A 51,091-nucleotide genomic window follows, 5' to 3' on the forward strand; every position below is an offset into this window, starting at 1 on the left:
TGAAAGTAAGAAAGTACAGTGCAAAATTGTCAGCCAAACAGACATCCCTTATTGACAACAAATTGAAACTAACACGAGTTATGTGTTTTCATAAACATCATATGGTGATACTAAATATTTAAAAGAGTTATCGAGAGATGATTTTTCAACTAATCCCGCCTTCCAATTAACTCCAGTCTCTCCTACCGTTGGCCGCTTTATGTTGGTTGTTGTGTCGCATCTGTCATTGCAGCGTAGGCTACTGTATGTTGTTGCAATAGCCGCAAAAGGAAACATAACTATTGTTAACTAGGCTGAGTAGAAATGTGAAGCGTGATATCTGACTAAAACCTGATTTTATCACATAACAAAGTACGGTACACGTATCTCTACAAATAACTTATTTTAGGCTGGAAGAAAAGAACTTGTATAAAGAGAAAAAAAGGCACGCACGCGTAAGCCATGGCTCACATTAGGGCCATCATGCCACTTTTTATTCTCAGTCGTTGATCAGTTTCGGTACAGGTCTACAATAGGTTTACTCAGCACAGTCAACTTTGAAATCTTCATCAGAGTGTACACAACCAATCGATGGGTTGGTAACCATTTCATAGTTGCCCTGTACCAGTGCACATGTAAAGAGACAGTATACTAACAGTGCTAATATGAGCAGTAGGCATAGCCCTGTCAGCCCCATTAGCTCAGTGGTTACGCGACCGGCTCAAGATCAGGCGGCGCAAGTTCAGCATTTCGCATTTCAGTCGGCAGCAGTGGCCGAGTGGTTAGCGCGTTGGCTCGCAGTCGAGAGCCTGCATGTTCGACTCCAGCCACCCGCACTTGCTGTTGTTTCTCTGGGCAAGAAACTTTACGATAATTGCCTCTACCCAGTGATCGATTTCGAGTAATGGATAGTACCAAATTTAAGTCATAAGTAGAGTAGACAACCGGAAACAGACATTGCAGTCGGCTGCAGCGTGGGTCAGGTGTAGCCTACTTCGGAAGGCGTACACCGATGCATAGCGCTCAAGTCCGCTTTCCCGCAATGCAGGATAAAGATATGAAAAACAAACAAACAAACAAGTTCGACTCTCGAGGTGTGCGCTTGTGCAACGCATTTCAGGACTGCTCTCCATTCAGCGGCACCTAGTGAATGGAATAATTCTCCGCCAACGACACTTCAACAATTGGAAAACTTCACTCTGTCAATCTCGCTAACCGGCCCTGCTTCAAGAGCCTCTACAAGTATGCGAAACTACCAGGAATACCAATCAAGACTTTGTCAGTCCGAGGATAAAGATTCAAAACCAACCAACCAACCAACCATAGCGGTGTTACTGTATAGCCTAGTTAATTTTGTTTTCAAAATCCACCTTAGGCTTCAAATAAACTTATTGCAATTTCATTTAATACTTTGTTTGTGAGCAATTTTATTGTCTGGTATGCGACGGTTTGACGTGACGATTTGCAACATAACCACATTTACATTCGGTATCAGCCAATCTGGTTAGGCTACGTTGTCCAATGATGAGGGCATTGGTAATACGATACGACAAAACGTCACATTCTACCTATAACGATCTATGACTTTCATATCGATAAAAGAAGCAATAAATTTGAAGCAGTTACTCTAGCCCTCCTGAGAATCCTTCATTTGCCATTTTACATTTAGACTTGGACCCCCAGTCCATAGGAAGACAATCCTGTAGCAGACATACTAACATAATTAAAGGCTGTAGCACAAAATTAAATGCAGTTGCCACTACGTTTCATAAGCAGAGAAGAAATTAAAAATCATAACTTCTAAGCAAAAACGGCTACGTTCCTATTTGGTGTTTCATACTGCATATTATCTTCATCTTTGTTAGTAGGCCTACTTCTGTTGGTGTTAATTTTTTGCTAGTGATAATTCGGGAACTTTAAATGTAGACAATCCTCGAGTTTCATTCACGATTTCTAATTCAGCGCTTGCTTTGCTTGATGTGCGAGGTTTAGCCACCTTGAAATCTTCTTGATAAGAACCTGAGTCTTCTGAACTGTCAGGTGAAATTTTTGAAGAAGATTTAGAATTTCTATTCTTTAAACGAGATTTCTTAACAGCGACTATACCAGCTACCTTCAACAGTATTCTTGCATAGTTATGAGAAAACCCTGTCCAGTCAGCTTTAGTTGCCGCTTGTACAGCTGCACAAATATTAATGTGTTCCTTTAAATTTTGCAGAAGAGGAATGTTGTCTAATACCATACAATATAAACAATAAACCGCCCATAATCTAGTAGCATCTGTGAAGTCGTGAATAATATCTCCAACAATCATGGGAAGATCTTCTTCAAAACAAAGTCGTTGATTTTCCGCATTGTTTAATGAAATTACAGATAAAGATTTAATTATTGACACTCTCAGTTCATTTTTCAAATAACTTCTGCTGAGTAGGTTTGCAAAGTTAGGAATGTAGGTTCCTGCGCATCTGTTTGCTTGAGGACCTCCAGCAAATGCTAACCGACCTATTTTGTCGATTTCTCTCGCTAACACTGCGGACGACACTAAGTCTTCTTCAAACAGCTCCAAGTTCAAGGCTGCTGTTATGATATCGCGCTTGTACAAGTTTTTTTCGTTATCCAAAAAACGATCATCTATCTCTTCTGGAGATAAAAATTTAAGAACAGTCCCGATCCTGGAAAGTCTCCTGACAAAAGAACTAAACATGTTGCTTGCCACTCCAACCCTGCAACAAATATAAAAAAATCACATACTTTTTGCTAGTTGTCGTTTGCTATGTGAGTTGTTGTAGTTAATTTTTTTGCTGTTAAAGCTGATAAGACTGTATTTCTAGGTATTGATTGCTGTTTGTTCAACAGTTCAAGACGTGGCAAGAGACGAATTTGTAAGTGGTCCTCGAGATTTTGCAATAGTTTATGTCTAAAACGACAAAATTTGTTGCATGATTAATTGGGTTTTCATTATTTATTTATTATTTACAATGCGACTAGGTAGGCCTAAGGCAATAATCTAGTTTGGTTTAACCTTTTCTTTTAAAGGCATACGAAATGAAATTTTCAAACGGGAATTAAGCATTAAAATGCGTAAACTGAACATTCAAGAATACATTTCAAAACGAATTACCGAAAAAAATTTGTTTTCAATGGCACTGGCAAGACCCAAAGTCCAATGTTTCATTTATTTTTATTTTTTTCAAAATGACTAAAAAGTGCAAACACTGCTCGAGAATACGTCACTATCGACAGCAATAGCAAAAGCCAAGTTACCACTTCTGATGTTTCAACATCAGATCTGATGTTTTGAGCAAACTGTTTGATGTTTTGACGTTGAAATCTGTTGTTTTGATGTAAATACATACATAGCCTACAGTTAAATTGCCCGCAGTAACAACTCTTGCGCGATCAACTGATTGCTCGCCTATAGTGACGTAGACTGTACAGTCGCACGCTTTGCTGCTCACGCCTATTCTCGTTTTGAAAGCTCTGACAAAAGCACACGCGGAATGCTGATCAGACCGCAATGGGGCAAAATTTTATTGAAAATCGTTTTATGGTAGCATGTTAAACACAAAGAACGTGTACAACCGCCAAGTCAGGTTTTTCCTTTAATATCCCTTTAAACTGTTTTTTTTTTGGAAGTTAATTGATCAGGGGGGGAAGGGGACGTTTTTAGATCAAATTTAATCAGCTGTTACGTGCGATCTGCTAGTGCTATTTCATCAAAAGTTGCATCGGTGTGTAGGAAAATCATTTGTCTATAAGTTTGAAATATCAATGTTTAAAAATTATATAACTGCAGACAGTGCACACCGTTTCGGCCTTCCGGCCTCATCAGTGCAGTAGGTATGCTGATATGGCCATGGAGATATATGCCTCTATGTGTGTCAATCAATGTGGGGCCTCGCGACGGGCTGCTTTGTATCTTGACCGAACGTGCTGTTTTTATTGTAGAATTTTTATGCTATATGTTATTATCGGTTACTGACCTGTAGTAATCTCTGATTGCGAAGTCTTTATTATGTGACGTATTTCTAGAACATTTTACTCTACGTGCAAATGTGGAAGTTTCTTTAACTTGCTTGTTTAGGTGTAGTGCAACTTGACAGAACAATGAGTTCTTATGATGTAACATTGCGTAACCTTTTCCAAGTTATTAGATCAAACAACCTGCTATAAATAGTGGTGTAATTTGCGTAATTATTATGAGTTGTAGTAGTTGCTAATAGGTGCAGAGATTATTGTTGATTGAGAATTGAAGTAATTGAATACAAGTAGATGAAAGTTGGTGCTGATATAAATTGTGATAGAAATTAGAGTTAGGCCTACATGAGAAGCTGTGAGTGAACTTCGTTAAAGTCCTTCAAGAATTTTAATTATCATTTCACTTGTAGAACTATCCGACCATTTAATTGACTGCTTTTCAGTGATGATGATGATGATGACGTATGAGCAATCTTTTCAGGCTAAATTGGAGGGCAGGAAATCTTCAGCCACTCAGCAGTCTCGTCGTCCAGGACCCTCAGACCATGCGCACCGTGTGGAGGCTGGTGGGTTAGGCAGTGGTGGATGACATGATCTGCGGTCTGTTCCGTGGTACCACACTCGCATTCTGATGAAGGAGCAATGTTCCACTTGTGCATGTCCGAACGAAAGCGGCTGACGCCAGTTCGCAGGCGGTTAAGTCTGACCCACGCAATCCTTGCGAGGGACATCCCTGGTGGACGGGGATCGGCGTCGGGTATGAAGTCACGGAGCGTGGAGGTGTGATTTTGCCACTCCGTGTTCCACATGTGGTACGTCCAGTGTGCCGCACTTGAACCAAGTTCTTCTGCGTTCTTAAGTAGTTGTTGTGCGGCAGGCACAAAGGGGCGTCTTGATTTCAGCCGCTGCTTTATAGGTGGTGGTCGCTTAAATGTTGCATGGAGGAGATGGTCGGGGTCCAAAGCGCGGCAAGCGAGAGAAATCGTGGCTCCTTTACGGCGTAGCTCAGCGGGTTGGATGCCTGCTAGGATGGGTAGGCAGTCCGTTGGAGTGGTACGCAGGCATCCAGTCACAGTACGCAGTGCGTCGTTGATGGCAGTATCAATCTGGTGGGTGTGAGAACTACGACACCAGACCGGCGCGCAGTAGGCTACTCAGCGGTGGAATGAACAAGGGCTAGGGTAGCTGTACGAAGAGTTTTAGCACCAGCTCCCCAGTCGGAACCCGCCAATCGCCTCAAAAGTGCGACGCGTGTAGATAGTTTTTTGCGCAGTGACTTTAAATGCCGGCGGTACGTGAGTGACCTGTCCAGGGTTATGCCGAGGTATGTAGGTTCGGCACAGTATGGCACGCGTTCCTCATCAATGTTGATGTTTATCTCACGCTGTGCTTCCCGGTTGTTACGGCGGAAGGCCGCCGACACTGTCTTTGACTTGCTGAGCTGTAGCTTATATTTCTGGAGGTATGCTGATAGTGTTTGCATGTCTTGGCTGAGGTTCCTCTCCACTGACTGCCAGTTTCCTGCTGAGTGCAGGAGTGCCAGGTCGTCTGCGTAAGCATATTTCCTGGAGATGGTGGGGAACAAGTCGTAGGTGTATATGTTGAACAGGAGAGGAGCCAAGACTGAGCCCCGTGGGACGCCGTTTTTAAGTCGGCGTAGTCTGCTTCGACGACCGCTACCGGTTGTGAGGGTAAAACTGTTCCATCATCATATGGATCATGTGTCTGTCAGAGAGCAGACGGAGTAACTTGCAGGTAAGGCCGCTATGCCATACGGTATCATAGGCAGCCGTGAGATCAACAAACACTGCGCTAGCCTTCTTCTTAGCCGAGAAGCTGTCCTCAATGTCTTGGGTCATAAGTGTGACCTGATTTACGGTTGATCGTCCGTGTCGGAAACCAGCTTGTTCACGGGGGAGCTGCGGATCTATTATTGGTTCGACACGGACGTAGATGAGTCTCTCAAGGATCTTGAAGAGGATGCAGAGCAGTGAGATTGGACGGTAGCTCTTCGAGTCCCCTTGGGGCTTCTTCGGCTTAGGAACTGCAACCACAAGAGCTCTTATCCAGATTCTAGGAATTCTCAGGTGGCGCAAACAGCAGGAAAGGAAATCTTTTAACCAGGACTTTAATGAGGCAGCAGCATGAAGTATCAACTCCGGGCATAGGTGGTCAAGGCCCGGAGCTTTACCTGGCTTTATGTGCTGGAGGGCGGCGGAAAATTCTTCTGGGGTGAACTCACCCGAGATGTTGTCCCCGTCTAGGGTTGTTACCCTCCAGAGGTCCGTCATTTCTTGCAAGACGGATCTGTCTGATTCATGGTCTCTCGATTTGCATTTCCCGTTCCCGACAAGCTGTGAGGCGATAGAATTTGCTGAAACGGGACATTGTTGACGAGAGGCACGCGATCTGCCAGTTATGTTGTTCAGTGTACTCCATGCTATGCGGCTGGAGTGCGTGAAGTCGATTGATTCTACAATTTCTGTCCAGCGCTCCTTCCTCTCTGAGTCCATCCTTGCCAGCAGAGCTGTGGCTGAGCTGTTGGTGTCATTGCCCTGATGGGCGTGGATGAAGTGGAGTAGAGGCTTTCGCACTCCTTATCCCAGCACGGTATGTAGGTCTTTCGTCGGCCGCAGAGGATGGATTGTTTTGCCACTGATGTTATTGCATCTCAAAAGTCCTGGTAGGATTCTTCCACGTTGTTGGTGTGAGGGGATGGGAGATACTGTGTGGCTTCATTGGTGAGGAGGCTATAGTACTCCCAGTTAGCCATTCTGAAGTTCCATCGCTTAACAGGCATGCTCGGGACAGGCATTATGAACGTTGGAGCCGTGATAATCGAGGGTCGATGTAGGGACCTGGGGAACTTCTTTAGCACACGTCTGTCCGGTTGGCAATTATCGGGGTCATCACTTGCGAAAGCCAGATCGGGGTTTGTACCAGTGTTCCAACGTCCGGAGAAGAAGCTCGCTGCACCCTTGGGATCGTGCAGTAGGGTGAGGTTATTATTGGCTGACTATGAAGCCAGGCTTTCTTCGTCGATGTTGGTGGTGTTGTAGCCCCAGTCAACGTGGTGGTAATTAAAATCGCCAGCATAGAGGCTGGGTTGGGGGAACACTGGGATGGCTGTTGGTGTTAAGCGTGAGGGTGGTGGCATATAGACATTGATGATGTGATAGCCTGATATGTCTATGCATAGCCACTCTATCTCCGATTGGGCACTGGACTGGTCTATTGGCGTCCAGCTCAGTTGCTCATGGACAAACGTGGTGAGGCCGTGTTTCCTGCTGATGGTTGCGCCTGCAAGTGTGAAGTTGGGTAATATCAACTTATCCACAGATGTGCAGTGGGTCTCTTAGAAGCGAATAACAAGGGCCTGATGTTTTGTGGCCAGATACTCGATGATGCTGAGCTTGCTGGCCGTAATGCCCTCGGTGTTCAGTTGCAGTACGGTGGGTCGTCGGTACTTTTCGACAGAGGAGCTGCCGCGCCCTGAGAAGGGCGTTTCCCTATCCACCTTCCGCTGAACCTGGGCCTGGTTTGCTCGAGTGTGACAAGCTTCGCTTCGCATATCTTTTTTTCTTGAAGATATGGTACTGACGCGAAGGACCACGAGAAGGTGCTTGTGCTTTTCAGTGATTTCCCATTAAACTACGTCATTAATCCTTTCCAAGTCTCTTTCCTGGAAAGAGATAAAAAGAAACCGTGACAATGTGACATTTTCACATTTGTGGAACCTAAGCTCCAAAAAGGTACTACTGTCAACCTCGCCAAAATGCTCAAACTGCAAGCAGTGAGCTTTGTGCAATGCACAGCAAGGGGCCTCCACAAAAGTGCTCAATCGCGTAAGCAAAGAGGGTCAAACTTCATAGTTCATTTTTTTGCAAAACCACCCAAAAATGACAATTTGGCTTTATGTTGCCGCTGTTGAATTACCGTGCTTATCCGATTTTATGCAAAGGTCTGGAGAATGATCTCGGTCAACCGCACGAAGTGTGTGTGCCCACTGCCCACTCATTGCATTGCTAAAGATTTACGACTTGCCAGCAAATCTTATTGCGTTCATTCTTTCTAAAACAGTTACAACCAGAGTAATACTTTTATACAAATTTGAAAAAAAAACTGCATTTGTGTTTTATATTTTTGTCTTCAACTAATGCTTTCCAAAACTAGTAAGCCAGCTTTTAGTTTCATGGGATCTAACTTCTCACAAGTAACATCTCATTTGAAAAGTTGTTTACATCTTCGTGGTTTGGAGTATGAGTAGTTTTAGTAGAAAGAAGGCAATTGAAAGGCAATTCGTTACGCCTCATCCTGACTCCAGCGCAGCATTAAATATGCCGGAGTGAAAGTCTGGAACTCCTTACCAACGAGCATGCGTAAATCGTCATTATATTCTTTTAAAAAGCAACACAAATATTCACTCATCGCCAAATATTAGCACGACTAATTTTGTGCTACCTTCATGTTACCGATTGGCTACTTTGGCTACTAAATATATTGCTCTGTGCAAGACTATCATCTAACACCTTGTCTCAATTTTCGTTTATGAATTATTCATTTTGTTCTTTATCCTATGTCGCTTATTCGTAGTAATCGTTTAGATTACGTAACTAACTGTTATCGCAATTCTAGATCTTCTGTTAGAATCTGGGGTTTTTGCTTGACTCGAAGACCCATGGTCTCTTCGCAGATTTCCGTTGCTGGGAATTCCTTTTTTATTGCTGTATTTATTGTACTATATTTACCTACAACGAAATAAATCGATCAATCGATCAATCAATCAATCAATCAATCAATCAATCAATCAATCAATCAATCAATCAATCAATCAATTAATTGAAAAATTAAGTGTTAAAATTACCTGAGATTTCTAATTTTAAATTAGCTGCTTTTAGATTGGTTTTTTAAGAATGATTTATTAAGAATCTTTTAGAATGATGGCTTTTGTCAAGTCGCATCAAAAATATCATTCAGGCTACATCGTAAGTTACTTGGCTTACCGGTGTTTATAAACATGCCACATGTATTACATCCACTAAAATACAGCATTTACATTAACTAAGCTAAGTTCAAAAAGGAAATCTGAAAAAATCAACAGTCAAAAAATCAGTCGTTTTACATTGATTCAACGTTTACAAATGTTTGCAAACAAAATAGTGGTAAACCATCAAGAATTTGGACTAATGATATTGAAGACTGGTCAGGACTTAATTCCAAAACTGCAGTAGAAAAATCTCACAACAGAAAGACTTGGCGCCTCATTGCCTCCAACCCTCTGCGAGAGGCTTCTTCATTAAAACAACGCGGCCACGACTACACAAAAATTATGAGTTATAAGCCGACTACATTGAAATGATGAAGTATTTTCTTGCGATTTTTTGTGATGAGGTTTTGCAGCATCTGAGAAGTAAAAAATAGTGATGATAAAAAATTTCATATGATCGTAGCTTGTAAACGTTTTACAAGAAAATTGTTGAGGGAGCTTTACTATTAGACGTAAAACAATTGTAAAAGAAAATTGTCGGTTTACGTATTTACAATGTCTATTATGTTGTAATCGAGTTACAAATTACCTTTACTGTTTATCTTGTGGTTGCCGGCCAGTTTAGAGCAGCATGCAAACTGTGCGTTTATGGCATGCACAATTGCGCATCACGTTATGGTTCCGCAAATTTCACACAAGGTCTTTGTCTTCATAGTGATATTTTTTGTGCCTTTGTTGTGCTGCACAGTGACTTCAAGTCACTGTGCAGCACCATCAACATCGCTTTTTTGACCCAATCTTCATGGAAAATCTTTTGACTGATGCATCATTTCAAGTAGGCCTAGTGTCTTCCCCTGAACTGTTACACAAACTGCACAGAACCCAGTTGACTTTGTATCTTACTAATGTATGTTTGAAATTATGGTGCACGGTCGATTGGTCGACAGACATTTGGTCGACAGGACAATTGGTCGACAAGACAGTTGGTCGACAGGACGTTAGGTCGACAACGATTCATTTTAGGGTTAGGGTTAGAGTTAGAGTTAGGTTAGGGTTAAGGTTAGTTAACTAACCCTAACCCTAAAATGAATCGTTCTGTCGACGTAACGTCCTGTCGACCAACTGTCTTGTCGACCAATTGTCTGTCGACCAATTGTCCTGTCGACCAACTGACCGGGTACCAAATAAACAATGCAGATAAAGCTAAATCTAAGTGACAAACAATTCCAATATTTTCATTTATCTTTGAAAAATGCTGCCTAAACTCATCAATAGAAAATGTTGCAAACAACGACAGAGATCCCGAAAGCATAATTTGCTCAACTTTAGCATGAATTTATTCATACACCTACTAATCTGTCCCAATTTTTAGTGCAATCGGATAGTTCATAAATGGCGGATCTTTACAATAGCCAGCCTTTTGTACATTGGTGCAACTTCTTCAGATATTGAATCAATGATATAGAACGCTGGTTTGTTGTTTGTCTTACGTGACGCCTAAAATTATCATTTTTATTTTGCGCCCATTGCAACAACATACAGTTCACGGCTAAACAAACATGCAGGACATTCAGGGATATCTAAAGAAGGGGATGTGAATTGTGAAGGCTCACAGCGATTGCCTTATTTTTATGACACTACCAGGGCGGTAGTTTGTAGCGGGTGAAACATGCCGTTTTTTTCAAAATTGCAGAGTTTTGTAGTGCAGCTGGTACAGTGAGCTACCAAAGACAGTTAGTAAACATTACATAGAGCATATTTAAAGAATAATTGTTTGGAAAGACAAGTTGAAAAGTTACCAGTAACCTGTTTTTCTTAACAAATCCTTTGCAGTAGGCTAGATGTAAAGCAACTATATGGGTAGTTGAATTAACAAGTAACCATGAGCATCCAGGCCTGATGCTAATAGCGCAATGCAGGTTATTATAACAAGATTTATTAAACTACTATCGGTACCAATTGTTATTTTACAGTAAACAGAGATCATTTACGATAAACAAAAGCCCTTCTATTGTCTCTCAGACGTATTAAAAGCCTTTGTATCTCCTTCTTTATATATCCCTGAGGACATTACAAGTCGGGTAGATCAGAGGTTCTCAACCTTTTGAAATTCAAGGACCACTTAAAAAATTGTGTCTCAGTCACTGACCACTACTCAACTTCCTCCTCCCCTTGTAACGAACAAATGTCACTTATTGCTTGCTAAGTCATAAACAGTAGTTAGCGTTAGAAAGAATGCTACATTTAGTGCGAGCCTTGAGCTTGCACATTTGAGCACAGCATATCCAAACGAGGTGTAATACTTGCAAGACTCAATCGAAGTTCATCTTCGACTTCAAGTCGAGAACAATACTTTGTTTTTATTGTAACCAGTGCAGAAAAATCCACATTTACAAAGATAAGATGTCTCAAAAGGTAAAATTATTTTCAAAGCTTTCTGAGACAGTTGTGCATACTCGTGTGAAGCTTGTATCCAAAATTTTATCAAGCTCACTCTCAGATGGATGCAACATATTCAAAGTAGTGTCCCTGGTCAGTTCACGGACTGGAAACCCATGAAAAACTCTGAACGTTCAAATCTCCAAAGTAGAAGTTAAATTGATCTTGCAGTGACTGAGTATGGTCAGAAATAAAATTCATCAACAGTTACTTGTTTATTGATTTCAGCATTTTCTGGTTTCTCAGTGAATTCGTACAATTGATCAAACATGTCAAATTTACCCTGCAATAATCTTGTCTTCCAAAAATAAAGTTTTTTTGTAAAATCAGACACTTTATCACTGAGAGTAGTTAAATTTGTCTGCTTTCCTTGCAGCGATGAATTAAGTTTATTCAGTTGTTCAAAAATGCCAGCCAACTACACCAGAACAGCAACCCAAAAGCTATCGTTGAAGTGAGCAACAAGCTTGGATTTTTCATCCAAGAAACTCTCTCACAGCATCACGTAACTCAAACAGTCTGTTAAAAACTTTCCCCCTTGATAACCAGAGAACATGAGTAGGGGAAGGCGGGGCAAGTTGAGCAGTTTTTTTTTAAATCTAATTTTTTTTACTTCACTAACTTTTTCGAAGACTATCAAGTATTGCATTTCAAAAACATGCTAATAAGCCAAGTTTTAAGACAAAAACTGATTGGTTTTATTTATTATTTTGCACTGTATTCACGTTTAAATAACGATTGCACAACTGGCCTCGGATTTTTTTTCGGGGCAAGTTGTGCAGCACCATGGGGCAAGTTGTGCAGCACCATGGGGCAAGCTGTGTAGCACCATGGGGTAAGTTGAGCAACACTAGGAGCAGGTTGAGCAACATATTACAGCCAAAAAAAGTACAGACATATTAACAAATCAGCTATTTTTACATTCATTCACTATCTCTAGACTTCGAAACTATGTAAAAATGGCTAATAGGCTACAACATTTGTAAATTAACAAAGGCGGTTTACAGGAACAGTTGCACAACTTGCCTCGCCATCAATTGCACAACTTGCCCCATTCACACTTTTTTTTAAAGAACAAAAAATTTCAAGAAAACTAACAAATGCACAAAAAAATTTTACCTGCGAAAATAGCCTACATCATATGTTTACTGACCCCTACTGCTAAAAAAAGTTTGAATATAGTTCTACTGTGCGTTCAAAAAAATCGAAATTTCGTTTGCATCCAAATTTAGATGCTAAGACCTAAACACCTTATATAGACCGGGAGCCAGGTCGATTTATTTGACTGTCTGGGTCAGTAAGGTTTGACAAGTGTTTCTAGACTAAAATTTTGTGTAGATTTCAAAAATAAACCTCTTACTTGCACTAGCCTGACCGTTTTTGTTATATTAAGCATTTTTTGAGATGATACCTGTCAATATCGCTATAACCGTTAGGGTGCACCATTTGCCCCCGACCTTTAGCAAAAAGCCTGAACTTTTTTTTGCTGATGAAGTTATCTTAGAAAACAACTTTTGCACAGTTTCATTTTGATTGGACAAAGTTTAACCCCCCCCCACCCGGCCATTTTCTAAGGGGACTAACAGCATTTCTTCACATTATCGCCAGTAGATGGAGCTGATTACAAGATGCAACTGCATATTTACTTTGGAAACATACCCCTCTTCATTGTGCATAATTTAAAAACAATTTATCTGAATTTTGGCCAATGGGAAGCAGAAATATGGGCAGTTTTGTACTCTCTCTTAGCGCAATACTGCCTCTAGTGGCCAAAACATAACAACAATTATCTCCTTAAATGTTCATCCAATTGAAGCAAAAGTGGTGTCTAACCCCCCATTTTCAAGGGTGGTGGGTTCATTTTTGCTGCTAGTTTTAAAGATTCTAGCCACTAGGTGGCAGAAAACCTGCTTTTCATAAGTTTAAGCTAACGTAACCGCTTGGACTTGACTTCAAATATGCAGTTTCAACAAATGCAACTCATTGAGATGTATATCATTGAAAACAAACAAAGAAAGAACAGTGCAACATCTATTGTAATTGTGATAGATATTGTACAGCAATAACCTTACACGAATTTCACATCATAAAAGTCACACAGGTAAAGAAACAGTAAGCTCGCAATTAGATTTTCAGATACCATGACGCTGAATCTATTTTCCTATTTCTGTGGTTTGGTAATTTTTTTCGGGAATTCTCTACTATATTTGTAAAATGTTTTGGTATCGTTCTTCCTTGAGAGCAGTCCCATGAAAATCCTGGACCAGTTTGACTCCTCGCTCTGCTGTGTCATTAACCACACTGATGTTATTCACAATTGATTTTGCAATTTTCTAAGTCTCATTGTCATCCCAGCTTTCGATAGGTTCACTTAAGAATGCTGAGTCAATTTTCAAGATTTTAAAAAATGACCAAGAGTCTTCTCCAATATAGTCCTGAAGATCCCTGGATGTGTCTGCTGGGAGTTCAGGGAAACAAGGTTTTCCAAATTCAGAGTCAAACCTTTTTGTGCACACACCGTCATTTTTCACTAAGATTATTTTTTGTGCTATCAGTTCTTTGGTTGAAGTTTTCACACTCTGACTCAAAAAAGTCAACGGTACAAGCTCTTCTGTCAGATACCACATATGTTTTCCAAAACTTTTCAGAGCTACACCCGCAATGGCACCATCAATTGCATGATAATTAAGGAAGCAGTGAATGAACAGTTGGTCATTTTTTGGAGCAGTTTCAGGAACAGTTAGCCACCACGGGATATAACAAAATACTACAAATTTCACAAAGCGGCGAAGTTTCAACAATTTTCTTCTGCTGCTTCTGCTGTGTTGCATGCAGTCATCGATACAGCAGATGGTGATATGTCAAAAGTAAACTTAAGTTACACTACCACTGAGAGATATTGGGTTGAATCAGTTCAAACAATCTCTGAAAAGATTGCAGGAAATTGGAAACCTCCATCAGTTGCCAACATCCATTGGGATGGTAAGCTTATGGATACATTAGAAGGGAATGAGAAAGTAGAAAGACTGCCAATCTTTTTGTCAGGGGTTGGAGGTACGAAGTTGCTAGGGGTACCAGCTATCCCACACAAATCTTCTGACCCCGTAGGTGAGCCCATTACAAAAGCATCCAATGAGCTCATAAAGGTATGGGACTGTAAAAGCAGCTTGTCCGGAATGGTGTTTGACACCACTAGCTCTAACACTGGAGCTAAAACAGCTGCATGTGTGGCTTTGCAAAAGATTATTTCAAAACCTTTGCTTTGGTATGCATGTCGTCACCATATTGGTGAGATTGTGTTGACCCATGTTTGAGACACTTTACAAATTTAACCATCAAAGAGTCCTGAAATTATTACTTTCCAAAGGTTTAAGAAATGTTTCTCTGCCATTCCAGTAGCAGACAAAAACTTTGACTTTTTTGATATTTCACATGAATTAGCTGAAAAAGGAGAAGAAATTGTTGAAATATGTAACAGACTTCTTAAACACCCAGTTAGCAGAGGAGACTATACAAGGAGTTGATTCTATTAACTCTTCTTTACCTTGGTGATGATAACACAAGAAAACTTTCAAATCATTCAACAGACCTGGTGCTTGGCACAAAGCGCGGTGAATGTCTAAGTTTTTATACGCTATAAAGCTTGACTTATTGGGATCCAAAATATGTGATAATATGAAAGGTAAGTGACCTTCAACATTAAGGAATTGTGCATTTTTGCTTCTAGGTCATATTTACCATGCTGAAGAGACCCGAAAGGTCGAAACAGCACTGTCCAGTGTCCATGGTTAATTAAGAAATTGTTTAATAGATAAACAACACCAAACGAACATTAAATCAACACAGACAAGAAATTGTAACAATCTTACCCTTTATGCAAATTTATTTGTGTATTAGACTAACGTTTGATACGGTAGCCTACTGCAAGCATATTCTTATGAATAAATGATGTTATTGTTCAGAAAAAACCTTTGGAAGAGGTCATTATTGAAACTTCGCCGCTTTGTGAAGTTTGTTGTATTTTGTTATATCCCGTGGTGGCTAACTGCTCCTGAACCATCAACTGCTCCAAAAAATGACCAACTGTTCATTCACTCCTTCCTTAATTATCATGCAATTGATGGTGCCATTGCGGGTGTAGCCCTGAAAAGTTTTGGAAAACATATGTGGTATCTAGAAGAAGAGCTTGTACCGTTGACTTTTTTGAGTCAGAGTGTGAAAACTTCAACCAAAGAACTGATAGCACAAAAAATAATCTTAGTTAAAAATGACGGTGTGTGCACAAATAGGTTTGACTCTGAATTTGGAAAACCTTGTTTCCCTGAACTCCCAGCAGACATATCCAGGCATCTCCAGGACTATATTGGAGAAGACTCTTGGTCATTTTTTAAAATCTTGAAAATTGACTCAGCATTTTTAAGTAAACCTATCGAAAGCTGGGATGACAATGAGACTTAGAAAATTGCAAAAACAGTTGTGAATAACATCAGTGTGGTTAATGACACAGCAGAGCGAGGAGTCAAACTGGTCCAGGATTTTCATGGGACTGCTCTCAAGGAAAACGATACCAAAACATTTTACAAATATAGTAGAGAATTCCCGAAAAAAATTACCAAACCAAAGAAATAGAAAAATAGATTCAGCGTCATGGTATCTGAAAATCTAATTGCGAGCTTATTGTTTCTTTACCTGTGTGACTTTTATGATGTGAAATTCGTGTAAGGTTATTGCTGTACAATATCTATCACAATTACAATAGATGTTGCACTGTTCTTTCTTTGTTTGTTTTCAATGATATACATCTCAATGAGTTGCATTTGTTGAAACTGCATATTTGAAGTCAAGTCCAAGCGGTTACGTTAGCTTAAACTTATGAAAAGCAGGTTTTCTGCCACCTAGTGGCTAGAATCTTTAAAACTAGCAGCAAAAATGAACTCACCACCCTTGAAAATGGGGGGTTAGACACCACTTTTGCTTCAATTGGATGAACATTTAAGGAGATAATTGTTGTTATGTTTTGGCCACTAGAGGCAGTATTGCGCTAAGAGAGAGTACAAAACTGCCCATATTTCTGCTTCACATTGGCCAATTCAAATAATTTTTTTTTAAATTATGCAGAATGAAGAGGGGTATGTTTTCAAAGTAAATATGCAGTTGCATCTTGTAATCAGCTCCATCTACTGGCGATAATGTGAAGAAAATGCTGTTAGTCCCCTTAGAAAATGGCCGGGTGGGGGGTTAAACTTTGTCCAATCAAAATGAAACTGTGCAAAAGTTGTTTTCTAAGATAACCTCATCAGCAAAAAAGTTCAGGCTTTTTGCTAAAGGTCGGGGGGCAAATGGTGCACCCTAACGGTTATAGCGATATTGACAGGTATCATCTCGGAAAATGCTTAATATAACAAAAACGGTCAGGCTAGTGCAAGTAAGAGGTTTATTTTTGAAATCTACACAAAATTTTAGTCTAGAAACACTTGTCAAACCTTACTGACCCAGACAGTCAAATAAATTGATTTGGCTCCGCTCTAATATCGTTATCAAGCCTAACCTGCCCAAAAAACTGATAACTGCGATTCACGTGCTTCAAAGGCATTATAGGTAAAATATAATAATGACGTTAAAGATTCATTACACTCTTTATTTCCTTTCAAACGGGGACTTGCACAACTTGCCCCGTTGCACAACTTGCCCCGTCTTCGCCTATGCATCAGTAGCTGTTCATGTTTAAGATCCATACTCGAACATAATGAAGCAAAGAGACGACAATTTAGTGGATGAGCTTTGATAAAATTAACAACTTTTATGCAAAGTATTAAAAAACAGCGATTTCAGACTTTGCTCGCGGACCACCAGGCAAATGCCCGCGGACCACTAGCGGTCCGCGGACCACAGGTTGAGAACCGCTGGGGTAGATGAAGCAACGAATAGACATGTAGTCATCAAGTCAGCTGCTCCTTGTAAGTGAAACCTTTCCTGTTTTTTGTTTTTGCAAAACCGCCATTTCTCCAGTTTCTTTCAAAAGCATTTGTGGTGATATATTTCCTCCATTGCAAGTTTTGTCAAAACACGAATGAGAGAATTTCCATAGAACGTTTGTTTAGAAACTAGGTTTTTTATGTCTTTACCTAAGGGAAGATTTCAACTGTTTTGAATAGTTTGTGGCCTACATACTATTTCGATTCTGGATTGCTGTTCTTCGTAGAGCTGATAATGCAAAAAAATTTGTTATTATCGCTTCCAATAAAGAACCTTGTGTTCACTGGCTTTTAAGTTATATTGTAGCACAAGAAATAATACGCTTTGTGTTATTGAGGTTAAACCAAACAATGGAAAACTAAACGTTGCGCCTCTCTCCTTGCGCATATTGATGCACGAAGTAATTATGAGGTGATGGCTTGCAAGCGCAATGTAATCCATTTCACGCTTTGCTGGAAATTAGCTAGAAACAGCAAAAATTCACCAAAATCTTGAATTTACAAAAAGAAAACTACCATAAGTTTTAGTAATTTAGTATCAATTTTAATAGGCTATCATCATATCCGTCTTGCGAAGTGCATGGCATTACTGTGCTCGTGATCAAAGAAAATACAAGAGTGGGACTAGATCTGGTCCCCCTTTGAGGAGCAAACTGTTAAATATTTTTTACTAAATTCAATCGCTACATTGAATGTTGTACTGAATTGCAATGTTCTCTTAAGTGTAGGCCTACTACTTAGCACTTAATAGCTGTGTATGGTGCTTAGCCTACTACGGTACCATACATAATGCATAATTGGCTAATCACCTCTTATAGCACGTCAAGAAACTATCAGCGATTGAATTCGTCCAAAAATATCAAAGCATAGAGGTGGTGTGGCAACAGCCGAGCAAGTATCTGCAGTGAATTGGGTTAGTGAACACCACGCAAAATCTGGATCACTGGACAAAAATTACTTCCATGTCTTTTTTAAAGCATGGACCATGTTTACTGCCAATCTTGATGCTTATTTTATCAAGAAAATGCATCTCCAAGGACTTTTAACACAATTTCGAATGCAAAACCCATTGGAGTACAATAAGACTGGTGACAGATAACACAATTTCGAATGCAAAACCCATTGGAGTACAATAAGACTGGTGACAGATAGCCTATCCCAGCAAATTTGAGGTCATAAAAGCTCCTCATATCTTGCGGAGGCGTGTCTTATGAGCTATAAGTAGGCCTAGTGGAGAAACAGTAAAACAATCAGCAGTGTTATAGCGTGACCATTTCTAATCAGCGAACTTTAGTTTACTTGTAAAAGCCCTTGGTGCGGTTCAATTAAGACAGCTCCACTGTTTCTGTTTCTAAATAGCCTACAAGTGGACTTATGCTTAAAGTTTACTGAAAAAGTGAAGATCTAAAAAATGGTTACGCTACGCCACTGAAAACAATTATGCTTCAAGAAGCATTGCTCGAGTCTTTTTACTGAAAAATGTAGAGTAGGTCCACAGAAAAAAACGGGGTGCTATATTGGTGGTTTGCACCACCACCCCAACAGACGAAGTTACGGACCTGGCATGAATAGAAATAGCATGTAAACATGAATAAGTTTTTCAAATCTCTATAAACCCATTTGCAGTAGGCTACTGGTACTAAAAAAGAGTAAAAATTGTTTTCTATGAGCCAGAAAAGGAGCAAATGAGCGTTCTTCATTCAGCAATTCAAGCAACTATTTTTGTAGGCCACTTTAAAACATTATCTGTAGGTCTATTAGCCTAATCTTAAGTTGAAATGTGGTTTATGTTAGTTTGACAAATCGAATTCTGTATGGCCAACTCATTGGCAAAAAAAAACAAACACCATAGTAGGCTAAATCTGGTAGGCTAGTTCTGGCAAGAATGAATAGACTGCCACAAACTTCACATTTATAAATAAGTTGAGCACTTAGCCACGATTGTAGCTTTCGTTAAGCATTTCGGGAGTTTTTTCGACTGTTACTATCCTAAAACCAACCAATGGTTACTCGAAGTTTTTAAAAAATATCTATAGGGCGACATGGCCCGTTGCCTTACAATGCGTAGGCTACGCCACTGCACTGAAGCCTACATAAATGGTTCGGCCAAAATCTTTTGTTATTTTATTCTAATTATGCCTGATAGAATTAACGGGTAAAATATATTATGCCAAACACAAACAAGCCTATGAATACTGCAAAACCATTAGCATCTCAATTCGACCTTGTATGCAGAGTTTCATCAAAATTTATAACCTACTTCCCAGGCAAACCATTAACAACGCATTTGCTCCGCTTACGCGTAGGCTATTCAGCTTGGAGCTGTTGATATAATTGTTTACGCAAGGAGCTGTTTATTCATTGACAATATGGTGACATTCACTACGGCAAGACCAAACTGGCCCAGGACATTCCAAGGCAACATAGACAAGCGCAGGAGCAAGAGGTGCAGGAGTTGCAACCGCACCCCTAAGCTATTCAATTAGTCAAAAATGTAGCAAAATTTCATAAAATTTGGGCAAAAACTTTTAGCAAAAATTTCATTAAGATTGAACTTATTTTGTTTGCTAAACATGTTTTGCAAATGATATAAAAATTTAAAATGCCAGATTGCATGTTTTACAGGAGTGTTTCAATACTGTTTTAAAGGTCCCATTGGGTTTTCGATTGGTGACGTATGGATGGAACCCTTGAAACAATTGACAGCTTTTTAAAAACATTTTGTCATACACTATTAAAATAAAAAAAATTGAAGATTAACTAGTTGTGGAGGTAGGTTACTCTCACAACAATGTAGAAAAAAAAGTCCTTTTAATATAATTTGTAGACATATAAGCCAATTAACAAAAACCGTTCCATGGGTCCCACTACTTTCCCTACGCAAATGTCAAATAAAGTGCAACCCAGATCCTAAACTATTTAATTACTTGAAAATTTGGAAAAATTTAATAAAAAATTGGGCAAAAACTTTAAGATTGAACTTCTTTTTGATGTTTTGCGCCAGACTATTGGGAGCAGTGTAGAATTTTTTGTCTAGGCGGTCTATGCTTTGTCGTAAAAAGTATTTGGGCGCATTTAATTAGTCATTTGCAAAAGTATCGGACCACTCCTACAAACTTGCCAGTCTGGTAACCTTTGCTAGTTATCACATCATAATTAGTTTATTATTGCATCATGTTTTCGTGTCAAGCTTTTATTGTCTTAGCCAGGGATACCTAAACATTCAGGGATGCGAAACTACAAATACGAGGCGCCAACTGAAGGTACGACGTTGTCGCGATAAAAGTCATTGCTTTTCTAAGCTATTTGCAAAGCTTTACAAAGCCTGCAGTTACCATATAAGCACAATGATGATTAACGTTTTGCAATATACAAGTGACTGACATCTTCTCTGTTTTATTTCCAACGTTTCGCATGTGTAAACGACTTGCATCTTCAGTTACGTTGTTAAAAAACAATTGCAAAATCAAGAAATATGTAAAGTTCTATGATAAAATAACGCCAGCACATTAAATACAACGCATATCGACCAAATAAATTAGGTATTTCTAACGTTATGCAAATGCAAACGACCTGCATCTTCACTGCTACTATTTCCAACGTTGTGCAAATGTAAACGATTTCTATCTTTTCAATTACTTTGTCAAAATTAATTGCAAACAACAAGGAATAAGTAGGAGCTTGCTAGTGTAATGTTACACAGACTTCGACAACTACAACATGACTCCGACACTCAGTCGATTGAACTTATAATTATAATAACGTAATAAATGTCAGAATGTAAAAAGAATGGTGCAACACTGTCAAGGAAGCCTATTTATAGGCCACCAATTATGACGTCATGAAAAGCGCGCAAAGTAAAATGCGAGACACTGGTAAGGGCGAATTCCCACACACAATTATGAGTGCAACGGTGCAGTTCCAATACATTACATCCCCCTTTGTCTGAAGAAAGAAAGGAACTATCTAACGATACACAAACAGATTAAAATTATGGAGGGGAGTACACTATTAACTGCAGATGCAATAACGATGTCACGTTTACTACACAATTTTCCAGTGACTCAAAGTGAACAGCAAGCATTAAACTTATAGTTCGTATACTCTCGTTGTGCAAACTCCGACAACAGCACAAGTCTACATAGTATGCATGATGCACAACACGAAATCTCCACGTATCACTATACAAAACGATTCAAGTTACACAAACACCATATCTATCAGGCGGTTTCACTATCCGGCCAGAACGGGTAGTACACGGTGCTGGCATATTATTTTTACATGGCACATTGGGCTCGTCGTTAAAATCATCTACAGCAACGTTTTCGTTAGCAAAAAGTTTTCAACAGCATTCAGCAATAACGTTTTCATCAGCAGCAACGCTTTTATCAGCAATAATGTTTTCATCAGCAGCAACGCTTTCATCAGCAATAGTGTTTTCATCAGCAGCAACAAGTAGCTGCATTTTTCTAGATTTGACTGCGGGTATAATGGCCTAGACGTTCGGTGATTAGTTATCCTACTATCACAAAAATTCGCAAATTCGAACGTTAACTCGACCATCTGCCTCCACTTTTTAAAATTATCTGCAACATTTCCTTGTTGGAAATTCATCTCTGATTTTGTTGCTTGCATGTAATCCATCTCTGACACCATGTAATGTTGCACAGACTTCGACAACTACAACATGACTCCGACACTAAGTTGATTGAACTTATAATTGTAATAATGTAATAAATGTCAGAATGTAAAAAGAAATAGCACAACACTGTCAAAGAAGCCTAAAGGCGACCATTTATGACGTCATGAAAAGGGATCCACGTCTTTTAGGCGCAGACAGTTAGGCGCCTGTTAAATAGGCGCACACACTGTGGCGTCTGGATATTTAGGTGTGGAGCACTGTGGCGCCCGTTCATTTACGTGCTATTCCTAGTAAAGTTTGCAGATTGTATCAGCTTGGCATGTAGGGCAATGCTTTTCACATAAAATGTTACATTGGTCAGAAACATATGTTGTTTTGTTAATGCGCGTGTGGAGATGAGGTGCGAGACAACGCTCTACTACTCTTGGTATTAGCACATCTCCACAGGACATTTGCAATGCATCCTGAACACAGGTTGCAGCCAGATGGAACTTTACTTAATCTGTTATCTTTCGCAATTACTTTTACTCGGGATGGATTGGTCGACTGGTCGCATTGCGAGTAGGCTACGTATGAGACAACGCTTTACAACATGAATAGTAATACATTTCTATAGAGCATTATGAACGCTGCCTACAAGTTGCAAGCATAATGGTGCGACTTTGCACGTTATTAAACCTAGTCGGGGTTTTGATGAAAAACTAAGTTAGGCTACTCTTCACTCAAGCCTACCACCCGCTTGAATATAGACTACGGTATATTTTTTACTGATGTTTAGTGTAACGGTAGTTATTATTTGACTCACTAAAAGTGAACTCAGTTATGTTCGCAAACTTGAATAATTTATTGATAAAGCTTTCGCCGACGCAAACCTGGACTAACAACAAATAAGTGCCGAACACGCGCATTAAAAAACACTATGTTTTTCTGTTCAATAGGCTACAACATTTTGTGTGAAAAGCATTGCCCTACATGCCAAGCTGATACAATCTGCAGACTTTACTAGGAATAGCACCTAAATGAACGGGCGCCACAGTGCTCCGCACCTAAATATCCAGACGCCACAGTGTGCGCGCCTATTTGACTGGCCCCTAACTGTCTGCGCCTAAAAGACTTGCTCCCATGAAAAGCGCGTAAAGCAAAACGCAAGACACTGGTAAGGGCGAATTCCCACACAAAATTAAGAGTGCAACGGTGCGGTTCCAATACATTACAACTAGTACCAGTAAAATAACCATAGACGTAGCAGGGGGGCTAAAGGGTCCGTGGCTTTCCTAAATTTTTAATTAATTTAAGTCATGATGCAGTTTTTGTACCACTGCCACTGCTAAGTTTTCGTACTTTCCGGGCCGTTTTCTCTGGTTCCTCAGGTCCAGGTGCATTAAAACGTTTCAACTCATTTTTAGCAAAACAATTAAATGCTGTTTGAAGAATGAGTTCAAAATTTGAGTGGCCTGCAGAACACATCTGTTTGAATGCACCTCTGTAAACGTTCGACGCCCCCACTATCTTTTTCAGGGCTCGTGTAAACATGGAGCGCTGGTTTGGTGCAGTCCACAACTTCTCTTTTGCATTATAATCAGATATCACTGCACTGTAATAGTGAACAGCCAATGTTGTTGCAGAAAAACAAAATTCTGTTGGGACAGACAGACCACCTCGATTGGCAATTTCAAACAATTTCACATGCTCTTCAGATTCACATGTTGGGGCTGGGCAGTCATCACTTTTTACCAACAGAACTTTACAGGGCGAACACCGTCGTCTTCGGGATATACTTCTTGCAATGTAGCCGCTCACAAAATATGCCACATTTGCATCTGTCTCCGACAAATCATCAAGTGTTACCTTTGAGAAAAACCTCTCGAGCCAAGAAACAATGGAGCTGTCTGCATTAATAAGCTTTCCGCTTCCCAGAGAAATAGAGTCAAGCGAACATAATTTAGATGCAGCCAGTATGCCATGTTGTTGAGGCAAACTCAACTTGCGTATTTTCTTTTCTGCCTCAAGCAGTTGCTTTATGGACATAAAAAAGTTTCCTCCACTAACCTGGCGGTATCACCCGAAACGGCCTTCGATTGGATCAGAGGTAAATTTTCCCGGTAACACATACTTCAATCCAATCTTGTCGTGCAAGTATTGAGCAAGTTCAGGCATTGCAGACATGGTTTGAATGCATGCTAGGAATGTTTGGTCTGTAAGCCCAGAAGTGCCGGATTGTTGCCATTTCACTAAAATATCCTTTGCTGACTTAAGAAAACGTAAATTTGTAGGTTTTTCTTCTTCCGTTGAAGTGAACTTCATTGGCATGCACATCTCATCATTTTTTGTCATGCCTGAAATATATAAAAGCTGTTAAAAATAGTGAAGGCTGGTTAGAGTTCTAAAGTAAAGGTTCCCTGTATACCAAGTGCAAGGCCGTGTGCACTTTTGCATCTTTTAGTCTCAAAATTCAAAACATAATCAGATTGATTTTTCAATGAGCTTCTAAACTTACTCTGTAAGTAACAACTAGGTCATTTGTACACAAAAATAATAAAATTCTAGGAAAAAATCCAAATGTTTTACTTCAATTGCAAAAAATCTTTGTGCAGCTTTCTAAAAAGTTGTGCATAAACTGTACAGAAAATATGCCCAGAGAAAACTAATAACCTGTGCCGATGTGCCGTAACGACTGGCTATATTTAAAAATATTAATCACACTTGGAAAATATACCTTTGAATTTGAATGGTGTTTTGACAGACATCACCTTCCAAACATTGCAGATGAATTGGAGAAATTTGGCAGTTTCCTTAAAGCCCGGATTGGTGTCAGCATAGCCTACATAAGAAGTCCATTTACGGTGGATTCACTAAACACACCTGCAAGTGAAAAACCAAAATTATATATATATATATGAATTGCAACTGCTGCAATCAATTTCTGGATTATATATATACAATAAACATATAATGTAATTTTCTTATACAAACTAAAACAAGTTAGATGACTAAATAATGTGAAAATGTAGTCTGCATAGGGTTGAAGGATCAACTGAAGATCCCGTGACCATTTTCTAGGGGGAGAGGGAAGTTAAGTTTGAGTCAACTCCTGTAGGGGCAATCATCATCACTCCAAAGGACCGGGGTTTCATGTAAGCCCTGCTTACAAAAGCTAGCCTACTGTACTTACTTAAAGCATGTAGAGGTGAGGTGCGTGCAATATTGCTTGGGTTAAGTGATGCCTTCTTCAGTGCAAATGCTACTTTCAGAGGTTTATGCTTTTCAAGAGTGTACAAGCGCTTTATATGTGCAAATTCAGCTGTGCATTGCTCTCCCAAAATATGTTCAGCACCAGAAATATGAGGAATGTGGAATTGCTTCTTATTCACAAAATTGTTAAAAATGTTTTTAAAGTTGTGGGTGAAATCAAACAAGAGAAATAAACGCTCTCCATTCCTTGAAGGGTGTGCAATGTTGTTTGAGAGCTTATTGCTTCCACATAAATCTATAAACAACTTCCTGAAAATGCATAACCCATTAGAAATCACACATAAATTTTAGCATGTAATATTAAACCAGTTTCATTAAATAGACAAGATGTTTCAAAAAACGTGACACCATTTCTTTCAATCGAGGTTGTTTCAGTTTTGTCAGCCAAAAAAACTGGCAAAAAACCCTTTGCAATAAACTTGTAACTTTTCTTCATATTGGGACTTTAGTGCAGAAATTGTTTGTATAAAAACTATTACATTTTAACCATTTGCAGTCCAATTTTTTTGCAACAAATTTTCAGATATCATAAAACCGGTTGGACTTTGATTGAATGTGAAAACAATAGCCTAATGCTTTAGCATGTTATTATAAAATGATAATCAAGGTGGAACAACAATTCTGAACTGCATTTCTTCTATTTTCACATTTTTAAAAATTCTGTTTTATGGACGGGTTGTGAAAAACAATATTGAAATAGGATTAAAATATAATATGTGACAGGGTGTTTAAAAAAATCTGACACCATTTACCTTTGAAATGTATTGAAATCATTGTTGTAAAAAAATCCATAAACATAGGATTTTTCACAACCTTGATTTTAATACATTTTAAAGGTTAATGGTGTTAAATTGTTGAAACACCATGTAATCCTATTAAATTTGCTATAGATAGTTGTCATCAAGCATATTATAAGCTTACCTATTGCACACATGATTGTCAACAGATATAGCAACAACAAAGAAAATTTCATCGAGAGATTGCATCGCTTTGTTAAAAAAGGTTCGAAGCAGCTGTGTACTTATCTTTTCAATTGGCACCAGGCACACAACATCTTTATATTTTTTACATACTGATTGCACCATAAATGTCAACACGGTTTTTGTTCGTTGGCCTTCCTCTGTTACTCCAATGAAAGCGCCATTGCAATATTCAACCCTTTGTGCAGTGTATACCTCATCAATAAGCAAGGTTACCATTTTTTCTCCTTCAGATAAGTCGACAGTTTGTTGCTTCAGGTATTGCAAATCTATAGATTTAGTCTCTACATTACAATCACTCGAAACTTGCTGGAGTCTTCTGACTGACGGCAGTATAAAAAACTCACTAAGCTTTTTGTATAGTGAGTTGCTAGTGAGCTGCCACAGAAACGACATGGTTAGTAACCTGGGTGAATACCGTCGGCCATTTTTATCTATGTACAACAACTGAAGTTGCTCGGACACAAATTGAATTAGGGGTAAACCTTCATCTTGGCTTTCGTTTTCTTCCAGGTTTGTTTTGTATTGCTCAAGGGCTGCAACAGCCGACTTGGCAAAAGTCTTACTATTGTTACCACTTGGTGATTCTATAAGGTTTTTGCAGAATGCCAGAATATTGCAAAGCTCTGATACTTTGCTTAATGAATCGGAGCTCATCAGATGCTGAAATGTTTCTTGTGGCACAGAAATAGAACATACAAATGCATGCACATCTAAACTTTCCCCTACCACCAAAGATGCCATTAACTTAGGAGAAATGTGGCTGCTATTGTTATATGTTATAAAGTGGAATTCCAAAGAAGATGCTTTTAACAATTTGATATATCCAGAAGGAATAACCACTTCATTGAGTTTATCTTTTAAAGAACCCAAATCACAACAAGAGTCTTGCAACAGAAATTCTTTATTTTGATCTTGAAGTTTAGCTTTGTCTTTTTTCAGTCTTTCTGTGGCGGTTGCAGCAGAAGTTGAGCGCTTTACTGGAGCCGGTTTTGTCAGATAGTGAGGCAGGCCAGCAAAAATGCGAGGCACAGCTGATGGCTTCAACCGTGGCTGATTAAGTTTCGCAGACTCTCTGCGTTGTTGGCGATCTAAGTAGCTATCGATTGATGTTGTTTCAAAATCATCTCCGTAGAAATGCTTACCAAAAATTCTTGTGTGTGGTGTCACAGTTAAATTTTTCCTGGATATTGCTCTAATCCAAGCCTTACGCAATTCAGTATCTGCTGGAAATCGAAACATTGAAACATTTTCCCCAGTTCTTTTAAACGCACGATTACCAACTTTGCACCCTGGAGCACAACAATAGTATCCCATATTGCATAAAAAATCTTATAATACTGGAGCAGAATTTCACCTTGAACTGTAATATTGTACAAGTAGAAAAGCTACAAATAAACAGAATTACTGTTTTAGGGAGTTACCGTACCGTAGGCTACAATAGGGTAAGCAAAATTGTAACGTTGCAAAATTGTACGTTTTGGTTAATAAATAGCATTAATAATTTCTATTCTACAGCACATGAATTAAATGTGTTTTGCAAAGAATGCAACCTATTTCGTCCCTGAACAATTCGTACTCTGATTTCGTCCTCTGAAATCGGGGTACGAAGTGTTCAAGGGACGAAATAGGTTGCACCCTTTTGCAAAGCTCTATGTTTGGTTAGTTAGGCTATAGTATATAGGCCAACAGTATTACATAATGATTAAAATACAGTAGGCAATCATTTTTTAATACCAGATTAACCTCAATGTCTCTTTGCAAAATTGGACAGTTAGGCCTGACACCACTACACATCTGTTTTCATGTGCCACTTATCAGTAACTTTTAGAAAGGGTTAGGCTTCATGCATAAAAAGGTCAGTTAGGGTCAGGTAATCTACTCCTTCTTGAATAATACTGATTTTAACACTAACCACACAGTGAACACCCTTATGTTATAAACCCGTTGTAACATTAAAGTATATTTCTACTCACGGGCTGCAATGTCTCTGTAAATTGGCTTTACAATTAAACTAAAATATACAGTAGCCCACAGATCAGGTTAATCACCGATAATCGTAGACTACTGATTTCCTGTGGTCACTGACTGCTGAGTGCTGATCAGTGCTGAGTACTGTGCAAATGTGCCATCATTCATCACTGCCATGTGTGAGTGTACCGTCAGTTGGCGTCAAAAATGATCACTAGGGGCGTAGTTGCGCATCCCGTACTGTTTAGGTATCCCTGGTCTTAGCAGAGACCTAGGCCAGTTTAAGACTGCTGTTTCGAATGATTTTTACATTTTGAGAACTTTTCTTTTGAACTGTCCAAAAATGGGAAAAAATAGGTACCACACTAATGTAGAACGTGCTCAGATTGTAGCACTTGTAGGGACCCGTGATGAATATCTACTGCTTTCAACCTTGTGCAAAATGTAATTCTCACATAACATTTACGTTTCTTAAAAACTCACTTGTTGTGCACAAATGTAATTTTGATAAATCATTTTCTACTTAAATAACCTTACACCCGCAGCTTTCCTCAAGTGATTCTGTTTAATGGCAATACATCGCTTTCAATCTTCTCTGCTTTAACAAAACGTTATATCCGCAGTTCACCTCTGCGACGGAATCTCACCAGGAGTTCACCCTAGTTCGTAAACATTGTTGAAATTTGCCAATTTTAAATTACGTAACTGCTTGCTTTTTCCTTTTTCTGAAATTGGTTTATATACCTCTGCACAAAACAATTTTAATAGAGACTTATAAGATAACTTTTTAAATTCAAAATCTAAATTCAATTCGAACTCACGAATAAAAGAACTTGAGACTCATTGTGTTAACCTTTGTACCATCGAAGCTTTGTTACGCCAGTAGCGGTTCTGCTGTCACAGGGGTTATAAACCTTTAAATCAACAATAAAACCTCGAACTCCTACACACTCAACAAAGCTGGGTTGTTTCAGCGCGAAATAACGAAAGAACTTCGTACCAGTAGACATAAGTTATCAGGTCAGAGCTCTAGAAAAATTAAACAAGAGGGAATTTATGGCAATCGGAAGAAAAGTGGTAGGCCTCGCAAAACAACCCCACGAGATGACAATACCATGAAGAGGATTGTAGCGCGATCTCCTACAAGCTCTTGCAAGAAAGTTCGGTCAAATCTTCTCACGAAAGGCTGCAATGTTAGTATCAGTACCATTTCTCGTCGATTAAGCAAAGAGTTTGGATTGAAATCTTATAAACCTGCAAAAAAAACGCGGTTAACTTCCACCATGAAAAAGAAAAGGTTGGAGTTTTCCAGAAAGCATCTTTATTGGACCGTTGAAGACTGGGGCAAAGTTCTCTTTTCTGATGAATCCACTTTTCAGCAGTTTGTACTTAGGCATAAGCATGTCCGCAGACCAATTGGAAAGAGATTTGATAAAAAATACACATCCGCGACCATGAAACATCTTTCCAGTCAAATGATATGGGGTGCCATGACGGTTGGTTTATACTTTCTGACTCCTGGCACCACCATGAATGGTCTCACATATGTCGAATTGCTGAAGGAGAAGCTCTTGTTGCATATGGCAGTACACATACCAATGTTTTTATGCAGGACGGTGCTCCTTGCCATCGATCTAAAATTGTTAAACAATTTCTAACGAAGAATCACCGAATGTCTAGTTTTTACACTAGTGGTCCGATACTTTTGCAAATAACTGTATATTCGGGCAATTTTTTTTTGCACTTCTAAAAACTAACTCCCCTACGCCTACAGTGCAATGGAATGAGTGTGCAAGGCGACAGCTGCTGTGGTGCCCTTGTCAGAGCCAGCATCATAGTGGAGGCCGGGATAGACATCAGAGACTGAGCGCTCTTATCACTTTGTTAATTTTTACCGACAGCTTTCTGCCAACAATTTTAGGCTTTTTATTTTCCTACTTTTCTTTTCAGATTTTCTTACATAATTTTAATTTATTAGGCCAATAATGTTTTCTTTTTTTACTGCACCCCTGTTAATTTACAATTTATTTCAATTTGTACGACATCATTACTGAAATGCATTTGAACTCAAATTGAATGAATGTGAACATTCTCAGAGTGAGAAGTTTAATGGTAAGAATTCCGCTTTGGACAGAATTTTCATAAATTTGCTTTTGTTCTAACTTATAATTATGTTAATAGTTCTACAATCTTATTTATTTACGTGAAATCTTGATGTTCGCTGAAGTAGTTTAATACTTTTATCAATCTCTATTGTTGTTTTCATGAATAAGTTTAATTATTGATAAAAAAAGAGCCCAAGATGTAAATAGGCTACTAAACTCATGTAAACTAGTATCTACATTTTTGGGCTTTTTATTTTTTGATTAAATTAACCATTCGTTCCAACTATTTTGCTTCCAAATTTAATTTTTATTCCATAGTAATCGAGTATTTTATCATTTGATTTGTTTGTTGCAAATTATATAGCCTACCGATGGAGCTACATTTGTGTGGCGAAAGCTCTGCAATATACTCGATTGATTTTATTTCGTTGTAGGTAAATAATTTGCAAAATTTGTAAATTTAGTAGAATAGCTACTGTTTACTCTTTTTTAGGCCTAGCCTACCTTATTTAACTTACTTTTTGTTTATCTCGGAACTTGATCGACTTCAGCTGTTAATAAACGTTTTCATTCAGTGCATTTGGCACAGTAGGCTACGTATAACACAACTTTGTAATACAAAAAGTTATTATTGTTCCAATGATGTCATAAAGATTACCATGACAACCATTTGTAACGTTTATCTGGTGGGTAGGCACTTTAACATTACCCACTCGTCGAAGAGTGCCCAGGGGCGCCGGAAGCGGGGGGGGGGGGGGCGAATGCCCCCCTGCCCTCAAATTTTCTGCAGATGGAGGGGCAGGGGGGGCAATGGTGCCCTTTTAAAGTCATGTAAGCTATACTGCACATTTTGCAATATAACAATTTCTGCTATTCGCTTTTAGCCTAATTATAATCTTTCATTTTTGCCTCAAAACAATATTTAGCCTACGGCACAAAATTTTGCAACACAGTAGGCTACAGGCCTTAAAACTCGTTTTTTTTTCGACAGCCATCGTGGCCTAACGGGAGCTCCTTCTCGGCGGCCAAATCTGCGTGCTTGGAGGCCAAAATACAAAATAACGATACCGGTAGCACAAGTAGCCTAGCCTATTCAATTCAATTCAATTCAATTTATTTTTCTTTGTCAGAACGCAAAAAGAAATGATATTGTAAAAAAGAAATACAGTAACAAAACCAACAAAAGGAAAAGGTGGCAAAACCTTAATGGTTTAAGACGTGCATAAACAGATCTAATATTGCGGTATTTGCATCGATAAGTATAGTTAAGCACGGCCACCAAACCTGATACTGTAAAACAAGTAGCCTAGATGAATTAGTTAAGAATCAGTCGCCTCCCCGTTGCTGAAACAATTGAAGCGCCAATTCTTAAAGCAATGAGAACACGACTGAACCTAACAACATCACAAAAACAAACTAACACACACATATTGTAATTAGGTAATGGACTATCAAAACATGGATTATTTACAGATTTTATACAGAAATAAAGTGTTCGCAGCAACGATATTAAGTAGCCTATAGATTGCAGAACAAATACATAATATGGCAGCTCATTATCAAGATAAAATAGTTAAAAAAGCTTTGTTTTTTAAATTAATTTCTTGCACATGTAAAAGCATAAGAAGCATGATGGTATATATAGCAGCGTGTTTTTGGTATTGCCAATAAGAGTTGAATCATCTTTTATAGCATCAGTGAGGGATGGAGTGTTTTTGGTATCGCTAATGAGAGGTGGAGACTCTTTGGTAGTGCCGATGAAGAATGTAGTAGTGTCTGAGTTGTTTCAAGTATCTTTTCCAACCAACCTAAACAATAATCTTACAAAAAGTCAATCCATTCTCTGAACGAACATAATAGCTTATAATAATTAGGGGGTAGTTACAGTTAGATGCAAGCTTGTAGTAAATATAGTAATATTGTAGGATAAATTTACAAAAGTGGCATTTGGCAAGGCATGCTATACCAGGATTTGGTGCAACAATCAGTAACACAGTCAGAATTAAAGAGTTACAGCATAGGTTGATTTTCAGAACACAAGTGCTTTTTCAGGTTACTGCAAAATATTGAAAAGGTTTCAGTTTCGGTGATGGTTTTCGGGAGATTGTTCCACACTTTAACTCCACTAAACTGAATGGATTGTTGAGTCAGTTTTTTGGAGAAGTAGGGGAGGAAAAAGTGATTGTTGCTTCTGGTTGATATTGAGTGCAAATTGTTATTAAGTTGAAATAGAGAATTAAAGCACTGGGGTAAGTGATTGTGTTTGAGTTTGAACATAAATTTTGCAGTTTCTATTGTGTATAGTTCGTCAATTGTGAAGAAATTATGGGATTTAGAGTGATTTGATTCATGCTTTGCAATCATTTTGATAAATTTGTTGCAAATCTTTTGAAGTTTATTTAAAACAGTTACATGACCATGCTTCCATACACTTATGCAATACCGGATATTGCTTTCAATTAAGGAATGGTAAAGGCAAATCAAATTGTTGGTGTTTAAGTAGGACTTAACCTTGCAGATCACTCCAAAGTTTTTGCGAAGTTTTTGCAGTACCCCATAAACATTGGCTCGTGAAAAACACGAGAAAGATACGTGTTTTTTTACCCCAGTTTCTCGTGTAATACCCGTGATGTGCACCCGTGTATTACACGGGTGTTTGCACAAACGCAACCCGTATTTTTCACGACTTCTAAACCCGTGTTTTACACGGCATCTAACCCGTGTTTTACACGACTTCTAAACCCGTGTTTTACACGGGTGTTTGCACAAACGCAACCCGTGTTTTTACACGACTTCTAACCCGTGTTTTACACGACTTCTAAACCCGTGTTTTACACATCAAACCCGTGTTTAATATGGCAATTTATTTGGTACCAAAATCACACATGCCAAAAAACACAGATATAACTGAAGACAGTACAGCTGTTTCACACATCATCAGTTGGGCGAACCGTGCTGGATGAAGATGTCCTTGCAACTGACTGTCTTCTTATTCTCTTTTCAGCTGATTTGAGGAATTCTTGCACAACAGCTTTAACATCGCCCATGGTTGTGTCTTTTGTGTAACTGTATGTTCGAACTGATGCTGTAAGCAAAAAAGAGTTAGTGCTTAGTCACAAAAGCAATAGGCTAGCAATAGATATACAGAATTCTTCACGGATCAAATATATTAAAAATAGATTGCAACATACGTTCATTAAGCAGGGTATACGTGCAAAATCTAAAGTTTAGGCTACATACCATAAATTACAAAAATAAGTTTGCAATCTTTAATTGGGCGCTTGGAACCGCGTTGACCCATCCAATTAAACTTCGTCATAAGCTTATCCGTAAATACTCCAGAAAGAAGTTGCTTTACGCTCTTTTTGTAGTCCGTCGAAAAATACCGACTCAAATAAGAAATCTGCAAAACAACATTTATCATATAAAACTTAGACTTCACGGTTATATTCCATAGAATAAACGTAGAGCGCACTCATACTGCAAGCTGTTAAATTTCATTGTTAACAGTCAGGGCCGTGGAGTCAGAGCCGTAACAATGTTTATAGTTTAGCCAAAGGAGTCGGAGTTTTAAAAATTGCACTGACTCCTACCCCTATATAAAATTGAGGAATGCTCTACATTGCGAGGAATTTTAAAATTATCCATTGTCAGAGTGTCAAAAACTTTGGGAAATGTATATTTTGTTGTTTTGCTGCAAATCAATGAATCGTTGTTTTGCTGCAGTCAATGCTGGTTGAAACTTTCAAGAAATTTGCAGCAGTACCGACATTGCAAAACTGTTTTAAAGAGGGTGAAAATAACCAGTATTTCTTGTATGTCTATTCTATGAGGAGAGTCGGAGTTGTGATACCGATTCCACAGCCATGTTAACAGTAAAAAAAAAATTACCAGTTTATTTTGAACAGTGCTGTTTCCCAGGTTGTGTTCAAGCTGATCAAAATCCTCCAGGCTGTTGATGGAATGTCCGAAGGGGGTTCCTCTATTTGTTGAGCTGGGGCGCTTCTTTCGTTTGTCATTATTATATCCAATTATTCGTTGACAGAATTAAAATTCCCATAGTTTCCAGTTGAGCAATTCGAATTCGTCAAACTGTGTGAAAAATAAATAGTTGCTTTAACATGATTTGGTGTTAGCAAAGGTGCTTTGCTTTGACAATACAAAAAGAATAGCTCCCAGGCTAGGGCAGTTGTGATTTAAGCAGCTGCTTGTGAGTAAAGATGGGAGTTACGAAGGATAAAAAAGAGAGTAAACATAAATAAACGAAGTGAAGAATTATAGCTAAAACTATATCATCACACCGATGCAGCTGAGCAATTGTTGAGCGAAGTTAATCGAACAAGTTTCAAGATTTTAATTTAACCAGGTGCAAACCTTCACTTTGCAGCGCAACAAATTCGTCACAAGATATGTTCTTGGTCACTTCAGGCGTAGTGTCGATTGCAACATTCAACTGATTGTCATCCAAGTGAAAATCAAGGACTGATTGTTCGCGCTCTGGACTTGATTGCTGTGGTGCCTTCACAGAGGAAGATTGTGGAAATTCCGGAACTTGTGGCAGTTGCTGCAAGGTTGTAGCAACCTCAGCTGCTCGTACAGGAGTAGAAACCTATGGAAGATTTAGTGACCGTCAGAGTGAACATTAACAAAATATATTTAGTGATATGCTTGGCTCCCTCTACACCCTCAAGTGTCGCACACGAAAACAAACTGACAACTATGTTATTCAGGACTGTCCAATCTATCGCGTTCTAACTAGGGCACATGCTGGTCTCAAAATCCTGGATGACGACAGCATATTTAGGCAACGTTCGAAAAGTTCTGATTGAACACCTTAATCCGTGCTATTAACCTTAAAAATGAGATTGCAATATTTTTTTAAAATCATATTACTTTTAGAAACCGCTCAATTTCCCTAAAAAACAACACCTAAAAATCGTCAAATTTTGGAATTATCATAATTAATAAGTGATTAAAGTATTTGTTTACTTACAGTAATGATATTTTCTGACTCCGGTGAGTCGCTTTCATCTGTATATGCAATCCTCATAGACAACCGGCAATTCCTGCATTTATAATTTGAAAACAGTTCTTCAGCTAGATGTCATGCTTGCCCTTGCTTATTGGTACATTACCTACTGATATCTCGTCAACATCAACATATTTTGCATATATACAACCAATCATCATGCAATAAACGTAGAAATGCATGGGTGTACGGTATCTTAAAGGATTAGCTTATATTTGCATCACGGTGTTGTCAGGTACAATGTAACAAGCCAAAATGTACTTACATTAGATACAATTTATACAACAATGTTACAAAAACGTTATATACAACTGCCACGTTAGTGTAACTGTGACTTCAATGCAATAAGTTACTATAATGCGAAGTACTGGCATGCACCCATGTATGATAATTAAGTTAAGAAAGGGTAAAATTAGTTTTGAGCAGTTAAAATCAAAATGAAATGAACAAATATCAGAGAAAAATGAATGCATTGTTATACCGCTTTCTTCTTTTCGATTTAGGTTGTCTACTATCATTTACTTCTTCTTCACTAGCTGCTGTTGAAGCCAAATCAGAAGTATTTTCAGCATGTTGTAACTTTAACAGTGCTTTGGCCAAATCATCTGTTGCAAAATATTAACAGGTCATCTTCCGATAACAGTGATCAAGATTAGGAAAAACAATACACTGGAGAATAAGATCTCATGCATATTGCATATGGAATAATAACAATCTGCAAAAGCGGTTAAATGGAAATTACACACCTTTTTACAGTAATATTCATACCCAAATTTTTGTTGAACATGCTCAAAGAATGCCCCAAATTCAACGTAATTTTTCAAAGTTTTCTGGGGGAGGACTCCCAGATCCCCCGCCGCTGGGTGTCGCCTTCGGCAATTACGCTGCCAGGCTTCGCCCGCCGACCGTCAAACCACCCCTCCTCCCCTTTCAAAATACCTAGCTACGCTACTGAATTGAATCATTGTCATTGGGGCCCGCAAAGCATATTCCGCACAGGGCCCGAAATACCCTAAGACCGGCACTGTACTGGGGTGTTTCTTTCGTTTGTCATCATTACTGCATAAGCGTAGCCAGGGGGGCAAAAGGGGCCATGCCCCTCCCCAAATTTTCAAAGTTTGGATTCCGAAGTTGAACCCTTTGTTGAAAATATAATATAATTTGTATAAATTTAAATCGTTTTCCAAGACATCTGGCTATTAACACCCCCAGGATTTGTTTTAGACACATAAAAAGACACCAATAAATTTTGCAAATCGTAAATCGCGCAAAGTTGATGCGATTTACGCTTCTTTAAACTAATCTGTGGAAGCAATTTCAGAATCGCTTACTCTGTTGGGTTTTTGTGTAGCTGAGTTTTTTGTGTTCTCTAATTTTAGCCGCAGTTTTTGCCCATTTGTGTGTAACAGCTACCTTTAATAAGTTAATAGCTGTTTATCTGCCTACAAATTTCATACAATTATTACCCTGAAAGTGTTTCCAGAAAGCGCTATAATTCATAATTTGAGTGTAATTTTGCAAATTTTTTACGGGGGAGCATGCCCCGGACTCCCCTAAAATATGCGTGCTTTTGGCACGCTCTAACCCCCCGCCAGCCTTATTGCTTCCCTTGCTTAAACAAAATATATTTAGTGATATGCTTGGCTCACTCTACACCTACAAGTGTCGCACACAAAAACAAACTGACGACTATGTTATTCTGGACTGTCCAATGTATCGCGCTCCAACTGGGGCACATGCTGGTCTCGAAGTATTATCAGCATGTTGTAACTTTATCAGTGCTTTAGCCAAATTATGTGTTGCAAAATGTTAACATGTCATCTTCCCATAACAGTGATCAAGCTTAGTAAAAACGATACACTGAAGAATAAGATCTCATGCATATTGCATATGGAATAATACCTAACAACCTGCTAAAGCGGTTAAATGGAAATTACATATCAAAAAATTGACAGCTAATTAAGACAAGCAGCTGTGCTGCAACAGAAACAACAGAGCAAACATAAATTTTGTTGCACAAAACTCCATATATTGGAAAACATATTATATACATATAGTATAGGTACATGTTGATTGTTGAATGAAACAACCTTGACACTTGGCAATGTAAATTAGTAAGAGAGAATCATAAGGCCAGTGAATTCCAACTCTTAACTCTTAAGTCACCATAATTATATATATGTATAATATAGCCGGCCATTGGGTACTCTACTGGCAAAACCCTACCTCTGATTGTTTCCAACTTTTATTTAGGTGCCGTATGTATTATAACTTAATGGGTAGTATAAATTAATATTAATGTTTACCTGTTTTGTACATAATTCGTACATGATACTTTTTCCAATTTGGATTGACATCTGAATTTTGTAGGCATAACTGGCGAACCTTGTAACCGGAAGCTCAGGCCAATAACATTCCAAAACATCATTATCATGAAATATCCATTTCTCTAGGACAAGATCAACTTCACCTCTTGATATAAAGTCTACGACTGAAAATGCTCTCAGTCATAGTCTTCATATATTTAATCTACAGTTAGCACAAAATAGACTGGACTTACTTAACATAGACAGTAAAGCATTTTCAATCAGTGTTGTTTCTCAAGACTGCACATTAAATGATAGGCCAATCGAGTAAAACTATTCGTACAATAGAAATAAATGCACTGTCTACACTCTACAGCAAGCCCTGTAGCCTGTAGGTAGGTACCATACTTCGATAGATGACAAAAAACAGGCACAGCTTTTCGCTACCTTTCTGAACAGCACTGCACCATTTCGGTATGTTCATCGCGATTCGTGCACAATCTTTTGGTAAAAAGAAAGATTGAACCTTTTATCTTCAGGCGCTTTTCGGTAGATTTAAATCAGTTAATGATTTCTAAATATAAATGGAAGATTAATTAACACAAACCTTGTAGCCTACTTAACAGTCACTCTAAAAAGTCCTCTCCTAAGCTGATAAGCAAATACTTAGTGAAATTCTGTGCCATTTTTTTATGTCACAGTCTCACAGACTCACAGGGATATTTAATCAGGTGACTGCTGGTAACCGCGATATAAGGTTTACGAAAAATAAAGGGGAGAAATTCGGTTTTAATGAAAATTACATAATACTGTATTCCTGAGTTGCACAATTCCTATTGTAAAGATATTAACATAAAACACAACAAATAGCCTACTAGAGTTGAAAATTTATTTTAAACGAGAGAAACAAGATGAAACAAACTTGCTACTAGCGTGAAAAAAACACGTGTATAACACGTTAAAAACACGTGAGTATACAAAAAAAGTGAATATGCAACTGCCGAATTTTTTTAAAGATATTAACATAAAACACATCAAATAGCCTACTAGAGTTGAAATATTACTTTAAACGAGAAAAACAAGATAAAACAAACTTGGTACTGGCGTGAAAAAAACACGTGTATAACACGTTAAAAACACGTGAGTATACAAAAAAAAGTGAATATGCAACTGCAGAGATTTTTTAAAGATATTAACATAAAACGCATCAAATACCCTACTAGAGTTGAAAAATTACTTTAAACAAGAAAAACAACATGAAACAAACCTGCTTCTGGCGTGAAAAAAACACGTGTATAACACGATAAAAACACGTGAGTATACAAAAAAAGTGAATATGCAACTGCCGAATTTTTTTAAAGATATTAACATAAAACACATCAAATAGCCTACTAGAGTTGAAATATTACTTTAAACGAGAAAAACAAGATAAAACAAACTTGGTACTGGCGTGTAAAAACACGTGTATAACACGTTAAAAACACGTGAGTATACAAAAAAAAGTGAATATGCAACTGCAGAGATTTTTTAAAGATATTAGCATAAAACGCATCAAATAGGAAATAGCCTACTAGAGTTTAAAAATTATTTTAAACGAGAAAAACAAGATGAAACAAACTTGGTACTGGCGTGTAAAAAACACGTGTATAACACGTTAAAAACACGTGAGTATGCAGAAAAAAATGGATACGCAATTGGAGAAATTTTTTAAAAGTATTAACATAAAACGTATCAAATAGCCTACTAGAGTAGAAAAATTATTTTAAACGAGAAAAACAAGATAAAACAAACTTGGTACTGGCGTGTAAAAAACACGTGTATAACACGTTAAAAACACGTGAGTATGCAGAAAAAAATGAGTATGCAATTGGAGAAATTTTTTAAAGATATTAACATAATACGTATCAAATAGCCTACTAGAGTTGAAAAATTATTTTAAACGAGAAAAACAAGATGAAACAAACTTGGTACTGGCGTGTAAAAAACACGTGTATAACACGTTAAAAACACGTGAGTATGCAGAAACAAGTGAATATGCAACTGCAGAAATTTTTCAAAGATATTAACATAAAACGTATCAATTGATATTCTAGAGTTGAAAAACTTACTTCAAATATGATATAAAGCATTATTGCAATTGATGACATGTGTAAAAAATCTCGTGTTAATCACGTGTTAAAGAGGTGTAAAAAAAACGTACCCCAGTATTACACGAGTTCCCCCAGAATTTCACGTGTTTTTCACGAGCCAATGTTTATGGGGTAAGGATAGCATGTGGGGTTTCCATGATAAGTCTTCGCTCAACAGTATGCCCAGAAAACTAATAGTGTTGACACGTTCAATGGGTTGATTGCATATAGACAGTGTGTAAGGGAGGTTTGAAAGTTTATTGGTGTTATTGAATAACATGTATTTTGTTTTTTTTTACATTTAGTGATAGCTTATTTGATGCTAACCAATTTGTTACTCCTGTCATTTCCTCATTCGCCATTTCGAAAAGTTTGTCATAATTTTTACTGCAAAAGAATAAATTGGTATCGTCAGCAAACATTATAGATTCAGAGTGTACTAAACATCTCGAAAAATCATTAACATAGATTAAAAATAATAGTGGTCCAAGGATCGATCCTTGTGGTATTCCATAACATATTTCTCGTTTAGCAGACATTGAGTGAGATACTTCTACAACTTGAAATCTGTTTTGTAAGTAACTTCTGAACCAGTCATGGGCTATTCCCCTAATACCAAAATAGTAAAGTTTGTTTAGCAGAATGTGGTGATCGATAGTATCAAATGCTTTGGACAGGTCCAGAAATATACCTAGTATTGTTTCTTTTCTTTCAATTGCATTTGAAATTTTATCAACAAGGTGTAATGCTGCATCACTTGTTGAGTGATTTTGTCTGAAACCAAACTGCTGACCATAGAAGAAGTTATTGCCTTCTAGAAAATTGTATATTCTATTGTACATTATTTTCTCAAGTACTTTTGAAATTGATGGTAATAAACTGATTGGTCGATAATTACTGCAGTCTTCTGCTTTCCCTTTTTTAAATACAGGTATTACTTTTGATGTTTTGAATGATGATATGAATTTGCCATTGGTTAAGGATAGGTTAAATATATGTGCAAGTGCAGTAAGTATATTGTCTGGGGAAGCTTTTATAATTTTTGTTGGTATTTCATCAATGCCACAACTTAGTTTGGATTGAAAGGAAGAGAGAATTTGCTTAATTTCAAGAGTGGTGGTGGGCTGTAAAAAAATTGATTTACTAATAGGATTGGAAAGGTAATCTGAAAATTGTGAAGTTGTGTTTGGGATTTTATCAACTAGCTTTGATGCAATTGAAGAAAAATATTCATTAAAGTAGTCAGCTTTATCTTTGTTGTGAACTAAGATTTTATCTCCAGCAACCAGACGGGACCATTTATTGCACTTGCTTTTCCCTAATAGCTGATTTAAAACACTCCAGGTGCTTTTAAGATCATTTTTGTGTTTTAACAGAGTAATTTTGAAATGATTCTGCTTTTTGAGTTTCAGTGATCTAACATAAAAGTTTCTCAGAGCATTGTACAGGGATTTATTTATTTCAGATGATTTTCTAATATATTTTTTATATGCAAGTTGTTTTTTTCTATGAAGTTCACAGAGTTCAGCATCATACCAACATGGGTCTGCTACTATTCGGCGAGTCCGATTCGGCGAGTCCGATTCGACTAGTCCGATTCGGCGAGTTCCCTATTCGGCGAGAGCCTTTTTCGGCGAGTGCCCTATTCGGCGAGTTTTTGAAATTTTATTTTTGAAAGGGAATTATCGGGTACCGTAGCCTAATTATAATTGCCGTTTTTACATCGTTTTAACGTCGCTAAACGTTGAAATCGTGCAGAAAGGAATAAAAATAAAATGTTTGAACTATTAAATTAAAATTCGTCATGTCAGTTCAGTTGTTTTTATTTTTGACCATCATATGAAAAACAGTACACGTCAACATAGCAAAGGTGTAGAAAAAGGTAGAAGCGACAAAACGCAAACGTTAAAACGTGCTTGTGACCGAAGTAAGTTATTGAGTTGAAAGAAACATACGCGCCGACTTCCGGGGGGGCGGCGCCCCCCGTAAATTTTTGGTTGAGGGGCAACAAAAATGGTGATGACAACTGGTGTTTCAAAGATAAAGCACTTCGCGAAAGAGATTTAGATAATTTAAACGGACTTAAAGAATGCCGAAAGCAAGAAAAGCCTACGTTGCTCTTGCCCGCAAAACAGCAGCTGATCGCATGGCTATCTCATACAGTATGGAAATTTCAAAGTAGATGGTAGACTGTAGAGTAACTTACGCTGCTGGAATAGTCACGTAACTATTCACTGCAATATTAAGTAAACCAGCTAAATTAGACGCGCTATTTTCAACGAAGTTTTCCCGCTGTGAGACAATTATGATTCAACAGAACGCATTGTTTTCTTCGCAATGTGTGAGAATTAAATCGAAAACCGATAAAAAAAAAGGTGTTTAATGGTCTTGGTCGCAGATATTGCCTGCATTAACGACGTCTCTTACTGCTATTATCACCTAGCTAACCTGACATCATTGTTTTATGCGGCCGCTAAGGTTTGACATCGACTTTAACGATCATGGAATGTTACGTAATAATAAGAACGATTATATCCTACACGAAAAAATAAAAAAATGATCTCCTCTTTCTGTTTTGTCTAGTGAGCTTTGCATATTGCTCAACAAGTGCATAAAGTTTAGAATTAACAAGAAATCATTGAATTTGAAAATTAAGTTTGAATCACTGCAAATAAACGTATTCAAAACTTTTACTTAGGCCGAGGCGATTTCACACTCCGTCATCTACGTCGACAATGGTTTTTAGTGCGTTCATTTTGAAAATTGCCGAGCTGGAGACAACAGCTTGTCCCGTGTTAGTTGAACTTGTCTTTTTGAGGTGAAAATCACTTGCGAACATCTCGACCTTTACTCGAGTATAGCCTACTGTATTCAATAAAATACTATAAAGACTTTCGATAAAAAACAGAAGAGAAAACACTTCGCCGTTGTCAACGCTTTGAAAGTAAGTAAACTAATTAGCGAAACGAGGTTAATAAAACTGATACCGGGTTTTCACTCTGCTTGAGATCATGATTTTTTGCGTTTTATTTCGATAACTTCACTGTCTTGATCGTTGTTATTCACTCGCACGAAAAGGAAATGAATCGGCTTGTTTTCCAACAGTTCCAATTATGAGCTAACAATATCAAAATTTTTAGGACTAGGCGTACTGCATGCGTAAAACTAATCCTTTCAAGCAGCGCTTCTAATAAATTCGGTTTGCGACCTATTTGTTAATATAAACAAGACACTAAGCTTAATCAAAGACTATTTTAATTGAGTAAAATAGCGTTATGGTTATGACGTCATCACCTTTCTCGCCCCCCAAGGTTTTTTGAAAAGTCGGCGCCTATGGAAAGAAATTTGGCACGGTCGCAACACCTTCAGAAAAATTTAAGATATGAAGGGAAAATAAAACAAAGAAAATGTTACAAAAAAAATCATGTTTATGTCTATAAGTTAGTACTTTAGAATAGTTAAAATGATTAGTTTGGATCAACAAATGTGTGGCCTACAGCTTGGATTGAAAGGAAATTATCGGGTACCGTAGCCTAGTTATCCCGACCAGCAAAAATTTGTTCCAAGAACACAGTTCATCTTTACATTGTAGTAACAGAATAAAAAGGCTAACCAAATGTGTGGCCTATCGTGTTAACGTCGCTAAACGTTGAAATAGTGTAGAAAAGGGAGCTTTTGCTGACTAGGATACTTTGAAACTGAGAAACATTCACAGAAGCCTTTCGATTTGTTCCAAGAACCCAGTTAGCCTAACAGTTCATTTTTACATTGTAGTAACAGAATGAAAAGGCTAACCAAATGTGTGGCCTACAGCTTGGATTGAAAGGAAATTATTGGGTACCGTAGCCCAGTTATCCCGACCAGCAAAAATTGCCGTTTTTACATCGTTTTAACGTCGCTAAATGTTGAAATCGTGTAGAAAAGAGAACTTTGCTTACTAGGATACGTTGAAGCTGAGAAACATTCACAGAAGCCCTTCGAATTGTTCCAAGAACCCATTTAGCATAACATTTTATTTGTACATTGATTCAACGTCTGAATACATTATCTTAAAAATGCAACGTATCGTAGGGCTTCTGTGAATGTTTTTCAGTTTCAACGTATCCTAGTCAGCAAAGTTCTCTTTTCTACACAATTTCAACGTTTAGCGACGTTAAAACGATAGGCCACACATTTGGTTAGCCTTTTCATTCTGTTACTACAATGTAAAAATGAACTGTTAGGCTAACTGGGTTCTTGGAACAAATTTTTGCTGGTCGGGATAACTAGGCTACGGTACCCGATAATTTCCTTTCAATCTAAGCTGTAGGTCACACATTTGTTGATCCAAACTAATCATTTTAACTATTCAAAAGTACTAACTTATAGACATAAACATGATTTTTTTTTGTAACATTTTCTTTGTTTTATTTTCCCTTCATATCTTAAATTTTTCTGAAGGTGTTGCGACCGTGCCAAATTTCTTTCAACTCAATAACTTACTTCAGTCACAAGCACGTTTTAACGTTCGCGTTTTGTCGCGTCCACCTTTTTCTACACCTTTGCTATGTTGACGTGTATTGTTTTTGATATGATGGTCAAAAATAAAAATAACTGAACTGGCATGACGAATTTTAATTTAATAGTTCAAACATTTTATTTTTATTCCTTTCTGCACGATTTCAACGTTTTGCGACGTTAAAACGATGTAAAAACGGCAATTATAATTAGGCTACGGTACCCGATAATTTCCTTTTAAAAATTTCAAAAACTCGCCGAATAGGGCACTCGCCGAAAAAGGCTCTCGCCGAATAGGGAACTCGCCGAATCGGACTAGTCGAATCGGACTCGCCGAATCGGACTCGCCGAAACGGGCCATTCCGTACCAACATTGGGTTTTCATGTGTTTTACTGATTTGACAGGAAAACTATTTTTAAATAATTCGGAGTAATTGTTAAAAAACCTATTATAAGCTGCATCAGCGTTAGTTTCTTCCATAATATTTTTAGTGTTAAACTCTGATAGTCTTTCAACAAAATTACAGATGTTTGTGTTACTAAAGCACCTTCTCTCTTTGAAGTGGGAAAATTCTTGAATTAAACCTAATTGGGAGCATTGTATTACAGGCAGATGGTCAGCAATGCAGTCGACTATTATACCAGCATTTGTTTTGGCATTATAGACATTTGTCCATATGTGATCAATAGCTGTGGAACTGGATGAAGTAATTCTAGTTGGTTTAGTTATCAATGGGTGGAAGCTGTATTCAAACATTGCATCAACATAGTTACTAGTGTGACAGTTGTTATGGTCTAATAGATTGTAATTAAAATCTCCCATAATAAAACATTGTGCATTTGATTTTGATATTGTTTTTATAGTTAGAAGGAGTGTCTGCAGAAAATCAGAGTTGACAGCACAAAGTGATTGAGGGGATCTATAAATAGTACCGCAAGTTAACTTTTTCTTGTTCACAAATAAATCAACAAAAAGAGATTCAAACTTTTTTTCTTTCATAATAGTCAAGTCATTTCTTACAGAAAACATAAGATTATCTTTAATGTACAGTGCTACTCCTCCGCCCTTTTGTTTGCATCTGCTGTTTGCAAGAAAAACATACCCTGCTAGGGAGGTAAATTCACCAATCTGATTTATTTTCAGCCATGTTTCATTGATGGATATTATATGTGGTTTAATTTTCATTGAGGTTACAAGGGCTTGAAGTTTAGAGAAATTGTTTGGGTTGGATAGAGATCTAATGTTTAGATGCATAGTTATCAGGGATTCGTTTATTTGCATATTTGCTAATAATGAGCTTGCTTCAGCTGAACTGATATACACATCATTGACTTCAAAATGTAGATCTGGTTCATCATTACTGGCAATTTCATTTGCATTTGAGGATGAAAAAAGCTTGTTAAGTACTGAAGGTTCATTGTTAAGGGGTTGAGGAGCTGTGTGTATGAACAATTCTGAGAAATTAGTATCATCACAGTTTAAAAAGGGTAAAGAGTTTTGCAGACAATTTCTGCATAAGTAAAAATGATCAAGTTTTTTACATGTACCAGTGGGCATTCTTATATTACTGGTAGTGCATTTAAAGTGATAAGAAAAGCCACACATGCTGCAAAAGGTGGATTTCTGGTTGCTGCGAACAACCTTACTACATATGTTACATTTGGGTTTAAGCATAACAAATAAGGAACAAGGACTTACCTGTATAGCTGTGAAAAAACAAACCAAACTAAATGCAGAAAATGTAGCCTACTGGTTTACTGCCAGAAGCACTATTATTGTGCTATTGCTATTTTGGGAATAAATTGATCAAAAGGACAATAATAAAATGTACTAATGTCAGTTGACAGAAAACATATTTCTCTGATTGTCAGACTTGTAGTCCATGTACTACTTTGCAACCGTTTTTCTTCAGGGACCTTTAAGAATTTCATTTGTTAACTTAAACAGTTACAACATTTTTTCTGTCAAATTATTTTCAGTTGCAAATTCTTGGCAAATTCTGAAGTGAGTGCAATTACATCAATGGTCACTAATTCATACATGGACCCCAATATAAAGTTAATTTTACTAGTTTATTTAATTATTTATCAATATGTCATTATCAGAGAAAGAACAATGCTTCTATTTACAATTTAAACTGATAGGTTATTATAGGGATGTAGCTAAAATCAAGTTTATTTTATTTACTTAACTCTTCAATATCCTTTGTTGAGTGAACTTGGTGCTTTTTTTCCTTAACATAGGCGAAAATGTTTCCATTGATCGTGTAGACATTACTTTTCCCAAGTTTCTCTTTGCCTAAATAGAATTAAACTTGCAACAATGCTAAAATGATCACTTAGCGTTGTTGAAGTCTGGGCCTGGGCGACGTCCTACAATAGAATCGCTGCACCACGCAATAACTGCTTTATCGGGATTGTAATCCAGTAGTAGGTATTCAAACGACACTCGCACGAGTGTCTCCAATGTGGCTGATTTTATAAAAGTTCGCTACTCCACTAGAATTCTTTTTAGCAACGAAAAACAACGTTCGACATGTGTTGACGATGACGGCAAGGTAATAAAATAAGTATTTCAATGATTAAAACATTACTTGTAGGCTTTAACTGCCCTTTATCAGAACTGACGATGCACTAGCAAGTGCGAAATATTTTTTTCTGTTACATCTACTGACATCTGATCCTGTTGCCTTAGCAATTGAGGTTTTAGCTATTTCAATGATGTAGCCTACATTACTAAAAGACATTACTAAAAGAAGCATAATTTTTGCAAAATATGATCAAAAAATGTTTTCCCATTGATGTCAACTAACTTTGTTCTCCTTTTTAACAACGGTTCAATGTCCGACAACATCGAATCGACATAAAAACGACAATATTGCCAGCCGATGTAAATTAGCAATTCGGATTAAGACTTTGTTAAAATAAACGTCGGGAATTACAAACAAGACTTACAGCGCTGGCGATAGTGATGCAAGCCGCGCCGCGCCGCGCCGCGTACGCGGCCGCTTTTGACTTTTTCGCCGCGTGCCGCGCCGCGTGGAAGGTTGAAATGACAAAGCCGCGCCGCGCCGCTTGCCGCGTAAACTTTCAAGAAATTAATTTTTCGTAAACGTAAACTTTCAAGAAATTAAACTTTCGTAAACGTAAACTTTCAACTTTTCAAGAATCAGCTATGAAACTTCAAATTTAAATTGGAAACACGGATCAGTTATTTTTCCCTTCGGAAACCTTAAGATGGAAAGCTATGCAAATGCAAATTGCAAATGGCTTGCAGTTGACAGGGTTTTAGGGCTTGCTTGTCAGGGAAGCTGTACGAATGTTTTTGGTTAGTAGCCTAGCTGATAAGCTCAGTTACCAGGCTATAGGCCTAGCGCAACTACCGCATTATTTACTATATCAGTTAGCCCAGTGAGTTCAGGCTATAAGTTTTACTCTTGTGTGTGTAGTTCATATAGCCACTGGCATTATAATTGCATTATTGCTTACAAAAAGTGTTCAAAAGTCCTGATACTGGATCCAGGAACATTCTATTTGTCTTAGTTTGTATTATGTCTTAGAACTTAGATGCATTGCTGATAAGAGAATATGATCTGGTTAGCCTGGCCAATTAGTGCACAACTGTATTGGTACTAGGTTACCAGTTATATGCCATGGATGCTTTTTCCTACAATTGACTTTCTAAACAATAACTCGTTAAAATATTTTTTTTTAATTTTGTAATTTGCGGTGTGCGGTGCGGTGCAGTGTCAAAGTTCCAGATAAATTGCGGTGTGCGGTGCGGTGCGCGGATAGATGAGTCAGTTGCGGTGCGGTGTGCGGATAAAAATTTTGGGTTCGCTGCATCTCTAGCTGGCGATCGCAGATGGATATTCCATCAATAACAAATATTCCCCACACAATGCAACAGTGGCGATTATGACGCGCTAATCTAACTTTGCGTCACTCTTTGATACTGCATGTTTTCGACAGTTAGCCTAATCTACGATCATTGTATTGCGAAATTAAATAATTGGCTAGGAGAGACCGGCGGCCAAACTTGGCCGATTGAGGAGGTAGCACCGGCGGTTCATTCAAGCACTACTTAGCGGCCATGGCCGCAGGCTGCTTTAAGGCTTGACAGTAGGTTACATTATTATAAAATAGCATGATGCCCTTCTTTGTATACCGGACACTTGTAGGCTATCATTACTCAATACATAGTGAGCTGATAGATTAGCATTATCGCTATGTATTATCTTAAAACTTGAAAAAAAATTGGCCTTTTAGTAAACAAAAGTGCCCTTTTTTCGTAATCTTGCCCCCCCAGTCAAAAATCGTTCCGGCGCCCCTGAGAGTGCCTGCTTTTCAATGTGAAATTGCTTTGTGTTTTAGTCACAATTTTCCTTATAAACTCCATTGATTGCAGCCATTAAGATTGGCCAAGTGGTTAGCGCGTTGGGCTCGCAGTCGAGAGCCTGCATGTTCGACTCCAGCCACCCGCACTTGCTGTTGTTTCTCTGGGCAAGAAACTTTACGATAATTGCCTCTAGCCTACCCAGTGATCGATTTCGAGTAATGGGTAGTACCAAATTTAAGTCATAAGTAAAGTAGACAACCGGAAACAGACATTGCAGTCGGCTGCAGCGTGGGTCAGGTGTACGTCGGAAGGCGTACACCGATGCATAGCGCTCAAGTCCGCTTTCCCGCAATGCAGGATAAAGATAATAAAACAAACAAACAAACAATCCTTCTTGCACTCAGTTCAGTTGCAGAAGAAAAAATAGTATTAGCAGAGGGTGGGAATCGAAATTACTACTCCTCTGCCCTAACCATTAGGCAACGCTGGTTGTAGCGAAGCATTTAGTTAAATTTCTTTGTATCAAAATTTTTCGATCAGAATATCACGTGCCGAGTCACATGCCTGAAATCAGCTGAATCGCGAGTAGGCTACGCTTTTAGACGAGTGGGTAATGTTAAAGTGCCTACCTATCAGGTGCCCCTAGGTGGGCAAACTACGGCTCGCCCGCCAATGGTTTTCATGCGGCGCACCAAGATCAAGCCATACTCAGTTACTCACGATATTTTGGGACAAGATGTTAGTAAATTTGAAACAAAATTACTACGCAACGCCAAATAATATAGGCTAGTCATTATACTATTATACGCCTAGATCAGGGGTGGGGAACCTGCGGCCCGCGTGACTGTTCCATATGTGGCCTGCGTCAAAATTTCATTTTGAGGAACAACTTCAGACTTTGAAATACAAGAAAATTTGTTGTCATTGGAATCATGGGCTCCGTTAGAGGGGGGGCCGCGGGGGTGATTACCCCCACCAATTGGAGTGGGGGGGGGGGGGGTAAATAATGCAAAATTACCCCCCCCCCCACTAATGTTGAGATAAAAATTTCATTTTTTATATATTTTTTACTTTTGTGTTTTATTTTTATGTTTTTATTTTGTTGCACAACTTTTGAGGTTTTTGCTTGGAAACTCCGACTCGCAAAACAACGCCAAGTCATCTATGGCCAATGTATCCTGTCAAAAATATAGGCTGCGCATCACAATGCGCTATGTGTGACGTCATAGTTTCTCACTGCTACAAACTGTTTAATTTCGCTTTTACCACTCCCGAACGAAACCCACTACAGTTGCATTGTTTCAATGTCTTTATATTTTCGGTTGTTGTAAAAGTTAAAGCATTTTAGCTTTTATTTTATTCTGAATTGAATGTAGGCCTAGACCCTAGATTAGTGGTTTTCAACCTTTTTGGTGGAACGTAACCCAATGAAACATTCCAAAAGATCGAGGAACCCCTGTTCAATAATTTAATTGCCATATGCAAAAAACATCGTTTGATTAATAAAATTAAATTACTCATGTTCAGATTTATTTATGTACAATAAAAATTCAAACTGTATAAAAATTACATTTATTCTCATAAAAAATTCAATGAGAAACTTGAGCCATATAATAATAAAATAGACTCTCGGATTTGAATGAAAAATTTGAATGAAGTGCATACTGGATACTAGCGTCTGAAGTGCAGAATGTGGAGGACTTGAGCCAAGAAAGAAATCAGAGAGGAATTTTTGCGTACGACCCCTCTTCCAGTCAAAATTGTCTAAAAACCTCAAAAAATGTGGCAAATGTTAAAGAGCTTTTGCTCGCGATTTTAGATTCGTTGAAATAACTTTTCGATTTTAAATCGTGCTAAAGGGCAAAAAGTTTGCGCCTTCGGCGCGAAACATGCCGCCTAAGACGCTGTATAAGAAACTGAAGCTTTCAATAATGCGAAGGAGGGTCTGGGTGGCGACCTCGGACCTCCTAGAAGTATATGGGGTGTGATAATCCGATAAGCCCCCTGTCGATGTCAAAACATCGTTCCCGCCCCGGCTTAAATTACCCCCCCCCCCACTATCAGGAAGTGTCCGGAGCCCCTGATTGGAATCTATGCAGAGAACAACACGTGATGAAAACTTGTTTGAGAGGCTTGTAGTGGCAATGCGCCAATTTAATCTACCATTTGAAAGGTCTTGCAACAGATGGTGCTCCAGAGCTCCAGCCATGGTGGGTTCACAAAAGGGGTTGACTACACTTGTAAAAAGAGAAATGACACGTTACGGCCTTAATGCAAGTGATTTAGTGGTATGCCACTGTCTCATTCACCAAAACTTGTTTGCGAAGTCAGTTCAGCTTAGTAATGTCATGCCAATAATGATAAAATGCATCAATTTCATCAAAAGCAGAGGTTTGAACAGCCGCTTGTTTACTGGAAAATCTGAATACTGATTACCACGACCCTGTCTACCACTGTGCAGCTCGTTGGCTGAGTCGTAACGA

At 38.2% G+C, this 51,091-nt stretch overlaps 2 protein-coding genes across 4 annotated transcripts; both read right to left on the reverse strand.

Moving 5' to 3' along the window:
* Positions 1-1,405: 1,405 nt before the first annotated feature.
* LOC145773983 (armadillo-like helical domain-containing protein 2) lies at positions 1,406-30,896 on the reverse strand. 2 transcript variants are annotated; one of them, XM_082585110.1, is made up of 2 exons: positions 30,827-30,896; positions 1,406-2,702 (listed from the first exon to the last, which is right to left on the reverse strand). In XM_082585110.1, the coding sequence occupies exon 2, from the start codon at positions 2,681-2,683 to the stop codon at positions 1,865-1,867; it is 819 nt and encodes a 272-aa protein (XP_082441236.1). In that variant the 5' UTR covers positions 2,684-2,702; positions 30,827-30,896; the 3' UTR covers positions 1,406-1,864. The 2 variants fall into 2 exon arrangements, with proteins under 2 accessions (XP_082441236.1, XP_082441237.1); XM_082585111.1 differs by lacking the exon at positions 30,827-30,896 and adding an exon at positions 3,963-4,039.
* Positions 30,897-31,388: 492 nt separating this feature from the next.
* LOC145774777 (uncharacterized) lies at positions 31,389-38,329 on the reverse strand. Of its 2 annotated transcripts, XM_082586086.1 has the most exons (8): positions 38,091-38,329; positions 37,644-37,828; positions 35,819-35,942; positions 35,302-35,374; positions 34,683-34,917; positions 34,200-34,400; positions 33,549-33,711; positions 31,389-33,393 (listed from the first exon to the last, which is right to left on the reverse strand). In XM_082586086.1, the coding sequence occupies exons 2-6, from the start codon at positions 37,654-37,656 to the stop codon at positions 34,396-34,398; spliced, it is 450 nt and encodes a 149-aa protein (XP_082442212.1). In that variant the 5' UTR covers positions 37,657-37,828; positions 38,091-38,329; the 3' UTR covers positions 31,389-33,393; positions 33,549-33,711; positions 34,200-34,395. The 2 variants fall into 2 exon arrangements, with proteins under 2 accessions (XP_082442212.1, XP_082442213.1); XM_082586087.1 differs by having other exon boundaries at positions 35,860-35,942; positions 37,644-38,329.
* Positions 38,330-51,091: the final 12,762 nt, after the last annotated feature.

The sequence above is a fragment of the Aplidium turbinatum genome, chromosome 7 (assembly GCF_918807975.1).
Source record: "Aplidium turbinatum chromosome 7, kaAplTurb1.1, whole genome shotgun sequence".
In the NCBI taxonomy this organism is placed as follows: domain Eukaryota; kingdom Metazoa; phylum Chordata; class Ascidiacea; order Aplousobranchia; family Polyclinidae; genus Aplidium; species Aplidium turbinatum.

Excerpts from the sequence above, each read along its gene's own strand:
- LOC145774777 (XM_082586086.1), bottom strand. Across the intron at positions 35,375-35,818 it reads AAATCGAAAAGAAGAAAGCG|GAATTGCCGGTTGTCTATGA; the intron begins GTATAACAATGC and ends TTATAAATGCAG. Across the intron at positions 34,918-35,301 it reads AGTCAGAAAATATCATTACT|GTTTCTACTCCTGTACGAGC; the intron begins GTAAGTAAACAA and ends AATCTTCCATAG.
- LOC145773983 (XM_082585110.1), bottom strand. The coding sequence starts at position 2,683 with ATGTTTAGTTCTTTTGTCAGGAGACTTTCCAGGATCGGGACTGTTCTT.